Source organism: Trifolium pratense, linkage group LG7 (genome assembly GCF_020283565.1).
Source record: "Trifolium pratense cultivar HEN17-A07 linkage group LG7, ARS_RC_1.1, whole genome shotgun sequence".
Taxonomy (NCBI): domain Eukaryota; kingdom Viridiplantae; phylum Streptophyta; class Magnoliopsida; order Fabales; family Fabaceae; genus Trifolium; species Trifolium pratense.
Window position 1 is genome coordinate 17,076,665 of NC_060065.1, and position 71,158 is coordinate 17,147,822.

At 32.1% G+C, this 71,158-nt stretch overlaps 7 protein-coding genes across 14 annotated transcripts in view; 3 read left to right on the top strand and 4 right to left on the bottom strand.

Annotated features, from left to right (window-relative positions):
* Nucleotides 1–3,231: 3,231 nt before the first annotated feature.
* Nucleotides 3,232–5,337, top strand: LOC123895965 (disease resistance protein RGA2-like). Its single transcript, XM_045946429.1, has 2 exons — nt 3,232–4,890; nt 5,170–5,337. Exons 1-2 carry the CDS (start codon nt 3,232–3,234, stop codon nt 5,335–5,337), a joined length of 1,827 nt encoding a protein of 608 aa, XP_045802385.1.
* A 566-nt stretch (nt 5,338–5,903) lies between these two features.
* Nucleotides 5,904–13,067, bottom strand: LOC123894512 (serrate RNA effector molecule-like). Of its 2 annotated transcripts, none has more exons than XM_045944526.1 (12): nt 12,494–13,067; nt 11,561–11,751; nt 10,305–10,356; nt 9,094–9,168; nt 8,915–8,989; nt 8,726–8,773; nt 8,546–8,614; nt 7,649–8,443; nt 7,512–7,557; nt 6,918–7,177; nt 6,636–6,818; nt 5,904–6,225 (listed from the first exon to the last, which is right to left on the bottom strand). In XM_045944526.1, the coding sequence occupies exons 1-12, from the start codon at nt 12,889–12,891 to the stop codon at nt 6,165–6,167; spliced, it is 2,253 nt and encodes a 750-aa protein (XP_045800482.1). In that variant the 5' UTR covers nt 12,892–13,067; the 3' UTR covers nt 5,904–6,164. The 2 variants fall into 2 exon arrangements, with proteins under 2 accessions (XP_045800482.1, XP_045800481.1); XM_045944525.1 differs by having other exon boundaries at nt 11,561–11,754.
* Nucleotides 13,068–14,676: 1,609 nt separating this feature from the next.
* LOC123894513 (calcium and calcium/calmodulin-dependent serine/threonine-protein kinase DMI-3) lies at nt 14,677–19,238 on the bottom strand. Its single transcript, XM_045944527.1, has 7 exons — nt 18,299–19,238; nt 17,434–17,488; nt 17,251–17,361; nt 16,370–16,602; nt 15,777–15,984; nt 15,107–15,166; nt 14,677–15,017 (listed from the first exon to the last, which is right to left on the bottom strand). Exons 1-7 carry the CDS (start codon nt 19,204–19,206, stop codon nt 14,844–14,846), a joined length of 1,749 nt encoding a protein of 582 aa, XP_045800483.1. The 5' UTR covers nt 19,207–19,238; the 3' UTR covers nt 14,677–14,843.
* A 7,101-nt stretch (nt 19,239–26,339) lies between these two features.
* Nucleotides 26,340–30,656, bottom strand: LOC123894514 (ABSCISIC ACID-INSENSITIVE 5-like protein 2). 2 transcript variants are annotated; one of them, XM_045944528.1, is made up of 4 exons: nt 30,368–30,656; nt 28,434–29,333; nt 28,193–28,264; nt 26,340–26,601 (listed from the first exon to the last, which is right to left on the bottom strand). In XM_045944528.1, the coding sequence occupies exons 2-4, from the start codon at nt 29,247–29,249 to the stop codon at nt 26,521–26,523; spliced, it is 969 nt and encodes a 322-aa protein (XP_045800484.1). In that variant the 5' UTR covers nt 29,250–29,333; nt 30,368–30,656; the 3' UTR covers nt 26,340–26,520. The 2 variants fall into 2 exon arrangements, with proteins under 2 accessions (XP_045800484.1, XP_045800485.1); XM_045944529.1 differs by having other exon boundaries at nt 28,434–29,385; nt 30,368–30,641.
* A 7,675-nt stretch (nt 30,657–38,331) lies between these two features.
* Nucleotides 38,332–43,683, bottom strand: LOC123894515. The gene is made up of 6 exons (XM_045944530.1): nt 43,378–43,683; nt 42,156–42,508; nt 40,833–41,490; nt 40,513–40,712; nt 40,185–40,429; nt 38,332–39,520 (listed from the first exon to the last, which is right to left on the bottom strand). Exons 2-6 carry the CDS (start codon nt 42,428–42,430, stop codon nt 38,727–38,729), a joined length of 2,172 nt encoding a protein of 723 aa, XP_045800486.1. The 5' UTR covers nt 42,431–42,508; nt 43,378–43,683; the 3' UTR covers nt 38,332–38,726.
* Nucleotides 43,684–45,769: 2,086 nt separating this feature from the next.
* LOC123894516 (SUN domain-containing protein 1-like) lies at nt 45,770–49,963 on the top strand. Its single transcript, XM_045944531.1, has 2 exons — nt 45,770–47,083; nt 49,413–49,963. Exons 1-2 carry the CDS (start codon nt 45,983–45,985, stop codon nt 49,716–49,718), a joined length of 1,407 nt encoding a protein of 468 aa, XP_045800487.1. The 5' UTR covers nt 45,770–45,982; the 3' UTR covers nt 49,719–49,963.
* Nucleotides 49,964–63,237: 13,274 nt separating this feature from the next.
* LOC123894517 (type I inositol polyphosphate 5-phosphatase 10) overlaps nt 63,238–71,158 on the top strand; it is an 8,025-nt gene continuing 104 nt past the window's right edge. The window contains exons 1-11 of one of the 6 annotated variants that reach the window (XM_045944532.1): nt 63,238–63,485; nt 63,789–63,860; nt 64,024–64,099; nt 65,393–65,465; nt 65,560–65,664; nt 66,186–66,702; nt 66,831–67,024; nt 67,155–67,263; nt 67,593–67,744; nt 68,417–68,646; nt 71,052–71,158. The exon at nt 71,052–71,158 is cut by the window's right edge and continues 104 nt beyond it. In XM_045944532.1, coding sequence (XP_045800488.1) covers nt 63,405–63,485; nt 63,789–63,860; nt 64,024–64,099; nt 65,393–65,465; nt 65,560–65,664; nt 66,186–66,702; nt 66,831–67,024; nt 67,155–67,263; nt 67,593–67,744; nt 68,417–68,621 — 1,584 coding nt within the window. In that variant the 5' untranslated portion in view covers nt 63,238–63,404 and the 3' untranslated portion in view covers nt 68,622–68,646; nt 71,052–71,158. Of the gene's footprint in view, nt 63,486–63,788; nt 63,861–64,023; nt 64,100–64,945; nt 64,968–65,025; nt 65,047–65,076; nt 65,276–65,392; nt 65,466–65,559; nt 65,665–66,185; nt 66,703–66,830; nt 67,025–67,154; nt 67,264–67,592; nt 67,745–68,416; nt 68,647–71,051 lie in introns of those variants that run through there. The other 5 variants (XM_045944533.1, XM_045944537.1, XM_045944536.1 and 2 more) reach the window with 5 other exon arrangements.

A 71,158-nucleotide genomic window follows, 5' to 3' on the forward strand; every position in this document is an offset into this window, starting at 1 on the left:
TGAGAGCAGAACACTATTTTGTCACCGGTGCGTGACAATAACGTGACAACGTTTCCAGAAACCGATCCTCGCGACAGGCAAGAAGCCTCCGTCTCGTCCGAGGAGGATGGCGTTCAGATTCTGACCGAACGTCAGGTGGGCAAGCTTCCCAAGTCCACACAGGAAATACCAGTGGACACCGCCGAACAGGTCACCTCTGTGGCCAACTCAGATATCGCAGCCATAATCGCTGCCTTGAAACAAACTACTGAGTCCATAAAGGCTCAAGGTCGTCGACTAGACGAGCATAATACAGACTCGTCGCGGTGGAGAAGAGGCAGCGACGCAAAAGGACCAACTCTCCCCCGCGGAGACAACATACTACTGCATTCCCTTCCCGTCAGGTGGCTGTCAAACAACGACGCCCTGACCTAGAGAGGGTCGACCAGCCTGCTCGTAAGCGAGAGCGCACTCCTCCTCTACGCGAGGGCAGGCTCTCCCCGGGCAAGAAAGGGAAGGCTGATACCCAGCGCCGTCATTCACCTCAAGGCTTGGTGATGATGGCCAAGCAAGGCACGTCGGGCAGCAACGCCCATCGCAACAACCACAGGTCTCGCAGCCCAACACCTCTGCCCAACAACCACAAGAATATTGTTCATGATTCAACTTAAGAAGGAAGATCAAACCGAATTGAACCATTATAACAATTTGGTAAAACTGAATTGAATTGGTACAAAGATTAGGTACATTGATTTTAAGTTTCAGAATTGTTAAAGAAAAAGAAGAAGAAAATTGAACTGAATATTATGATTACTAAAATTCATCCGGTTACTATTGTAAATTGTGTATTATCTACTAAAGGGCATCGACAAATGCGCATTTAAAAATTTGTGAATGTACTTCACCAAAAAAAAAGTTGTGAATGTAATTTTTTAATAAAAAACTTTCATAATATGAAATATGATGTTAATATTTTTGAAACGAGATTTTTATACTTGACAATTCTAGGTGTCTATTTTGCTATGCATCATTAGATATATTTTGGTTATGAATTTTTGTATGATTATGCATATTTTGCTATACATTACTGAATATTTTGGCAATTAGTATTTGTATGATTATTAGTGCATTGTATTTTGGTTATGAATGCATTATTATGTGATGTTTTTATTTTTTTAAAAAGAAAGATGCAAAATATTTTGTTTTTTATTAAAAAAGACACTACAAGAAATCTCCAAATTATTGACCAACTTTATTGACGGTCAAAAGCCCTCAATAATTTATTGGCGGATAAAAGCACTCAATAACTAAGAAAATCGGTCAAAAAATATATTTTAATTAAAGAAAAACATTATTGACGGCCAAAAAAAATAACGTCATACTACTGTCATAATTTTGATCGAAAAATATAGATATTTTGTTAATATTTGATGTCCGTGGATCTCCGCGGCTACCATGGGAATCTGTGTGGATGCGGACAAACATTCCCCTGTGGTTGGAATTGGGATGGGGACGCGGAATAATTTGGGGGGCAGGGCAGGGAGCGGGGAAGCCTCCCCGGCACATTCTCTGCCCCTTTGATATCCCTATTCAACTGTACATATTTTGAATGCTAAATACAACAAGATTGATCATTATTTTTTTTTTGTTATTAACCTTCTTTTTAAATTATAGCTACCAAACAAGTAATATCATAATAATTATTTGGCATTATAAATTCACTATAATATATTTTTTGTGTAGGTGAAGTTTCGGATTGGAAGTTATTTGAATTGTGTTAAGTTATTTTTATAATTAAACTTAATTTAAATGTATATTTGATCTCTATATTTTCATCAAAGTAAAATTTACGTTCTCCGTTCTAAAATTGATATTTTGGTCCAAAATTAAATTTTATTTTGAATTATAAGTCATTGTTTATTTATACGCATTTTTAATTTGTATGCAAATTAAAAACTAACATTTTTAAAGAAAAAACTATTCAGTGTGACTTATTAAGCAGTTTTTTATTTGATAATTATAAAAAATTTAATATTAAAATGTTTATTTTTGTAGTTTCATTTTTACCCGTGTTTGGTACGGGTCCGGATACTAGTTCAATGAGTGAGGAAATTTTTTTGTTGGGTTTGTCGTTGAAAATATGTTACAAATTAAATGGGTTGGTTGAAAATTATTACAAATTAAATGTGGTCGTTAGGTCCTAAAATAAATGTTCGTTGAAAAATTAAATAATATAATTTAGTAATAATATGTAAGTGTAATTCAACTGAAAACAACTAAAATATTATTGGAAGGATCAGAATTAGAATCTAAATTTTTAAGGTTTAAATAACCAATTGGTCTCTATAAGTTTTCGAGTTTTTGGTTTTCATCCATGTATCCTTTTGTTTAAAAAAATTCCTGTATGTGCAAATCCTTTTGGTTTAAAAAAAAATGATAATTTCAGTTACATTGTGTTTGATTTTAAAATTGTTTATGATATTGGATAAATTGGAGGACAAGAGACATGACAAAAAACTGAAAATTTTGTCATCCATCGAACCACGGAACAACTTTTTGTCCTTTGTACAAGTTGTCTAAAATACCAAAATAATATTTTATCTATCAAACACCGTACAACATAAAATTTGTTGAATACCTTCTATCTTATATTGTCATGTATTATTCTGTCCGGTACATATGAAACGAACCCTGCATATTTATAAGTGGCTGCTAGCTGGGCCGTTGAATTAAAATCATTGAAAAAATGATAACTAATGCATGTGGGTCATAAATTAAGTAAATGAATATTATAAAATTTATTTTAAAAATTGGGCTTCGGTTGTATCACCTTAAAAAAATTATATTATTTTCAATACAAAATTAATTTATTTTCTTAACTATTGTTCCTGAAACACTATAAACCATTTTTCTACTTCACTGCCACTCTCAAACACTGCAAAATTTTCAATCATCCAATCTCCTTGCCTTGTGTTCTGTTTTTGAAGGATGGCTCAACAAATTCTATACGGTGTTGCTACAAGTCTCATTAACAGGTGATTTCATTTTCAACCGTTTATCTATATATATTATTATTTTCACTTAAGATTATCATATATATATATATATATATATATGGTTGTTTATTACATTTAATTCGAAGTGACATGTGAAAATGAAAATAGTTACAAGATTTGCTGAAAATTTTCTTTACAATAATATATAGTTTTGGCTTCTGCTGCCTTACGTGAATATGGACGGATTAACGGTGTTATGGATGAATTGGAAAGGCTTAACAACACAGTTGAATCTATTAGAGCTGTGTTACTTGATGCTGATGAGAAACAAGAGCAAAGTCATGTCATACAAAATTGGGTTAGAAGGCTCAAAGATGTGCTTATTCCTGCAGATGACTTGCTAGATGAATTTGTTATTCAAGATATGATACAAAAAAGGGATCATAAACCTCATCAAAACAAACTAACAAAGGTACTTCATTCCTTCTCTCCAAACAAAATTGCTTTTCGCCGAGACATGGCTCGTGAGATTGTAAAAATACAAAACAAGTTTAATGATGTGGTGAGAGATATGTGTGGGTTGAATTTAAACTCAAATGTTGCGGTGGTTGAGAAAACTAATAGTGAACGAAGGGAAACCGATTCTTATGTGTCAGAATCAGATATCATTGGAAGAGAAGAAGATAAGAACAAGATTATAAGCTTGTTGAAACAGCCTTGTGAAATTCAGAATGTGTTTGTGGTTGCTATTGTTGGGATTGGTGGTTTAGGAAAGACAACTCTTGCTCAGTTGTTATATAATGACATGGAGGTACAGAATTTGTTTGAAAAGAGTATGTGGGTATGTGTCTCTGAGAACTTTGATGTCAAAACTATTATGAAGAATATGTTGATGTCACTAACCAAGAATAAAATTGATGATACATTACCATTGGACTACCTGCAAAATATGCTTCGAAACAATTTAACCGGTAAGAGATACTTGTTAGTCCTAGACGACGTTTGGAATGAGAGTTATGAAAAATGGGCTCAATTGAGAACTTATTTGATGTGTGGTGCTCGAGGCAGTAATGTTGTATTGACAACTCGTAATACAATGGTGGCAAAAACCATGGGTGTAAGTGTCCTCCATGTTTTGAATGGTTTGAGTCCAACAGAATCTTGGAGTTTATTAAAGAAGATTACATTTGGAGATGATACCATTAGAGTGAATCAGACATTTGAATCAATTGGTAAGAAGATCGCAGAAAAGTGCAAAGGAGTTCCATTAGCAATTAGATCATTGGGAGGAATATTACAGAGTAAAAGTGAAGAAAAAGAATGGATTGATGTCTTAACAAGTGATTTTTGGAAAGTGTGTGAGGTTAAAGATAGCATCTTGCCGGTCCTAAAATTGAGTTATCTTAACTTGTCGCCTCAACAAAGACAATGTTTTGCTTATTGCTCTTTATATCCTAAGTGTTGGAAATTTAATAAGGATGAGTTGATTCAAATGTGGATGGCACAAGGGTATCTTGACTGTTCAGTTGAAGGGCAATGCATGGAAGATGTTGGTAACCAATTCATTAAAATTTTCTTGATGAAATCATTCTTCAAAGATGCAAGAATAAATGCAGATGGTGATATATATGGTTTTAAAATGCACGATTTAATGCACGATCTTGCGACACAAGTAGCTGGCAATGATTGTTGTTACTTGAATAGTAAGACAAAAAGATGTCTAGGAAAACCGGTGCATGTATCGGTGGAACTGGATGCAATTTGTTTATTGGAATCATTGGATGCTAGTAGGCTGCGAACTTTGATTGTCTTTTCTTTCAAAAGCGATGGTTTTTTGGATACACAGAAATTGTCAGTAATTTCAACATTCAAATACTTGTGTGTCTTGAAGCTGTGCAATTTTATTGAAAACTTGGTATGTTTGGTTATTGATAATATTATGATGATCTTCAAACGGCTGGACTAATAAAAATTAATTTTGCAATGACTTCTTGTAGAATACGGAGGAAGAGGAATTTGAAGATACGGAAGAACAAGGATGAGACATCGGTGTACATCACACCCAGTGATTATTACATGCATGGCAAGTGGAAGACGAAGCGCAAATAAAATTCTGGAACAACGGCGGAACTATGGAAACCTCCCTCCTCCGTGTGGATATGTAAATGCAACATTGATACGGTGTTGTATGCAGTGTTTGCGTAATGATATGGACCAATTTATCAATGCAATGTTGAATGTGCAGAGAGCTGTTATGACAGATGCTGAAGCCGATGCATGGACTTCCTTTAAGTCCTTCAATGAATCGAGAATCAAGGTTCCTAAGGATGTAACTGGGAAGGAGATGGTCACGGAGGTGTAATGTATAATTTTTGGATGAAGAATTTTAACGAAATAATGTATTTACATGAATCGTTGAATTTTACTATGTATTTTCAATTATCGAATTTTAAAGAATTTGAAATACCACCTTTGTATAGACGCTTCTCTCTCTATCTCTTCAACTGACTTCTTCCTTTTTGTTCTTATTGTGCTGGCTCCTCGAACACCAAAATTTTTTTCCAGCATTTTGCTTGAAAGGTTGAGTTTCAGTCACTATATCATTATTTTTTTTTCCACTCAATTCATCAAATTGCATAACGCAGACTCAGTTAAATTGGCAAAAGAAAACAAAAAAAATATTTTATTTGCTTTTGCAACTTGAATAAATATTTGAGGAGTGTCATGCATTATTTACCAAACAATAGAACAAACTCCTTTATACTAAACAAAGGGAATCAAATTCGTTTTGAAATTTCATCTTGCTCACCCTCCAAAAGGGATTTCTACTAATTTATAAATATTGTTTCTGCTTATGCGATTTGTTTTTGTTACAGTCATATGGCTGAGGGTATTTTTGATTTTAATGTTATACCCAAAACACATGCACATTTTAATTATAAAAAAATCCAATCCATTGATTTCAATAAATTATAATCGGTTTATTGTTGCTATCATTTCTCACAATAACAAAAAAAATTCCCAGGGACATGAATTTCCGCAAATAAGTATAAATCTCATAAAAAAATCCAGAGAAGAAATTGAGCATGATCCCAGCAAAAATCAATATCATGGTCGGCATTCAACTCTGCAGGTCGCAAGGACACTAATTTTAGAATTTATAGAAAACCAGTCATCACCTAAAGATACCTACAAACTGCGATAGTCTATCACGGTGACCTCGTCGTCTGGAGCATCCAAATCCTGATAACTGCATCACCGATGGCAAAACAAGGTTATCATACAAAGTTAATCACAGGACAAATATTAAATGGACCACATCAATTAAGTGCAAATAAAAAAAATTTGATATTTCCATTCTTATGTAGCAGGCACATGCTTTTGTTTCCTAACTTTGTGGTTATAATCTAAGGATTAAAAAGAAAATTTCACTTAAGCAAACAATAAATAAAGGAACTAGCAAACATTATAGATTATAGGCAATAAATAAGCTGAGCTGGGGATTAAAGTGACTGATTGGAGATTTTAATCACCTATGCACTTAAAAAGCGGACATTAAAATAATGCTACTTTAAATCACATAATTGAGTGGCAAAGGACAAATTGGAGTTAACAACCGAAAATATCTGAGCAAAGGGTCTTAAGCACAGAACATTTTACCTTCGCATCTTCCGAGGATCTGGTCTAAAAGCTGGAGGAACAGCAATTATTGGTGCCGGTCCACCTATATGAGGGCCAGACCTCATATTTCTTCCAGAGGCATCATATGAAGATGGCCCTCCTTGTTCTCTTAACATTTGCATTGCAACTTCTGGTGGAGCAGGAACAAAGGGTCCTAATGGCCTGTAGAGTTATAGATTATATAATCACTCGCCAAATCTAAAGAAATAAAAAATGTGCATCAGATTGTGAAAAGAAGGGTAATTGGAAGAGGCAACTGACCCAGCACCAGGTACAGGCATCAATACTGGCGGAGGCATATCCGAGGAAAAAGGAGGAACCCCAGGCCCTGCATAAGCGTCATACATTGTTTCATCATTGTTTCCCATCTCAAGTGGTTTAGACTGCCTTTCACGGGATGGGGAATCAGGTCTATCTCCGTCATTTATTCTGTCATTCCGTTCATGGTCTCGACGATTACCACGATCATCTCTCAATCGGCCCTCCATACCCAACCTTCGATTTAAAGGCTTGTTGTCCTTCTACAAATTGAGAGGGAAAAAAAACAGAAAGGACCATAACAATTAGAAATGAGGGTAGATTATAATATTCAAAAGAAATACAATGCTAAGCTTTAAGACAAAGGTTGACATAAATTCCTTAAGGTTGATGCATCAGATTATCTGCAATCATGGATATACAGCATAGTAAGGAAACTATAAAAAAATCACTGTTTGACGAGCTGTTCAGAACCCATGGTTCTGAAATGCCAAATTGAGGATAAACTGCTACCAAAACATGAACATCAAAAGGTTCTCAAATATATGACCATAAAGAGTTTTATCAAATCATGCATCGATAGATACAGTGGCCTACCTGAGGTTGCTGCATGACAGGCTTTCCACCAGGAGCATCTGGATCACTAAAACAGTAGTAAGGCCACTATAAGTGATATTTTCACCAATATTCGCAATACTAACCACAAAACAAAAGAAGTCTTAGTTATTACTTACTTCATGTAATTTTGAGTATAGAGATCCTCACGCAATTTTGAAGTTTGTTCAAGAGCAAGCTCTGGGTGTTTTAGCTTCAGATGTTTATACACAAATTCAGCAGCATGAAAAAGCTTTGTGCAGCCTTTAGCTCCACAACCATATTTCCATCCATATTTTTCATCCCTGATTTTTCTAATATATGGATCCAACACTTCAACTGCTGCAGCTTCTATTTTCTCCTTAGCAGCCATTACTTCCAATGGATCCTGACCATTCAACCTTCCCTGCCAAAATGAGTCAAGTTTCTTCTCCCATTCAGACCCTGAGTTACCTGTTTCTGCATGCCCTGTTCTTTCTGGCCTCACATGCCTAAAACCCTTAGCGTCAGTAGTCTCAATCAGGCCATAGTAATCTACACCATGAATCCGCCACAGATATGTAATAAGTGTGTCCAAAAGTTCAACACCTTCTAAACTCTTAACAGATGTTAGGCCTCGTATAATGATTGTGGGACCCGCAGATCCACTATGAGACTTATCATCAGCTTTACTGTGATCACTGCTGCATAAAATATTATCTCCAATCCCCTTTTCAGTGTCAAGCTTGTGAACAAGGGACTGTGCCTGTTGAACATCTGCTTGTATTCTTTTAGGTTCAGAACTGATAGGATGAGTCATTGGAGCAGCTGAGAAATCACTTTGTTTATTAGAACCCCTTCCATGTCTTCTTCGTTTGCCATCCGCTTCCTCGTCTGAATTTGGCTCGCTAGCTTGCCCTGATTTGCTGGATGAAGAGGCACTTAAACCCGGATTTCTGCATTGATTTGTAACACAAAATATGCATAAGCATGAAAAAGAAAGGCCAGACTGAGAAAAGAACAAACAAGGGCAAGTAAAAGAGAGGACAAGAACTTACATATCTAATGTTCCACTTTGCAAATCAAGCAAAAAATCCTTTGCCAGCTGTCGAGCACTTTCATTCCTCCTAAAATATATGAAGTAATAAAAATTAGAATCCAACTATCTATGAGTAAGCATCCCCGCCAACAAATATGACCCATAAATATTAATAACTGTAAGACTGATATAAAATTACCTTTCAATGACAGTAAGCAAATTTGTTGGATGATATTTATCTTTCAACCTATATAAAAAAGTACAACAAGAAATGGAAAAGAACATCAGCTTGTGTGAACTTGCAAAAATATGGCAATCCGTAATCTCATCATCGTACATATTTGAAGATTGAAAACTATAAATTTTTAGAGAACACAAAGACACATACCACTCCTCATCCTTATGAGCATTGAAATAAGCTCTCTTTTGGGTAGAAATGTACTCTGTTCTGTATTCTTGATACCTAGAAAAAATCAATAAGAAGTCATTTGTCAACGAAGATCTGAAAATTTCCTACATAACTTGAATTCTCAGACATAATGAAAAAGATTATTTTCGACAACCTACCTACGTTCTGCTTCAGTTGGTAGTATATCATCCTCAAGCTCCTGAATGAATTGTTTATAGGACATCAACCCTTCTCTAAAACAGGTCATAATTATACTAATGTTAACAAGTTTTGCCAGAAAGATCAATTATTAGACAAGGTAAAATAAAGACAACTTAGAATCATTGAACAAATAATAATATAGGAGTAATCATTGTTTTCAATAAGTGTTACTTTCATTATTAACTGAGGAAACTCAGTTGTAGACACACTTGGGTATTAAAGTATTGCAAGTAGATATTTAGAGCTGAACACATAAACAACTGTTCTATAAGTAGAAGCAGAAAAACAGAGAAATAAAAGCAAGACAAAAATAATGCAATGGGTGCTCCTTAAGTTCTGGATAAAGATCTTAACTGTAAAAATATGAAAACGAACTTTGTTAAAGTTCTTTTAAACAGTTCGTTCAACATGAGTTGATTAATACAACAATGAAAATTAAAATCACGACATGAAATTATATAATATTGGAATTTTTAAGGGAATTTCCGATTTTGTTACATTGAGATATCAATGAAACCCAACCGGTACCAAAGATATTATGCATTATGCCAATAGCTGATACTCTGTATCAATCCCAACCCAATCAACAACAGTAATCTCAGCAGCCCATTATCTCTATTCAGCTGCCTATATTGCTCTCAATATATTTTGCACGCAAAAATGAATATTGGATACGGTGTATTCACCGATGGCATAACGAAGATCATGTTTGTTGATGGTAATGATATAACTTTCTATATGCTAAAGAGCATGCTAAGTCAAGGGAAACATGTGATGTGATACAGCACTGCTGTTCTTTGATATGGAATTAGGAGGAACCCACAAACAGTACGTGGTGAATTAAAATTACAAGTAAAAGGAGCTATGCAAAAGCAGTTTTTAGTTTTGAAAATATCTACTCCGAATTTTCCAGAAGATGACAAGTAGCTTAAATAAGATATCAGATATGGTCAAGAAAGGCAATGCCAAGAAAAGTTGGTGAAATCTAATTTGGGAATCTGTTAACAGCCATATATAACCAATATGGAGATCCAGTCAACATTGTATCTAGACTTCCATAGAAAATATCATTCCCTAAAAACATCTGTTGGATATAAAGACAACAATTTGGAGGTAATATTGATTCACCAAACAGTACAACTAACTGAGAGAAAATTAGAAACCTGACCTTTGTGCACCACCACTTGGCAAGTCTGCATAACCACGATTGTATTCCATATCTGTAAAGATAAGTACTAAAAACATAAGCACATCTAAATAATAGAAATGCCGTTATCAGTCTTAGGATCAAATTCAGAAGTCAGAACAAGGGAACTATGAAAAGCTGTGTTAACTGTAGAAGAATACAGCTCATAAGCTATACTACAAAACTACCCACAATTAAGAGAAGAAACTGATATTTTAGAGAATCAATTTGGTTGTAATACGCAGTGTTGTCAAATATCAGCCATGGCAGGTTGCGGTGGAAGATTTTTTTGACAACCGCTGTGGGTAATTTGTGAAGGATGGCGACACCAGGATATGGCGTTCAAAATGGTTTTGTCAAATATCAGCCATGGAAATCATATATATTTTGCATAGTTAGATGAAAGGTATCAGATAAAACATAAATATATACACATTGATTTCTTTTACCAAGAAAAGGCCTGTGATTGGGAGAAGAAAGGATCTAATGGAAGATGGTATACGATCCAATGCCTCAAAGCATGTGTTTTGTAGATGATATAGTTCTATTAAACAATTCAAGAGATATAATTAAAAACAAATATTCTGAATATATTGCTAATAGGTCCATTTGGGTATGGCTGATTACACACAGTAAACAGCTGCATTCTGACACTTGACTTTTTCCAGAGGGTTTTAACACTGCTGCTTCATCCATTCAAATATGAAGGCAGAAAATCTACCTAATAGGCTGTACTTCCTTCTCTACATTGTGGAACTTTGTTGATTGCTTCAACATTCAGATCCTGTTAGTTGTTTTGTGATGTGGAGGTAAGGTTGAAAAGATGTACTTTGTACATCATTCTTCTCTAGAGATAACAATGTGTGCTTATCATTGTTGACTTGTGGTCTTCACTGTTCTCTGATTAATTGTTAGGTGAGAATGGTAAAATTAGGGATTTTGGCTTTTCATTTGAAATTAGGTATCTTCTGCTTGATTGATGTAGGTCATCGGGTTTCGTGCAAAAGTTGGAAGAACATTACCAATTAACACACAATGCAGATAACAACACTCAATGCATAACCATGAAAACTAAGAATACTAATTAATTATTATGCATATATATATATTCTTATCCAAATGCAATAGGTAATCAGTATAATTTAGTTCAAATAAAACAAGAATTAATGCTTTGTCATACATGAAATGTAATGACGGAAAAAAGGAAAAACCCAAGTAATTAGCATCTACTAACATACCAGAGATCCCATTTTGATATCCTGCTGCAGAACGATTTTCAAACCTACCATAAGACCTGTCATCAGCATAACCACCTCTTCCACCCCTATCATTACCACCTCTTCCACCCCTATCATAACCACCTCTTCCACCCCTATCATAACCACCTCTTCCACCCCGATCATAACCGCCGTAATGATCATATCCAGATCTGCTGTAATCAAATGATGAAGACACGGTCAAATAAAGCATAAAATCTATAATTTAGGGGAATAGACGAAGGAAATAGAAGTAAATGAACTAAGTTCAGCTAACTAACAGAAACTAACTCATTGAACATTGTTATCAAAAAGATTTTTCTACAATGAGAACAGACATGACACTAAACCATTCTTCATATTAACAACTCATCCTCAAATATTCAAACTTTCTGTAAAATGTGCGTCCATTTGAATCCATGTCAATAGTGAAATTTATATTATTCAATAATTAAAATATCAGAAATTATAAATTATAAAAGAAAATTATCACATTAAGTGCATCAGAACTATGTCAACAAAAACAAAAAAATTATTTGATGTCAGCAATTTTTCTGATTTCATTTTCTATTTTCACTTTTAATTCTAAAATTATCACATTGTTTTCAAATATTTTTACACAAAATCATTGAAATCAGAAAACTAAGTAAAATGTGGTATTTTTTCAACCAAAAAGCTTCAATCAAAATATGAAAAACACTAGATTCATTTTTTAGTTTATTCTCATGACACAAATATAAAATACCAATACATAGTTCAAAATTCTTCAAAACAAATTGAAATTTTATCAGTTTTTTCATGCACCGAAAATCAAATTCTAAGAAACAGAAACAATTTTACGCTAAGAAATTCAGAATTGAAAATTAGAAACAGCAGAACAATGACAAATTCTACACATTGCAATTTTACGCTAACCTATCATCAGGTCCATAACCGCCACGGGGACTGCCACCTCTCCTGGAGCGCTTGTAATTATAATGCGGAGGCGATCTTCGAGGCGGTGGAGAATATCGGCGGTCACGATACGGAGGACTGGGACTACGCCTACGCTTGAAGTCTCTATCTCTATCCCTTGGCGGCGGAGACATGTTACGTTCATAATAATCGCGGCGATTAGGAGGACGATCGAAATCTCTATCGTCTCTGCGATAGTCCCTACGGCGATAGGAGGAATGTGGAGGAGGGTGAGAATGTGGAGGGAGATCGGAATCGGCGGCGGAAGAGGAGGGAGGAGGTGGTGGTGGAGGAGGGGCGGAGGAGGTTGGGGATTTGTCGAGGGAATCGGAGGGAATGTTGGTGATAACTTCTGCCATTGGGAATTGGGGGAAAACCCTAACGAATCAAATGAGTGTGTGCGCTTAGGTTTGGTTTGTTAGAATTTTGTATTGAGTTATCAGTGTTTTGGTGGAAAACTGAAACAAGCTTCGAAACTGAACCTGCACAGTGATTACATTATATATTGTGGGGCTATGCTGCTTCACCAGCTTAGAGAATGTTAAGACTTAAAGTTAAGACCATAGTGAATATTATGAATATTTTTATCTGAATTTTGATTATTTTTTTTAACCTTTTTTTTTTTTGTTCAAACGTCCTAAATATAAGATAATTTTTATTTTTTAAATTCATTAAGAATCTAATGTATCTGGTTCATAATATGGTCCAAATAAATTATATTCTCAATGAATTTAAAAAATAAATTTTCACTTATATTTAGGACGGGAGGGAGTATCATGTTAGCATTGGCTGCCTAGTGTAAGGTGGCAACCTTTACTATTAAGGTACAATTCTATATTTAAAAAAAATACTCGTATAATATAGTATCAAACATATCTTTTAATCCTTACCAAAAAAAAATCTTTTAATCTTATTATAATAATAATAAAAAAACAACTTTTAACCTTTTTTAAAAAAAAAATTAAGATTTACCAAACAACTTTAATTTTAATTTTAAAACTATTATATTATTTCTAGCTTTGTGGTTAAAAGAACTTCTACGCCTAAAAAACAACTACGCCAAACGGTACCTAAATAGTAGAGATCCGACTTAAAAAGTCACAAAATTATAAAAACACTATATATATGGCTAAAAATTATATATAAAAAAAACATTATAGGGGTCTGAAAAAAACTATATGGTATATAAAAACACTAATTCGAAAACATAAAATAAAAAGTCTCAATATTTTTTTATTTTTTAAACTTAAAGTTGTTGAAGTCTTTCTTGCTGTCTTTCATGTTACAAGCAAGACTTGCTGGTTTTGTACCGATAGCAATTAGAATGATCATATGAAGAATATACAATATGAAGACTTGATTGATGAATTTGTTTCATAAAAATGTCAGAAAGGATTTTTTTTTTAAGTTAGAAAGTATTATGTTGTGTTAAAGATTAGAATATGAATATTTTTTTTACCCAAAAATAAAGAATATGAATATATTATACGATAGTTATAAGGATGACTATTTTTATGTTATTAATGTTATTTACAATTTAAATTAGGGTTATTCTTTGTGAATTTTTTGAGTTTTTATATTAAGGGGTTCGTTTAAAATATTTAAAGTTGGGCCTCCAAATAATTGAGGCCGACCGTGCATGTGAATTCCTGAATGTATCGAAATTACAAATGCATTTCTAGTATCTCTTTTGTTATAGTAATTTTATGTACTTACATTGACCAATGAAAAAAACATATTTGTGAACTAAATTCACTATATAAAAACAAATTTAATGACAAAAATGACTAATAAAATAAACATTTGTGGATATATTTACAATTTATGTATATTCAAGGATGAATGTGACAACAAGTTAGCTTTTATGTTTCTCAATTGAATTTCCAAACAAGCTAGTTTTAGCATGAGATGAAAATGCAGTAGTCCCTAATTGGTATAGAAAAAAAATTAGACGGCACAATTTCATTGTGTAGTTTTTGTAATATTCGCATTGGGTTACTGGAATTTTGTCAATATCATCGTCGATTCAAACATGCACATCTGTTAAGTACTCTTCTTTCCTATAATGTTTCCTTGTTGTAATAAAACTTAAAAAAAAAAAACTCAAAACATAGAAAATAAATGCTTAGTATATTAAGAAACCATAACACACCATGAAGTTTATGTTTAGATTTGCAGTGAATTAAACAAAGTTATAGTAAACTATTGTAATTTTGTAAAAGTTACACTTTAGAATTTCAACAAAATCATGGTGAACCACGGTGATCATTTTGTCAAATTTACCGTGAATTATAAATAAACAATAAAACTATTATGGGCGAAGAGTCGAGAGGACTACATCTTGAAGAGAGCTATCTCTTTGCATAGCAGCTTTGAATTCATCAAAGGTAACTTTTCCATCATTATTGGCATCCATTAAGTCAAAAATCTCATCCAATTTCCCAGGTTCAGTGATATCAGTTGGAAGACAATCATATGGCAAAGCCTGTTTAATGAGTTTATATTAATTAGTGTTAAAAAAATGAAAGTGAAAAGATAAAGCCAATTATATTGATTGAGAGAAGTGTGTATTACTCTGAGCATAGATGCTACTTCTTCCTTGCTGATGCATCCAGATCTATCTGTGTCATACATCTGTTTGACAAAGAAAAAAGAGAGGCTAACGACCTCAATACGTATGTTATGACAATCAAGATATTTTTATATTATTGCATTTGACACTTTTGATTTCTTAGTACCAGAGACTGTCAATCTTTTAAAACGAGTTCAAAGAATCATGCATAATAATGTTGTATCTCCTATATCCCTAGATGTTATTTTTAAGCGGATTGGTTTTGTCATTAAAAAATTGATGGTGCATTTTGTTATATTTTGAATATATATACAAATGTGTTGAATAAAGGGCTATCAACTGTGTGTTTTGTTTGACTAAACTTTATATACCTCATAGCTCAACTCCAAATTACAAGACTTCCCTTCTTGAAATTTAAAGGTTAACCAAAAAAAACCTTATATTCAATATGACCTTAAATATTATAAGGTGACAAATATAAATTTATGCTCTCTAAGTTAAATTATTTCGTACTACAGGCACGCCGCGCCTGTCTGTGTCTATTACGCAAACTTATGTAAAAATAATATGTCTTACGTTACAGTGAGTTTGTTAATAAAAAAAATTTGCTGCTAAAAAAAAGTTAATACAATGATATCCTATAGACACAAGTTTCATGAAAGTGAAATTTACCTGGAAGCATAAACGAAGAGCATCCTCTCCTTTGGAGTTCTTGAGACTAGAAAATCCACAAAGTATCTCTCGCATATCAACTGTTCCATCACGGTTGTTATCAAACAAGTCAAATATACGAGCTGCAAAAGGTATCAATGATAACATATTCATTGCTTTTAACACCTCCTCAAACTCAGCCAGGGTCGCATTGTCTCTATCTGAACATCTGTTAACAACCCAAAACATTAATTAAAAATATTGAAAATTTTAGTCGATTCAATTGTAACTATGGTCCCTTGATCATTAATTTGTCCAGAACAATTTTAAAATCAAACACAGTAATACAAACTTGTTCACTATATCAAACTTTGACAAATGAAGTATTATTTAGAAAAAAAACCTTAATTCACATGTCAACATTTTCTCTAAAATTTTCGATAGAGGACTAACTCGATTAACAAAATACACATTCACGATTTAAGCATTTGTGTAAATTTCAATATAATATATCTTTGAAAACTAATTTGAAATAATTTATTTCTTGCCAAAATTAAGAGCTATAATTAAATATTCCTATGATCATTTTTTACTATTGGATACAATATACTTACATTTTCTTGAAATGTATCCTGAGATTTTCAATTTCATCTTCTTTGAGATCATAGGATCCAACCAATGATTTCAATTTTTTGGTTCTAAGGAAGATGGTTGAGCTCCAAACACTTGCAATTGCAGCTGCACGAAGTTTGCGTCGTGCATTAAACCTTTGTAGCCTTGAGACAATTTCAGGGTCCATTTGATCATCTTTTGCTTTCTCACCTTTCACCCATGGATCACTTAGAAGCTGTTCCAACAACACATTGTACAACATCATGTTATTTGTGTTGGATTTTTATCCTCCTTAAACATGAGTGAAATACTACAAAAAAAATTAATATGATGCAAAATCTTAAAGAAATATCAACACTAAACTTGAGATACAAACATATAGGCAGTGCTTCTTTATTTTCTTGTAAAAAAGAGTGGTTGTTGGGTGACCTCCCCATGGAGTTCAGCCAATTGTGTAGACGTCTCTGATATGTTTTTAATATCGAAGTGATTGTCGGAGGAACTTCCTCGTGCTTCCAATTAATTGGTAGAGTTCATATAAATTTTAACCAATAAAAAATAATATGTTGAAAATTAATTAATATTATATGAGTCACATACTCTATATTTTTTTGGAATTGCAAAATGGAAATTAATTTTATTTCTTGGGGTGCAAATTAACGAAAATAAATATCACCCCACAACAGTCCTTTAGAAAATTAAGGACTATAAATGATTTTGAAAACAAATAAAAAATTATCAAACCATGACCAACATGGGATTTTGTTGCAATTTTCAACTACAAATATGAAACTATCATAATAACACATGTGCTACATACTATATACCAAAAAAAAAAAAAAAGCCCAAATCTCATTACTAAAGTGGTAAAAGTGTACAATACCTCTTGAGCACTAGGTCTCTTACTAGGATCAACAGTTAGAAGACTTGAGATTAAATTCTTTGCTGATTGTGAAATTCCCTTCCAAGTCTTCTCATAAAAACTAAAATTCCCCTGTTCCAAAACATTTTATTAGTAAGCAAAAGCATTATGAAATGAACTTATTATGTAAAAGAGGTTACTTACATTAAGTATCATTTGTTGTTTTTGGCGATTATTTTGAGCAATGAAAGGTGGATACCTGTATAACAATTATAGGAAAATAATTTCAAGTTCATTACTTTTATGTTAAGGAGAAATATAATAAGGTTTTTCATATATTAATGTGCCCAAAAGTGAAATTTGTATAAATGAAGCATATGGCAAAATTGAGTAATAAGATTATTATATTTTGTCAAGTAGTCTGGTAACTAGACTCACACATTTTAAGTGTGGAAAAGTGGAGAATCTCGATTCGAACCCAAACCTTTGTATATCAATGTTTGTGCAACTACCAACTGAGTTGTACTGACGAGACGAGTAATAAGACTTATAAGGAAGAAAAAAAGAGTCAGTTCTTGCCCTCTAATTTTGAAGTGACAACCAACATAATTCATTCATGGACCTCATGTTACACACATACATACATGTTACTAATTTCATTTCAACAAGTGATGACTTTCCCTTTTCTAGTTTTTTAGGCTAACTAATCTCACCTAATGCATCCTTAGTTTAGCTTTTGAAAAGCTTCAAACTATGATTTTAACAAAAGCTAATATATGTGTTAGGATTTTTTCTTTATTTATGCAACGGTGCGGGGAAGCTTCACCTCAAAGAGGTTATCACCAATCACGCCGTGAGACGCGTTATCGGAAGCCAGCTAAGTTTGACAAATCACAATAGCATCCTGATTTTGTTGAAACTCTACATCATAACTTTGTCAAAATCATGGTAGCACAGCTGTGATTCTACCAAACTCGGCGCTAATCTAAACAAACCAATTATCCTAATTGGCATCAAAACATAAAGCCTAACAAAATTTAAACATAAGAAAGAAAAAAAAGAAACATACCCAGAAAGTAAGATATATAAAATGACTCCAAGAGACCACATATCACTCTTAGTAGTAATCTTTCCTTGAGAAAGAGCCTCAGGTGAAACATAATCAATAGATCCAAACAAACCAACAACAGGGTCAGTAAACTCTTCAACAGAACTTAATCCAAAATCCATAATCTTAAGACTAGAATCTTTCCTAACATCTAAAAAAAGACAATTTTCAGGCTTCAAATCTCTATGAACAATGTTAGCTTTATGAATAGCTTCTAACCCTGAAGCTATTTGATGAACAACAGTTGCAGCTTCAGTTTCACTATACTTATCTTGTGCAACAATCCTATCGAAAAGTTCGCCACCAGAACAAAGCTCAAGCACAAGATGAACACCATTTATATCCTCGTATACATCATAAAGATCAATCACATTTGGATGTGGCGAAACGTTTTCGACTATTCTTCTCATTACTAGTATCTCATTTGTTAATAATGCATCCGAAACCGAAACTTGTCTAAATGTAGGAAACATCATTGTACTTCTTTCTCCAACATCTTTTTTTGGTCTTGGTAATCCACTAGGATTATTTGAAGAACTTACTCTTCTAAGTGTTTTTATTGCTACTACTTGTGATGATTGTGATTTTTCATCTTCATTGCTTGATTTTTTTGTACCTTTTCTAACAACAGAAAATCCACCTCTACCTAGAATCTCCGAAACTTCATACTCATCTGAGAGTTTTCTTGTTCCATATCCCATGGTGGTTAAAATTAACAAAAAAAAAAAAGTTGAAAAATGGATTATTTTTTGAAGACTAAGAAAATGTGCAAAGACAAAGGAACTATAGAAAAAGAACAAGAGGGTATGTAAAAAAATGTTCAATAATGGGATACCAAAACGCGTTATTGAAATGGTTGAGATTGACATTAGATTATAATATAAAGTTTTTTTTTGTATTTGTTTATGAATTAAATTAAGATATGTTGAAGGGAATATAAATTAGGCTGGTAAGAGCTGTTTTAGAATGGACAAAGAGAGAGTCAACTGCTACCTTAGTTTAACTGTTCATTTTATTTGGCCTAATTGAAAATTATAAATGTGTCTGGCTAATGTATAAAACAAAAGGGAAAACTAATTTGGTTTTTATCTTTTCTTAGAAATTGAGAACTCTATAAAATCGGTTTTTAAGATGAAAATTATCTCTTATTTATAAATTCTTGTCCAGACTAACTCACATCCGATGTGGCAGTGGCGGATGCAAGTAGTACACATTGGGGGCTCAAGCCCCCATCCAAGATAATACTTTACCTTAATACTAATACTAATATTATTTTTAAGCCCCCATGACTAGGTCTAATACGCACTCGCCACAAATTTATCTTCTTATTTTACAACTATTCACTACTTAAACTCTTTAATTTTTACACATTTTCTCTCTTAACCTTACTCTTATTCTCTTTTAATTAATAGAATCATCAACTTCTTCTATTCGAACTATGTTTTTGTCTCTTTTTCTTTTTTTACTTCCCTTAAATTATCGATTAGTTACATATGTAGAATGGTAATTTTTATAATGCTAATTATAATTTATACAAGCTTTTATATATTTTGAGTTTTTTTATCACTATAATTGTATATTTTGTGAAATTCGTAAATATATACATTATTTTCTAGCCCCCACCAGTAAAAATTTCTGGATCCGCCACTGTGATGTGAGACTTCTTAACACATTATTCCCTTACGCTCAATACTGTTGGGTTTGGTGCATGGATATAAATAGTGTATGACCCAATAAGAATGACCCAACGGATCTTGGAGAAACTCTAATACCATATTAGAAATTGAGAGTTGAGTCTAACTCAATCCTACAAAACCGATTTTAAGGTAATAATTGTCTTACTTATTATCTCTTGTCCAGATCAACTCACATCTTCCGATGTAATACTTCTAACATCTTTAACCAAATCCATATCATGATATATATATATAGTTTTTTATTCTTCATTTCTATTAAGTGTAAAATATTTTACATTCACCAAAAAAAAAGTGTAAAATATTTTACTAAAACATTTAATTACAACCCGTCATGTTTGATACTTAAACATACATCAATATAAAAAAGAAGTTACAACATGACAACTTGGTAAAATTCCACTAGACAACAAAATGTTTAACGTTTTCTGTTTGTTTTTTAAGGTATTTCTGTGCAGAAGTTAAAAACTAATCTCAACAAATACATTTTTGAAGCCTGTTATTTGGAGTTTGGACAACTTATGCCATTCTCTTCAAAATACTAGGAAACCGAGATGCATAAAGAAAATATTAAAAATAATAAATTTTATATAATAGGGTATAAATATACGTTGTTCATTTCATTTCCCTACATTTTTCGGTTGTTCATTAATTTGGTTCTATTTTATATTTTGTTTTGAAAACTTTAAATTTCATCTACAAAAACTTATAAAAATCAAGCCATTAATAGAGTCTTAGGGAGCAATTCCGCCAATAATTGTACACAATTTTCCTCTAAGATCTATCTCAACTAATAAATATCTTCATAGTTGGTTTTATAAATTTTTTATGGTTACTACCATTTTTTCTACGATGCCAAACTCTTTAATTTTTTTTGTTTTGTCAAGTATTCTAATACTAAAAATTTCTCCACATAAGTGAGATGACCGAAATTCAAAACATGACTCCTTTTATATATATATATATATATATAGATAAATCGAGCTAAGCTCACAGGGATGCCAAACACTTTTTTTTATAGGCTTAACTACACATTTGGTCCCTTATGTTTATTTTATGTTTTAATTTGGTCCCTTACGTTTATTTTAGGTTTCAAGTTAGTCATTTCTTTTAGTTTTGTCACTAACACCGTTTGAACAGTATACGTGTCAGTGTGTCCAAGTGCCACGTGTCAATCCACATATGCAAATTGGCTGCCACATATGACAAAATTGACGGAAAGGACTAACTTGAAACCTAAAATAAACGTAAGAGACCAAATTGATACTTTTTAAACGTAAGAGACCAAATTAAAATCTAAAATAAACGTAAGAGACTAAATGTATAGTTAAACCTTTTTTATAAGAGGATGCCAAACGCTTTAATTTATCATTCCATTCCACAGTGCATGCGTATTTGATTTTCGTTGAAATTTTACAATATATTCCTAAGTTTTATTCTCGTAAAAACAAAACAAATAGTATTGTTTCTATATGCGCGTGCGCATCATGATATGGATTTGTTTTCACAAAGATTGATTCTTGGTTTTTTATCACAAAGATTAGTTCTTGGTTTTTGTAATTTTTTACAACTAAGATACTTACTAGAGATATTAAAACAAAAAAAAATCACCCTAACATGTGTCCTAAGGAGTTGTCTATTGGAAAGATAATCCAACTTTAAAAACAAATAAAACCGGATGTTCTCCATGGTGACAAAAGAAGGCAGAAAATTAAATGCTACAAATCGACCTTCAAGTTTGCACTTACAACTATAGCTGTCAAAATGAGCTAGCTCGAATGGGCTGAGCCGTCAAGCCCGATTTTTTTTCGGGATTGGGCATTGAAAATTATAGCTCGAATTATTTTCGGACTTTTTAGCCCGGTCTAATAAAGGCCGTTTAAAATATGGGCTAGTCCGAATGGGTCACGGATAGCCCACAAGTCGGAATAAATTATAATAAAAAAAATCAAAAATAAATATAAATAATGTTTTGGACGATTTGAACTTAATTTGTATGATAAGAGAAGTTCGTATGTAGCGGATGAGTAAAAATAGGGCGCGCGAGAAATTCGTAAGTAGCGGATGAGTAAAAATAGGACGCGCGAGAAACTTGTAGGTAACAGATGAGTAAAAATAGGACGCGCAAGAATTATTGATCCTATATATATATATATATATATATATATATATATATATATATATATATATATATATATATATATATATATATATATATATATATATATATATAATATAAATAATGTATGTTGTTTTTATACATTTTCTTGCCAAAATTTTTGCTAGCCCGGCACGATGTAGCCCGAAGTCCGCTCGGTGCGGCCCGAAATGTGCCGGACAGCCCGTTTAGATAGACATACTTACAACAAACCATGAAGCACAAATCCGGACACTTGACATAATATAACACGAACACCGACAATAATTTAAAAATGACATATTTTAATAGTTTTATGTATTATGTATTGGTGTCAGACACACCAAATTTGAGAAGTGTTCTTGTTTCATAGACAAGAAATAAGTGAGTGATTCTGCGGTTAAGAAGGTGATGAACTAAGATAAATGTAAATTTTGGAAGTAGTATAATCTTTCCAACGTAAAGAGGCCACTGAATACATATTAGACCATTTACAATGGTCATGTTGAATGCAAGATTCAAAAGTTGAATTCATGCAATGGTCTATTGAAACATGAGTTGAAAAAGAGGTGGATAAAAATAAGTTGAAAACATTCAACATCGTTGAAACAAATGGTGGGGGAGGGAGTGGGTTCCTTCCTCCACTTGGTAACATATAATTGGTTGCTATGATTTTTAGATTTTTATCTCATCATTATCATTTGGGGTCAATTATTTCGTAGTAAATTAATTTTTATTTTTATTTTTTTTCACCAAAATTCATCATTTTTTTGTGTCTATAAATAGAGACTTGGTTCATTTGATTTGGACACAGAAAAAAAAAAAAAAAACGAATTTTTCCTACTAATTTTTCTATTTAGCCTTCAATAAACTCTTGTTTGTAGCTCTAAACATTTTTTTAGTGAAATGGATCCCAACAATAATCCTTTTAACACCCAAATTCTTCTAATTATCCCAGCAATTATTAAAATCCCAACAATTATTCTTCTAAGTGTTAATTATTTTAATTTAATTTTAATCGATAATTGTAATTTTATTTAATCATAAAAACAAAAACGTAAATTTAAATAAGAATATGAAATAAAAAGAGGTGGGGCAGAGTGTTGAATGAAAAAACTATTGGAGATGATAAAAGTTGAATGTGTATTGAATAATTAGGTGGAAAAAAGAGAAAATGATGTGGAGTGTTGGGAAATGAAAAAGTGGTGTTGAATGTTAAAAACCATTGGGTGTTAAATGTTTTTTTTTTACCGTAACAATCTTAACTCATTTCATTAATCAAAATAGTTTCAATACAAGATGGTATATAATCAAAGTCTTGGCGACTAGCAAAGGTCAACGCCGCTCTTGCTAACAAGTGAGCAACATTGTTGGCTTGTCTCCTGATAAAACTTATCAGTTTTGTAATAAACGTAAAGAAGTTTTGCACACGGCTAACATAGCACCAAATTATGTACGTAGATTTAGTTTACCACTAATGCCATCTACCACTAGTTTGCAATCTAGTTCAATAACAACATTAGCAACGCCTAAATTTCGTAACCAAGAAATAGCTGCTTTCAATCCCCATGTCTCTGCTTCGTATGGAAGTCGATTGCCATAACTCCATGTTGTTTGAGCACGGATGAAATTTCCTTTGTCATCTCTTAAACACATACCCGCACCGAAACAGTTTTGCTCCTTAAATATCGCCGCGTCGACATTACATTTAAGCATACCTTGCACCGGAGGTGTCCATATTACATGTACGGCTGATGCACTAGCGCTGACATTGCTTTCCTCCCTTGGAACATTTCTCGCTGCTACTGTATGTAGGGATGGCAAAAAAACTCAAACCCGAGAGACCCACCCGAACCCAAACCCAAGTCAACGGGCGAAACCCGATTTGACTGGGTTTGGGTTTGGGTGACACCCGATAATATGGGTGTGGGTTTGGTATCGGTCAAACCCACACCCGAAACTCATACACCCACCCGAAATATTTTATAATTATCTAATTACCCCCATAGTCTCCCTCAATTTTCTTGGAAGACCTTAAATTTTAGTTGTAATTTAATTTCTTGAAAATCTATGTTGTAATTTCTTCAAAGTCTATGTTTGAATTTCCATGGAAGACCTTAATTTTAGTTGTAATTTAATTCAAAGTCTATGTTGGAATTTAATTTCTTAAATTTGCAAATTATTTTCAAATGTGCTGCGGGTTTGGGTTTGGGTGTAAAAAACCCGAACCCAATGGGTGTTGGCGTGGGTGTTGTTTTGCCACCCGAATAGCCTTTGGGTTTGGGTTTGGGTTTGGGTGATAATTTCGGGTGTGGGTTTGGTAAGTGTCAAACCCGCACCCATGAGCGCCCGTTGCCATCCCTAACTGTATGTGGCAAAATAGCAGTGCTGGTCTGCTGTTTTTGATGAGATATTTGAGCTGTTTTCCATTGGTAAATGATGTCGGTTGCTAGTTGTAAAGAGACCGATGGACGCAGTTCAATATCCTCCCATATCTTTTGATTTCTTCTCTTCCAGATACACCAAAAGGCAGCAACAAACAAGATAATATTATGTTGTGACAACAGTTCTAATAGAGAGAAAAATAAAGAAACAAAACCTTCAGCCGATTCAAACATGCCTTCAATTAAAGACCATAGCCCCGCTTCCTCCCAAATTTCTTGTGCCTTCACACAACCAAAGAAAACATGCCAATCATTCTCAAAATTATTTTGACAATAAGCACAAGTATGAGGACAATTTACACCCTTCCGTTGGAGTCGATATCTTGTTGGTAGACATCCTCTCGCCGCTCTCCAAAGAAACACCTTCATTTTTTGTGGAATTTTTAATCCCCAAATTTTTCCCCAATTTCCTTCAACTCTCAAACCCGTATTATCCACAAGATTTTCCATCGTGTAATAATAAGCGGATTTGACGCTATACTCACCATTTCTTGAATGCTTCCAACTAGGCACATCTTCTTGCATGTCACCAAACAAAGGAGTACTTAAAATACATTGAGCATCTCTCTCATTGAAAGAGTCCATAATTAAGCTCCTTCTCCACTCTCTACCACCCTCCTCTATCAAATCATTAACACACATGTCCTCCCTTCCTAGTATCATGGGAGTTGTAACATAAGAGTCCGCTCCATCTCTTAACCAAGCATCACGCCAAACTCTAATATTCTTTCCATCTCCCAACCGCCATCTAATGCCTCCCTTGACAATTACCTGTGAAGTGTGGATACTACGCCATATAAAACTTGGATTATGGCCCAAATTGGCCCCAAAAAAATTCCCTCTTGGATAATATATAGCTTTGAAAATTCTTGCCACTATAGTATCATGGTTGGTTGCTAATTTCCAACCTTGCTTCCCTAGCATAGCCAAGTTGAATCCATATAGATGTCGGAATCTCATGCCGCCATGTTCCTTCCGCATTGTTAACTTGTCCCAACTCAACCAATTGATGCCTCTTCCATTGTTCCGATTTGATCCCCACCAAAATGAGTTTAGCATTCGTTGAATCTCTTCACCTAGAGTTGTGGGGAGAAGAAAAACACTCATGCAATATGTTGGTATAGATTGAGCCACCGATTTGATTAAGACTTCTCTTCCTGCCTTTGACAAGTGTTTGCCTGACCAGTTCTGAATGCGTTGCCAGATACGATCCCTGATGTAATTAAATATAGCTTGGGTGTTGAAATGAGTAAGAAATGAGAAGAAAAACACTCATGCAATATGTTGGTATAGATTAGGTGTTGAATGTTAAAAACCATTGTATATGGTCTTATAATTATGAAATGAGTAGGAGCAAATTGATTGAGTAATATAAATTTGTTATCATGTCAGGTAATGTTTGTGGGTCACAGACTTTAATTTAAACAATTGGGACTATTTATTTAATAAAATAAATTATGTGAGGTGTGCTTATTTGTTTTTTATTTTAAGATAAATGCAGTCGAAGAAATAATATTTGATTATTGCAAGAGACACCTAAATAAAATTAACTCATAATTTTTTTTGAATAAGCTAAATTAACCCACGCCAAATTGGCACCAGAGAAAATCGAACATGAGACCTTAAGGAGGAGCACACTCCCAGATTCCAAGCCAATACCACCAGACCAACCTAAATAGGTTAAAATTAACTCATAATTGAAATTACTATATAATGAAATGAAATAATAAAACTACAACATTGCCTATAATTACTTAATAACTTAACAGAGGAGTTAAGTCAAAAAAAACTTGAGGAGTTAGAAAGTATCACTATCAGTATCACATATTACAGAAATACCACATTAAATTAAAAGAAACATTCCCTGATGCTAATATATACAAACTTCAACTTATAGGTACACAGATCTCAGAATGGAGAAGATGCGATTCGACGTAGCTGATATTTAGGTTCGGTGATTGGTACAACCGGCAACATATTCTCTAGCTCCTGCACTTTGAAGAGAAAAATTAATAATATAATTTGATAATATTTAAAAGAGCATGTTTGTTGGCATGAGTTTAACATGTAAAAATGAACATGGTTACAATGTGCCTATATGCAAAGAGAATTAGAGGGAGTATGGCTTTTATATATTAGTACTCCCTCCGGTCCAATGTAGTCAGGTTCGAGATCCTACGTAGGATCGGTAGGCTGGTTGAGAATCGTAAGATCGGGATCGTAGCTCGATTCGTAAGATCCTACTAAGGGTAAAATTGTAACTTCACATATATACATATACACATAAACACAAAAAAAATATAATACATAAACAAAATAAACATAATTAATTAATATTTCATAGAGATCATTCCAAATGTTCATAAGTTCATAACAGAGGGTTGGAAGAAGCATCAGCAGGGTTAAAAAAAAAACAAAATGAAAACCAAGGGGTTTCATGTAGGACAGAGGTTTGAGTGAAAGAGATGGTTGAAAGTGAGAGAGGAGTGAACCAAAGTGAGAAAGGAGTGAGAACAAACATGCACTAACCGCTGGCGAGGTTCACAACGACGCCGTCTAGAGCTCAGGTAAAGAAAAACCTCTAGGATCGTAAGAACCTATGACCTGGTGCGAGAACCTGACTACAGACAGATCAAAAAACGAACCTACATGGGTTCTAAGCTCGTTTGGCCTTCACGAGCTCGTAGGATCGTAAGAACCTAAGACCCGGTGCGAGAACCTGACTACATTGGTCCGGTCTATATAAGCAAAAATTCAAGTTCATTGAATAACTGATGTATATGGACAACCAGAGGGAGTATGGCTGTATGGGCGTAAATAATGAAGCAGCAGAAATTCAAGGCACATATAGTTCATGATATGAGACTCAAGTGCATGAAGCAGTAATTTTGTAGGGGGGCAACTCTATGCTCATAGCAGAAACATGACACGAAATAATAAAATTTCTAATCTCTTTAGTGAGATTCATTGTGGAATCTTCAAGGCAGAATAATCAGAGTTGTGTCAGACCTAACATGTTCATTTCTGTTTATCAATCACGGAATTAAACCTGACTCATTTTCCTAAACAATACTTAATAAGTTTCTGATTCCTCAAGATGAAGCTCCTTTAAAAGAAGCTGTTTCTAATTTTCTTTCATTTACCAAAATTGGAATGTCGAAACATGAAAACAGTTAATGTTAGTGAGAGCTCCGACTCCATAGAAATCGAAAGCATCATAATAAAGACATGTAAGTTTGGAATCCGAGTTTCCAAATGCACTAACTAATCTTTTACTAATTAGTGTATCAGGGGTATCGGGTTGATCAATTACGAGAGTGAAAGGGAACAACTTGCACAATCCAAATGACACAAGTTGTGCTCTCAACTACAGAAACATAATATGCAGAATTTCCTGTCGCCTGAAGATGCAGACAATTGAGGAAAATAAATGAAAATGAGACTGTCTCCTATGTTATTCTGAGAGTATAATCCATAAATAAACGATCAAACTACTCATTCTAGGGAATGAACGGAATTTGGATCATCAGAAAAACATACTTAAAGCAATTAAACTTATTATTTCAAAGCAGAATCCAACCTTTCGTTTCCTCAGCATTTCATTTTCCTCTTCCAGGCGCGAAACTTTAATCTCCAATTCATTTGTGTAAGCCTGTTCATAAAAGTTATTATTCAGGTTTAAAGTTTTCATTACAGAAAAAACCAATTAAATAAAATATAAGTACTTATGACACTCAAAATAGAGATTAGAGAGAGAGAGAGAGAGAGAGAGAGAGAGGGACAGAGAGAGAGAGAGAGAGAGAGAGAGAGAGAGAGATCACCTGTTTCCTTGCTCTAGAACGGGCAGCAGATTCCCGATTCTTGATCATCCTTTTCTGCCTTCTCTCAACAGTCTTCTCCACCATATCCTCTGGAGTGCTCCTTTTTCTTCCGGATATCTGCGTATCCAACACTGTTCCCATAAGAGGTGCAGCCAGTGCCATATGACTATCTGTGAACGGAATCTCCATTGAGGCATCAGCCCCCAAGTGTAACGGTTGTGCGATACCCTGGCTAGGCATATAAATCCCCATTGAACTTTGTTGTAGATGCTGATATTGTGGTTGCGGATACTGTATCCACTGACCTTGCGGAGGAAACTGTGATACTGCTACATTTGAATCAATCCCAGCTGTAGTATCGGTATTGGTTTTATCAGAAGATGCTTCTGCAACAATACCTGCTTTCACCAAGAAATCCTCCAATGTCATCTCTCCTAAAGTAGGTTGTCTCTCGCGTGACTTCTTTTCTTCATTGTCTTTTGTTTGTTGGATATCTCTCCAAACCTCATCCACAGTCTTCATGCTTAACGCAGCTTTTAACGACAGACTAGCTTGACGTTGTAGAGAAGCTTGACTACCTTGTGTTGTCCCTTCATTATCCGTATTCGTGGACTGGTTCACCTCAACAGTCCATACATTTTTAAGAAGCTCGTCTAAGTTCATACTACTTAGTGGCTTCCCTAAGTCACCTAATTGATTTTGAACTTCATCAAGTGTGAGACTGTACATCGAATTTTCCCGCACAAGAGAGTGGAGTTGTGACCGTTTTCCACTACCATCCCCCCCACCTTGAGACCCCACTGTTTGCATCCCCATTTACCAATTACCAATGTTAACCACTCACTTCATATCTCACATCGGCAATACGAAAATAAAACCATTTGATCAAAATTTTCAATCCTGCCCCAAAAAGTGATCATCCGAAAGCTTTTAGGATATACTGACCGGCAAACTAGGAATGCATTCAACGGAAGCAGTCAATTGACGGGAAGCAAATAAATTCTTAGTACATTTTTTGTTAAACACGATATCATGCAAGAGCAAAACTGTGATTTCCTTTGTGGACTATAACTTTAAATACATAATTCAAATTATAAACCAGTTCCAGACGAAAAACTAGAGATCTCGTAATTTAGCAGTAGAACCCGTTTCATACCCTTTAAAAATTGAAACCAAAAAGGAAAATAAAACAGATACATTCTAAAACTGTTTTACTTACTATACCAAAAGGGTTTTTTAAAGGAAGAATAAGACCTAAAATTATAAATAAAATCTCATAAATGAACTATAAACAAATGACAATTCAACAATGAAATAAAATATAGTGAAAATGTGAGACAAACACATTAACAATTCACATAAGCAAATTTAAATACCCTTCTTAGATACAAAATTAAAAGAAAATATTTTTCAATTTCTTTTCAGATTACTTCAAAAAGGGTCATTTGAACCTTGATCCCTTTGCATGCAACATCTATCTAAATCAAATTTCCTCTGAAACCCAAATCCCCATTTTTCAAAACACACAAATTGCTTTTGTTACTTCAACTCAGAACCATTTCAATCATTTCACAGAACAATAAAAAGAGGAGGAAAAAAACACAAAAAGAACAAAAATTCATAAGAAAAAAAAACCAATTCATGCACATAAGATAATGAAGAAAATCACCCAGAATTCAAAAATTAAAACTTTCAATGATTAACTTCAAAGGAAACCCAATTGCATGCAACCAATTCAGTGTCACTGTTGAAGCACATAAAATATCTCACTAAAAATAAAAATTAGATCAAACCCATTAGAGTAAAAGTTTATAATTTTGACATGCAATGAGAAAAGACTATAAATTTGAAGAGAAAAACATCATAGAAAGGAAAGAGTGTGTTCTAAGTAATGAAATTGTAACAAAAATTAAGAAAAGGGGAAAAAAGCGAACCTTTGTTTGTCGGAGAGAGAAAAACAGCGATCTGAATGTTTTGAGTGAGTGATTGAAGCAATGAGCAGAAGGGTTTGACAAATAAGGTTGCTCAATCCAGAGAAGTGTGTATCAGTGTGAGACAATCCAGAGAGAGAGAGAAACTCAACCAAATGGCAGTTGCTCAATTCTTGTACATAAAAAATTGGGGATCTCTTCAAACATTTTAATTTTAAATGAAATTAAAAATAAAATAAAAAAAAACTAATAAAGAAAAAGGTTAAGGAACAAATCTAGTAGATAGTGTAATACTACTATCCTCTTAACATAAATGCACTTTTTAATAAGCTTACAAGTTTAGTCTCTAATTTTTACTCCTCCTTCCTCTAATTTTTACTCCTCCTTCCCACAATGAGGAGTCCGTTGACTATGTCATACATGCAAATGCATAATTTTGACGATTAATATTTTTAAATGTATAATAGTAAAAATTATAAAAATATGATATTTTGCAAATACTCTTCGAGATGAATCCAACAACATCTTATATGATAGTATTTGTTTTTATTTGTTAGTAAAAAATAGGGTCAAAGCAAGATATGCGAATAGTGTATATAGTCAAAATGACTCACTCATTTTGGGATGGAGGGAGTACTTTTTAATAAAAAGTCAATGCATTGAAAATTGAATTATTTTACTTTTTGAATAAACTACTTTTTTAAATAGAATGTTTAAATAATATTTCGGGCACTAGTTAGTAAAACCCTTTTTATAAGGTAAATTATAATATGGATCATTTTATCAAGTGGTCCATCACCAGTCATGAATAATATTATAACGAATACGAATTTTACAAAATTCACCGTTGGATTGAAAGTTTATATCATATAGACCATCCATAGAAAAATTTAGAAAAATTGAAAATCATTTGATATGTTATTGAGACTCATCAAGATTAACGATTTATTAAATATCATAAATCATTGGGTTTCAATAGCATATTAAATAATGTTCAATTTTTCTAAATTTTTTTATGGATGATCTATATAATATAAACTTTCAATCTAACGGTAAATTTTATAAAATTCGTATTCGATATATCACTTGTCCACAATAGACCACTTGTAAATGTGGTCCACCATACCATTATCCATTTGTATAATAGTACTTTTAGCATATAATAGTACATTTAACACTTTAACTTTTTTTGTAAATGGATAATCTTCTAATGATTTTGACAAAATCAATGCACATGTGACAAGTAACTCACATGTCATGTTAGTATGTTTCGCCACTTGAACCATGACTCACATACCACTTTAGCATATGTGACATGACATGCTGATGTGACATGTGGTCACTTGTCATGTGTGCGTTAACTTAGTTAAAATTAGCGGGGACTAGTTTTTTTTAAAATGACCTAAAGTTATGGGGTCAAAAATTTAATTAGGAAAGTTAGGGGCCAAAGATGAAATTTAGCATTAATATTTTTAATTTTTTTACTAGTATATTAATATTTTTTTCACACACTTTCTCTTCTCAATAAATCTAATATGTTATGTACCAAAAAAAATTTAATATCTTATCTTTCTCTTGTAACAAACTTTAGTTTTCTAAATCTATAGCATTAATTAGAGCTGTCAAAAAGGGTCGGGCTATCGGGCCGGCCCATTAGCCTTATCCTTTTACACGGGTCGGCCCACAGGCTTTTGGGCCGGCCCCTTAAAGAATTAAAAAAATTATTTTAAAAAAAATTATAATCTTTTTATTGTTATATTTTGGTCCTATTTTTATGCATAAATTCATATATAATTTTTTTATTATTTTTGTTGTTTTATTGTTATTATTTGTGTTTTGTTCCTATCTATAATTTGTTTTATTCCTTTTTTTAAGCAAATCATCTTTTTATATTTTTTTTTTGTGCAATTACAACGAATGATATAAAACTTGAAATTTATGTTTTATTCCAATCATTTTTTTGTGCAATTTATGTTTTATTCGTATCATTTTTTTATTGTATTTATTTTATATTCTTTCTATATTTTTGTTTTTACTTAAATTACAATGGATGAATGAAAGATATAATTCCTATCTATAATTTGACTTTTTTGTGCAATTTATGTTTTATTCCTATCATTTTTTATTGTATTTATTTTATATTCTTTCTATATTTTTATTTTTACTTAAATTACAATGGATGAATGAAAGATATAAAAGTTGGAATTTTTTTTTTGTAGTAATAATAATAATATGACAAAAAATTTATTGGATTAGAATGAGATTATTTGTTAGAGATTTGTTTGTTTGTTTGATGAGGATAAAGAGGAAGATATTGTTGTTTGAGAGATTATGTGAGAAAATATAGGGATACGAATTACCTTTTTGAAGATTTAGTTGACAAATATAACATAAATTTAGTAGAATATGTTTTTTTTCAAAAAAAAAATATTATGAAATTAATGGGCCGGCCCACCGGGCCATGTAGGCTTTTGCTTATCGGGCCGGGTCATGAAGTTAACGGGCCGGGCTAGACCGGTACATTTATTTGACTGGGCCCCTGCAGGCCGGACAGGGCCGGCCCCTTTGACAGCTCTAACATTAATTAAATTTATTGAAGAAAAAAAATATAAGAGTAATTGACAAAAAATATAATTGACAAATCATATCCTTAAAATACTAAATCAACAATTACATAGAAACGTTATCTAAAAAGAAACAAAAAATATAATATATTTTTTTGGTGATAAACAAAAAATATTATTCTATTAGTCGTCATACGATTGAGAGAATAAAAATTTAACAGATTGTTAGAGCGGGATGTAATGGATTAACTATAAGAGGGTATTATACTGTATATTATTTTTGGATTTTTGTGAATTGGGTGGATTATAAGCTAACAAAAAGTATACTTACATAAATCAGCTATTTACGTTTGGATATTATTAATGAGATATTTATGTTTCGACATGTATTTCCTGTTTTTTATAAGGAATACTTTGAAAAAATTACAGACCAAAAAAACATATTGTTGTGAATAGTTATTTTTATTTAATACTCTTAAAAATTTAAATATATTCCATATATACCTTTATTTAATTACTCTTAATTCAACTAACTTATTTATTTTTAAATTCTTTCTCATAATAAATAAGAGCACAAGTGGAATTAAACATTTAAAATATTTGAAAATTGGTCAATGTTTCTTATAAAAATGACCAATTTTTTTTCTCCAAAGTGTTCCTTATAAAAAGTACCGAAGGGAGTATATTAAAAAGTATTTACATTAGTGTGTTTATGTTTTATTACATAAGTAAATATAAATTTAAGACTGACTTTATATCATAAGATAAGTTTAAGATATATTGACTACTGTTCAAAAAGATATATTGACTCAAAAAATAATTTTTTTTTTTAAATATGCTAATACGGTGTAGAATGTAAATGAAAAAGATAAAAATAAACTTGTTACGAATAAATAAAATAAAATAAAATAAAAGATAATTTTGCCTATTATTTAACTCTATCTTAAAAGAAACAAACTTATTTAGAATCCTATAAATAAACTGTGATTTTTGAGTAATTTTTATAAACCAACCAAAGTTGAGAACTCTCAAAACCTCAGTCTTGTGTAGCCTCTGACCTTTACATTCTCAAGGTATATCTTCTTTGTTAGGTTCTTCTACTAATCTGTTAACTTTTCTTTTCAGTTGAGATTTGGTCAAATTCTTCTCTACTATTTTGTTTGATTTAAAATTTGTTTCTTAACCACTGTTTTTGCCTGTGAAATAGTATATGTGGTGGATCATCACTCACACAGTACATTAATATGTATCAATCAGTAAAGCATACATGTTAATGTGTGTATTTATGTTTATGTTGAAAGCTTATACTAATATTCTTGGATTTGCATTAGGCAATTACGAACATGTGCTATTTTATCAGTTAAAGGGCTAACTTATAAACTTTTTAAATTTGTGAGTAATCATATTCTTAAATTATTATAAGTGTGTTAATGTGTCTGTGTCATGTCCAATGGTCATATTTGTGTCTATGCTCCATAGCTCGTAAAACACTCATATGAAACTCGTAAGACATGTGTCGGACATGCTTCATAGCTTGATTTATTTGTTTCCATATATGTAAAGATCAGAACTTGGTGTAAAAAAAAAAAAAAAATCAGAACTTGGGTTCTTTTTTTGATGTTCAACCCATTCACTTTTTGTTGTTGTTGTTGTTGGCTCTATTTTCCTTTTGTACTACATGTTTCCTTTTGTTGTTGTTGTTGTTTTTTTTTTTTGAAAATTTATCTATTTTATTGAGAATAATACCTAAATATCTTTTTGAAGATTTTAGATTTATATTTAAAATAAGATAATATTAGAATTTAAGATTTATATTAGAATTTAGAATTTTTAATATATGCTTAAAATTTTTAGGATTAGTTTGTTATTTAAAGATATGATTTGTTTTTATGTAGGTCTATAAATAGAGCATATAGCTATGATTTATAATGAGAAAGAAAAACAAAAACTTTGAGAGTATTATTCACGTAACAATATATTTCCATAGAATGTTTTCAGCATAAAAGTATATTCCACCAAATTACGCAATACAAAAACACAAAAAAATCATATCACTGTCAATTTAATCTAGTTTTTGCTTCTTCGTATTCCTGCAGTGCTGATTTGTTGCCTTCCCTTGCCCTGCACAAGCCGTCACCCCCACCTTCGGCTACCGCCAAATCCTCAAAAGTTTGTATACAAAATAATTTGTTTATTCGAAAAATGGCTGAAGATAAGCTGTCTAAGAGGATCGAGCAACTGATCAAGAAACTAGATTCCGTGGACGACAAATGCTGCGCGAGACTGAGAGGACATAATGTTGCATATTTGGTACTTAACATGCAACATATTCAATATAGTGCTGAATGTGCCGAGAGAGAAAAGGAGTGGACCGGTACCAACACTAGCAAAGTTGAAATCTGGCTAAAGAAATTAAAATTTACTCTTGATGATATTGATCACTTGCTTGATAAATCTTCCAAAGAAGACTTGAGGCCCCGAGACAAGAAGAATAACAAGGTTCATATCTTCTCTTCATCTTTAAGACAACTTGTCTTTGATTTAAAGATGGCAAACAAAATTAACGACCTTACCGAGAGAACGAAGAAACTTCGGAAATTTACCGACTTTATCAAGCCAATCATATTTTCCAGCCAAGATTAGAAACGTGTTTTCTTGTTGCCATGCTAATCTTTTATTTATTTTTAGTTCAGGATTAAGATGAACAACCGGGAGTACGAGGGTTTTAACCGAATTTTTACATATTATATGTAATATTTCTACCAACTGAGTTATGTTTATGGTAACTATATGTTAGAAAGTATTGGATGTTTACTATGCTATAGTTTTTTAATTAGTTGATTATTTATTTTAAAGTTGAGTAATATATTAGTTCTTATGTTATTGACATGGTAAAATTGTTGTAGAAAGATGCATCCTATCCTATATTAGTTGTCTTAAGATGATATATATATTTAGAAAAGCTAAATACTATGGATTGTTCCTAATTACCCATATTTTATTATTTGACACATACAAAATTAGGGCATTCGGGACCAAAACAAAATATAATTTTTTTTTTATAAACTACAAGATAGAAGATTTTAAAGGACCAAAACATCTCATTTTTTATTATGAAGGAATAAATTAAAAATTTGCAATATTTTTAAGGATTAAAACTTATTCAATCCATAATTAAATATTACTCTCTATTTTTTTTAAGAGTCTTTTTAAAATAGTAACACTAAATTAACAAAGTGTATTTTCGCACATTATCTTCCTATTATAACCCCCTTTTTTTTTGCTACTATATTATAGATATTGAGATTTTGAGCCCCTTAATGCAAAATTGTTATTATTGCTACTATATTATAGATATAAAAAAATATATTTTATAACAATATTATTTTTTGGTAATCGACCTCTCTTTTGGTGATCTTCAATACTTCTCTCGTTGTCAACTACTTAATGCTCCTCGGATTAAAGAGGTTATATGGAATCCTCTCAATGTTTCCTGGATCAAGTGCAACACAGATGATACATCAAAGGGTTACCTTAGACCAACAACTTTGGTGGTATTTTCAAAGATAACCATGTTGATGTGTGGGTTGGTTCACTCAAAACTTAAACATATCCATGCAATTGAGAAGGCTTAAAAAAAAGCGGGGGTTGGTTATCTATTTCGTTAGAAATAGACTCTCAATTGGTTACTCTTGTCTTCAAGAATCCAGGTATTGTTCCTTGGAGATTAAGAAATAGGTGGTTGAATTATATGTTTTATTGTTTCTCATATCATTAAAAGAATGCAACTGTTGTGTAGACAAAATTGTTTCCCTTGGGCTACAAAGTAATGAGTTTTATGGTGGGATTTTATCCCCTCATGCGATTTTGACTTATTTAACCGTTAGGTTAGGGTTTCCTAATTATGGGGAGCTTTTTGTTTCCCTTGGTAAGATTTTTAATGAGACTGATGTGGTTTATGCTATTGGCTACTTTTTGAGTTTTGGCCTAGTCCCTCTAGTGTTTATAATTTCTTAAATTATGGGGCTACTTTTTTTTCTTTCTTAAATTAAATTTAAATAGGCATTTATGCCTATTCCTTGAGAAGTCACTTGGTTGAGAAATCACTTTACAAGCGTGAGGTACTTGGTTCAAGACTCCACATGAACTAAAAAGTAAATTCTCACCCTTGCCATCCATTTAATTTAAATAAAATAAAAATCAGTTTTAATTTTATTAAAAAAAATATAATATTTAGTGGTGATAAAACTAAGAGTAAACGGTTAATTTAGTTTTTAAATTATCACTCTCTCACTGATTTATTTTCTAAACTAATAAAAATAAGTAAAAGGTCCTTAAACTATGGAGAGAAAGTGATAGTTAGACACTAAACTAAATTTACTGTTTACTCTAAAACTAAATATACTCCCTCGTCTGCTTTGTTGTAAAACAAAAAATAAAAATAAATATGACTCCCTCTGTTCTTAAATATTAGGAATCCCTGCCAAAAAAGTATGAGTATTAAGAAAAAATGTTGGAGTAATATTGTTATTTAATATCATTTTTTATATTTTAATAGAAGATATATTTTGAAAATGAGTAATTCAAAAAATTCATTCAAACTACTATTCACATGTATTCATATTATCTATGTATTCATATTTTGTAATCATTCAAATTATATTTGCACTTAATAATTATCCTTGAACTAATTATCTATGAACAAATGAAAGCGACGTTTTTATTTTAACCTTTTCTTCTAAAACTCAAAAAACAAAATTTGTTAAAACAACATTCACAGTTTCACACACAACAAACACACCCATATGCCTGAGGCTTATTCTGTAAAAAAAACAAAATTTGACAGAATAAGGTAATCATGAAAACAACTTTCTTTTACCAAAAACAGAAAGTGCAAGACATACATACACATAAGCTCTGATACCGAGTTTTCAAAAAAAAAAAAAATCTTAAATTTTGTTATGATGTAACTATAATATATTCCTTTGAATCATTAATTAATAATTTGATATTACTCACTTTAGAGGAATCCAATCCATCTAAAAATGTGGAATAAGTGGAAGACCAATCTTAGATGCAAAATTTTTTGTCCAAGTCTTAGCAAGACATACATACACATAAGCTCTGATAAACATTTTTCAAAAAGAGCTTATAGCTTATTTTTCAAATGTAATTTCAAGTAACTTATAAGCTTATATCTTATAACTTTGGAGTAATTATATGTACTTTAGGTTTGAAAGCCAGAAAATAATTTTCATTTGTTACAATTTGTTATATGGATATATGTTTATATTTATATATAAATAAGTGTTATGTCAAAACAGAATATTTAGAAAAGTACTGCCTACAATTTCTACTAGCACCTTATTTCAATAATAAGCTCAAAATTCTAACCAATAAAAGTATACAACCAGCACTTTATTTCAAGTAATATGGCAACAATTTTTATATGTACATAACAAGTAAACTCAAGAACAACATCAAAGCCAAAAACAAAAATTAATTATCCATGGAAAGATCTATCTTCCTAAGTGAACTAAGCACTTCAAAGGACATCAAATTAGAACAATGGAGATGGTACAATATAGAAAGATTCAATAAATGAATATTTATGATAGCATATAATGACTGTGGAAATGGCTTCCAACTTTTGAGCAAAACCACCACTACTCCATGTCACCTAAAAGTATTATCAACTATAAAGCTGAACAAAAGTCACGCATCGGATCGAATGTAATCCAGTTTGCACTTTGCACTGATCAGAGTTAACATGGATTAAACATCACGAACGGAACTGGTCATCTTAGTCGTGATAATCTTTTCCGCTTCCGATTCTTCTTATGCAAAACAACACCCTTTGTGTTAGGGTTACCAGAAGGAGTAGCAGAAATTGAAGATCTTTTGCCAATGTAGGTTCTGCCTTTCTTTGAAACCCATTTCAGAGGCATGTTGTTAACTACAGTACCAATATCAGTACAGTTATTCAGTTCAACAAGTTTTTGGATTTGATCTAGCATTTGGTGGGTCCAAGCCAATGACACGTCCAACGCAATCGAATCATCCACTGGTTTTCTCCATAGATCCATCAAAACCTCTTCAAATGACCGAAAACTCATTGACGGTTGACAACCTTGAAGATTTTCACAAATCATGTTTACTTTAATGACATGCTTGCAAAGGTTACCTTGCAGTGACCAAGAACAATCACAGAATGAAAATTCCGATCCCGGATTCCAAACTATATGTGTTGAGCTGCTATCTTTCTGGCTCACAACTTTGGCAAAGAGGCGGTCTTTATCATCCAAGGTGACAGCAGAGTCAGGAATTTGAAGTGCTCGATGCCATGACGTAGAAGCAATATATCCCTCTTTCACATTCTGGAAAGAATCACTTTCATCAGCGAAACGATCAAGCAAGTAGCTTGAATGCAACTCGGTTGTTAACTTGTGGACTAACCAATCTACTCTTTGCAGCGCTCCGAGATGTGAATCATCAAAAAGTTTGGCTTTCAGTTTAACATGGTAGGCTTCTAATGCTCCAGAGGCTTCCTGGCTTGCCAGTGGAAAATTTCTCATTGTCGAAAGCCACATTTCTGCACAGTAGAGGAAAGGAAGGTTAAGGACACAGCAAGTTAACATGATCAACGACAGTGAGAGAAATTTTAAAATTCAAGATATGATACATCCTAGATACATTATCAATTTTTTATAAAAAAAGAAAAAAAGTTATATACATGTAGAATACTTTTAAAGACAGACGAAGATCATTCTTCATTAATATATAACTACAATTTACAAAAAATAATACTTGTAGTCAAAACTACTCTAAAAGATAAGCCACTAGGTTTGGTCTAGTGGTGAGGGATTTGGGTAGTACGCTATAGATTCTGGGTTCAATCCCCAACTCATTGTAAACCAAAAAAAAAAAAACTACTCTAAAGATATATCTTAACTTTTATTTTAATCTGTCTAAAAGATGTACTTTGTCTGTATCCCATGACTATTGCACCCATTGAAGTCATCCCTCAGTATCGTGTTGAATCAGTGATGTATACCATTACATACTTATCTGATAAAAAATAAAAATAGTTCTGATACTTCTAGGATACGTATCCGAGCGTATCCTACGAGTATCAGTATTTGATAGTCCGATACTTCCCCCTATTTTGCTGTATCCGAGCTATGCATGCTAATATGCCTTCAACCAAAGATGTATATTTTATGTGTATGCAAGAGAAAATAGGAGAAAGATCTAACCAATCTTGGGCACCCAGGAGACTCTGAAATATTCCAAGAAATCAGTTTGGTCAACAAAATCCAGCATAAATTGTTCCAAGGCATGTGATGTATTTGTGCCTCCCCAAATGCTGTACACTATTTCCCCAAGACGCTTAAAAACCTCCCGCTGAACCTCGATATTATTGCATTTCCTAACAATATTCCTTAGCCATGATCTACGAATACGCCATAGTGAAAATAGGACAGGACAACCAAATATATCTCTGTAAAAGCAAACAACGGAAGTAAGATAATTAAAATCAACTATAGAACTTCAAACCAAACTCATTTTAAACAAAAATCTTGCCTCAAAAGATCAACATCAGCTGCAGCATCGTCAATTAAAAACCCACTGACTTTCCATCCAGGCTCAACACTACGAGCTCGATCAATTAAAGCTTTCAGCCACTTAGTCACATCAGGCTTTGCAAAGCTACGTGTAATGATCCATGCGACAGGAAGTGCATGTTGTCTTGAATCAAAAACAAGCAGGGTGAACAATGGATACTGCCAACAGGAAAAGATAATTAACTTAGGTTGATTGAAAATATGCAGCAATGTGAACAAGATAACTATAATTCTCTTAAATATAATGTAACTTAAAAGATGTGAATGAAAAATAATTACTTTAAGTCTCTTTACACCAAAGGATGAGTCTGCTGCAATAACACTACGATGACCAAAACGAACCATTTGCTGTAGCTGCCATTCTGTTTGGATCCCTAAGATAAAAGGGTCTGACTCTGAAGTATCCTGATGGAAAAACACAGATTTTCTATTGCGTTCGACCCACATGCGGATGCTAGCTTGATCATCCAGATCCAGCTCATGACTAGACCTTTTGATAATCATGCCTAGCTTGTGAACATGCTGAGAAGCCAGGTTATTGACTTTTGCATTTGAACCACAATATCGCTCGATTCCTTCTATGTGTTTCTCCAAGATATTCTCTTCTGGAATGCCGAGATATATCATGGCCATTGTTTGCTGCTGAGTTTCAGGGCCTATATATGGAACTTTGTTGGCACCCGGGCCAATAGCATCTCTATCAAGTGGTCCATGGCAGATATAACCAGATGTGTTAACATGACGCCTCTCATTCTCGTTGTATACAATAAGCGCAAGTGAAGGACGAGCATAGAGACGTTTCACAACAAAATGACAGGTACAACCCCGCATTGATTGAGGTCTAGCAGCACGATTTCGGGTATTAAGTCGATATCTCCGACTAGGTAGTATCTCACCATCCGGCCCATGATTTTCTGGGCCAAATGAGCACCAGTACCTTCACATAGAACAAAATTTCAACATGAAAACATAAGTATTTGAATCAACCTATTAGTTTGTGCACATCATGAGGTTGTGCACATGACTTCTTAAGTAGCAACCTCTTAGTTTGTTTGTATGCTATGAATTCTAAATTCAGGGCAACAAAAGGAAAACGGCTCAAACTTACAATAATTTGTATTGTGTAACCTCAGGGAATTTAACAAGGATAAAATGTTCTAAAAGAAAAACATGACATTATTTCACAGAGAACAAAGTTCAACATCATAAGATAAGCATTGGCATCCTAATTATGCACATGACCATTTAAGTTTCAAAATATTAGCTTCTTCAAAAAAAAGTTTCAAAATATTAGTTTTCAAGTCTGCTATTGATTCAAAACTTCAGACATCAAAAGGAAAATGGTTCAATTCAAACATACCAAAACATGTGAAACAATAGGGAATTTAACAAGCATAAAAATTTCTACAAGGGAAACATGAAAGCATTTCACAGCACCATATTCTAATGCTCTACCATAGACAAACGAAACAAGCAATAAAGTCAAATAATCTTCTGATCACATAACCAAAAGATGAAAAAATAAAAACATAGTATAAAAAATTATAAAAACTTCTTAATAATAATTTTGAATGAAGTGTAAGAATGAAGGCAGAAACTCACTGCCTGTACTCAAGATATTCATCATCCTTGTACTCCTTCAAGGTGCCAATAGTTCGTTTCCTTCCTCTCTCGATATGAAACCGCGTTGGGTACAACACATTCGAGCACTCGCCAATTATAAAAGCATCAACTCTATCATAAGGAATAAGGGCAACCTCATCATAATGCTCAGCATTCCCAAACTTGGTCCAAGTCAAGTCAGCAGCAGAAAACTCTTCCTCAGGTGGGTCTTGCAAAGGAATCTTCCCTATTGATTCAACTATAGCCATCTCCATAAGAGTTCAACAAAAAACCAAACTTTCTCCTTGCTATATACTACCACACAAGAATCTCATAGCAATGAACAGGACACCCTGAAACAACATTCAGAAACGACCCTTTTGAGATAACTAGTTAAAGGTTTGATATTACTAAGTTTCCAGAGTTTTAAGCAACAATAGCTAAGCAATTCAATCCAAACATTGAGAAAAAAACAAAGAAATTAGAAAATGAAGGCAAGTTCATGATCACTGTGAAATGAAGTACAATACCCTTTTGGTTGAATATTTAGAAAATTATTGCTGTGCGGCTTTGTTGTTGGTTTGCCAGAGGGTTAAGTGAATGACAGTGGCAAATCTAGACTAAAATATTCGTGTGGGCCACCGAAACAAAGTAAAATTTATAAATCAAATATGCAAATCATGTTGTATACTAAAATGTATGTTTTTTTTTTTTTGAAGCACATATTCTATTATAAAAAGAATTTAAGTTGTAATAAGCACGTATTCTAACAAAAGCAACATGTTTTAACATTAATGAAAAGAGAAAGAAAATATCTCTCAAAAGCTTAGACAAAAATAGCACACAAACCTAATAGCACACAAACTCACTTACAATTTGAAAAACAAACAACAAATCAAAAATAAATAAATCAAACCCATTTACAAATTAGCCTTACAATTAGAAGTAATTAATCTATTATCCGCAGAAATAGGGCCTAAATAGCATTGCAATGTTGATCAACAACTTAATAGCACAATAGTACACAAACCTATCTACAAAATAGCATTACAATATGATCAACAAACTAATAGCACATTCTAAACGCTACCCAAAAGAAGAACACAAGTAAAGTTTCCATTTTTACTAATATGAGAAATTGGGGTTCATAATTTCATGGTTGCAATGAAATTGAAAAACAATAACAGAGGAAAAGCAGAGGGAGAGAGAGAGAGCGACTTACGGAGTGGAAGTAATGAGCGGCGGCAGGTCCGGTGGTGGCGAGTGGTGGCAAGTGGTGTGCGGCGGAAAGGTTTATCCTGGGTTTGGATTCAACTTATAAGCGCGTTCACTTTGAAGGTTGAATTCGTAGCTTATGCGGTGAGCCAAAATCTATTCTGAATTTCATGCTACGTGATTATTATTATTTTGGACGAAAATGCCAACGTGTTTTTCAAGTCTGGTTTTGAACAGAAGAAACTAGGAGAAACTAGTGTATCTAGGTTAAGAATTTTTTTTTTTCCTAGCCAACATATTTTAAAATATTTTCATTATCCTCTTATCTTACCTTAGTATATATTTTTATTTTTTTTATGGTACCTCTTTCAAACACTGTTCCGGTATGTTAATTTTACCGGAACACTTCGTATTTACCGAAATACTTTGTAAAATGTTCTGGTTTGTATTAAATTTTGATTTGTTCTGTACCGGCAAACTTGTGGAAAGTTTTCCGGTAAATTAGCTTCTTCTCATCGTCTACAGCCACCATCACCCCATTTCTTCCTTAGCTTTGCAACCACCATCTTTGTATCCTCCATAACCCCAATCGGCCAATCCCACCATCTCTTTCTCAACACATATTAAGGGAAAAATGAGTCTCATGATTTATGGATCTTATTAGTGGTGTTTCTTCATACTTTAATTTTTTAATTTGGTTTGCATAATTGTTTTTAAAGGGTTAATAGGCCTTTACCCCCTGCAATATGGCTGATTTTTGCTTTACCGCTTGCAAAATATTTTTTTTTATTACCCACTCGTAATATCAAGATTCCATCAATTATCCCCCTGAGTTGACAACAGGAATGCTGATTGTTTATTTAAGATGACATGACAAGTATATGTGGCTTTTCTTTTATTTTTAATTTATTTATTTAGTGAAATGTTGCCACATAATAAGCTAATTTAAAAAAAATTAAAAAATCCAACAACTATTCGTCATCCAAATCCCAATTTCATCACTGCCACCAACAAATTCATCAATAAAATCAACAAATCCAAAATCAATCATTTAGGAGGATTAAATTCAAGAGAGATCCCCACCACCACAAACTCAGAGACACACAACCGCAAACCCATGAGGAAAAAAAAAAACCAGAATCACAAAAATCACCACCGCCACGAACTCACCACCACGCGAAGGCGAGCAGATAGCAACCCAAAAATGAACAAACCCAAAAGAAGCTCCTTTGAAGCAGACACAAATAGATTAACCATCAATAACTCCTAAATGAGTGAGAGAGAGAGAGAGAGAGAGAGAGAGAGAGAGAGAGAGAGAGAGAGAGAGAGAGAGAGAGAGAGAGAGAGAGAGAGAGAGAGAGAGAGAGAGAGAGAGAGAGAGAGAGAGAGAGAGAGAGAGAACATTAACCAGATGCAAGTAATGATAAATTAGTGATAGTGACTTTTCTTCTATAACAACTAAGAAAAAATCATAGTGGGTTATTGGAATGAGTTATTGTGAGAAGAAAATGGGTTGTTGGAATTTGAGGATGAAGGTTGATTTTGATTTTATGAAGAAACAATTGTTTTTTTTTTTTTTAAGCAGAAACAAATGGGTTATTGGAATTTGGAGGAAGAGAACGATGGATCATGTCACTAAATAAAAAAATAAAAGAAAGCCACGTATACTTGGCCATGTCATTTTAAATGAACAGTCAGCATCCCAGTTGTCAACTCAGGGGGTAATCGATGGAATCTTGATATTGCGAGGGGATAATAAAAAAAAATTATTTTGCAGGGGGTAAAGCAAAAATCAGCCATATTGCAGGGGGTAAAGACCTATTAACCCTTGTTTTTACTTGGATTATGTTTTTAATCATATTAGAGAAGATGAAGCCCTTGATTTGGATTTTACAAGACATGACGTGAATGTTTTAGCTTTTACAAGAAAGGAATTGAATCTTGAATTGAAAACACACTAAACAACACACACTTTTTCTTTGTTTTTTCCTTGTTTCTATTTCTTCTGCCTTTGATTTTATTTTCCAGTTGGTGGTGTTTGAATATGGTGGTGGTTTGTGAATGAAGAAGATGCAAGACATTCCCTTTTCAATTTGGTGATTAAAAAGAATAATAAAAAACAGAAGACTTATTTTTTGTTTCGAAGGAACAAACCAGAATACAAGTTTTCCGGTATAAATGTTGGGGTGAAAATTAAATAGGGTAAAATTGAAATATCAAGTGGTTTGTAGTGATAAAAGGTACAATTGTTGGGGTGGAAAAAAAATTCCGACGTTGTTCGGTGGAGCCCAACAAGCCCAGCCCAATCCACATCCAATTCTCTTTCACACGCGCTGACCAGTCGCGTCGCTATCACTTCAAATTTCTCCCTCACTTTCCAATCAAAATCTCTCACTACGCTCCCAAATATTAATGCAAAAAATATCAAACAAAGAAAAAACCCAAACAAATATTTCAAATCGTTTATTCTTCAGATCTAAAAAGATAACACAATCGCTTTCTAAAATTTGATTTTTCAGGGTTTCCAACATTTCCATCGTTTCTATTTCTCATTTCATATTTTTCCCTAATTTGGTTTTTTTTTGAATTGAAACCGTTTATCGGCGATTCCGATGTCAGCTTCCACCGTGTCAATCACGGCGGCGAACCCGGGGTCGCGTCGGAGACCCGTGATCGCAACTGAAAAGAAAACCGCCAGTAATCTTGAACTCCTCGCAAACGATGTCGCTGCTTCTCCAAATGTCGTTACTTCCGGTGACGGAAGGGCTCCATCAACCGCCGGCAATGGTCGAGACTTGAGTCACCACTCGATTCGTGGTGAGGCTGTTCTTTCTAGGGATTTGGGTCCAGCGTCAAAGAGGGTTGCTGGTGGGGATTCTACTGCCCCGCCGCGGCGGTTGCGGAAGAGTGGTGGGAAGTCTGAGAAGCCAAAGTGGGTCACTGTGGTGAGAATCTTTGCTAAGAATTTTGTGTTGCTTGCGTTGCTTGTTGGGTTTGTTCAGTTGATTAGATGGTTTACGTTGAAATCTGGAGAAAGTGTTGTTGGAGGAGGAGGAGGGTATGCTGGGTTTTCGGAATATGAGGACCGGGTTTCGGAATTGGAGGGTTCGTTAAAGAAGATGACGAAGATGATTCAAGTACAGGTGGATGTGGTGGATAAGAAGATTGTGAATGAGGTTGGAGAGTTAAGGAAGGAAATGGATGTAAAAATTGAGCAAAAAGGTGCATTCTTGGAGAATGAGTTGAGAAAATTAGAGACTAAGAGTGAGAAATTGGAGAGATATTTGAGTGAATTGAAGGTAGATGATTTGTTAACAAAGGAGGAATTTGAGAAATTCGTTGAGGTTTTGAAGAATGTGAAGGGGAATGAGTATGAGGGTAGTGGTTTGGATGAGATAAGGGAATTTGCAAGAGGGGTGGTTGAGAGTGAGATTGAGAAGCATGCTGCAGATGGACTTGGGAGGGTGGATTATGCTCTTGCAAACAGTGGGGCTTGGGTTGTGAGGCATTCAGAGGTTTATGATTTGGGGAGGGTAAATTGGTACATGTTGACTTCTAGAAACGGTGTTCACCCCAAAGCTAATATGATGTTGAAACCGAGTTTTGGGGAGCCCGGGCAGTGTTTTCCGTTGAAGGGAAGTAGCGGGTTTGTTCAGATTAGGTTGCGTGCTGAAATCATTCCTGAGGCTATCACCTTGGAACATGTAGCAAAGGTAATAATAATTTTATTATTTTATTATTGGTATAGTCTTTGATGTGCTGTTAATGTCGTGTACTTCGTTGAATGTATGAAATTTTAAGTAGTTGAGATGCTTGTTATACTTGCCTGCATTCTCATCGTGGCAACTGGTTTATTTGATAAGTCCATGACTTTGGGCGAGTTATGATGGGTGTAGTTTGTAGAATATGCCATTTCTGTATCTTGTAATTATGATGGGGGTAGTTTGTAAAAGGTGCAAATTGTTTTAATTTACTTAGGTTATTGAATGTGATGAAAATTAGGTTTATCTTATGTAGGATCATAATGTATCAAATAGACGTGACTGGTTTAGTAAGGAAGACTAAGGAACATGTCTTGCCATGATGTCAATTATTTTATTAATATATTTTTTGATGTGTTAGTTTGAGAATCTGCATGATGTATCAGTGAGTTAAGTTTGTTATGTAGCATGTAGTATATTGACTACATGTAACCGGTTTATTGATAAGTCCACAATTTTGGGTGAGTTATGATGGGTGTAGTTAGTAGAAGATGCAATTTGATTTTCTTGTTCTTAGGCTACTAATTGTGATGCAAATTAAGTTGATGTTATGTAGGATCATGATATATCAAATAGATGTGATTGGGTTATTCATAAGTTACGACTTTGGGTGAGTTATGATGGTAAGAAGATGCAATTTGTTTTGTTGTACTTAGGCTCATAAAAGTGATGATTTTTATAATTAAAATTAATGTTATTAACTTATTATTATTAGCAGTTGAAGATGTCCACAAATTAGCATTTTAATCAAACATATTATGATAAGAGAAACAACTAAAAGGCGCTGTTGATATCTGAATGTATGAAGTTTACTGCATTTATCTTTTTATTAAACATGTTAAGGGAGAGATGGTTTTAGTTGTGCTTATGTAGTTTGTCCTTTTAAAGTCTAATGCAATGATAGTTTGGTCTTTTCTTGATATATACTTTGTTGTGTGTTAATGATATTGAGTGACTTGAATCTCTGAGACCTTTATTGATTCTTCAGTCTTATATATTTTTGTCTAATTAGTTTTCATTTTTCAATGTAATTTCTTTATCTGCATCCTGTTATTTTAGTTTTTAAAGTTAAGTGCTGTGCTGTATATGATATTCATGATTTTGGAAATCTATGTGTTACACATAAAGACAAATAAATTTTCTCATAAGGAGACAACTCTAATTTCATGTCCATTTACTGTATGAATGGTAATGCTCGATGTTGAGTTATTATGTTTTTTAGGAGGCTTAGATGACCAGTTATTGCTTTAGTTCTAGGTTGCCTTCAGATTTTTTGTGTGTTTTTCATATTTGGTGGGTTGCTTTGTGTATTTTGGCATAGTTTCCGTCCAGCCTTCATTTTTGTTGTGGCTCATAATTGCTCCACTGCTAATGTATTAGTGTATTAGGAACTGGAAAATAAGTATTGGATGAATTGGAGATTTAACCATTTCATATCACATTTTCCTTCACAATTTGTTAGTAGTTCTTTTGTGCTTGTGTTGATCTATGATTGAAATACTTTGTTATTTTCCGTTAATTTTTTACGTTTGATAAGTTGATAAAAAGACAAATATTGTGTTTAAAACTTTGTCGAATCCTCATGGTACGGATCAACGGTGGTTCTGATTACCTGCTTTTTTTGGCTCATTACTGCTGTAAGATTGATTACTAGATGTTATTTATTCTAGCATCTGTTGTCATTTCTGAAGTGTATTGATTGCACCAAAAGGGAATAGAATAGCCATGAAAAGTTGAGGAGTTTAACTGTTCTCGAGAGGTGATTAAATCTTGTTACAAACCGAGTTGTCAATAGCTGTAAATAGTGCCGCTATCACGGAGGGGCGAGTTACAAAATCACTTTATGGATTGAATATTCTTGGCTTATGTGTGACACATGTTGCTTTTTTGTTGCTATGCATGAGTTATTTTGCTCTCCGTCATTTAATACTATTTAACATAAAAAATTGGTTAGATACATGTTTTGGCGATCTTCTTCCAGAACTCAATTGATCTCCTCAGTAATTACATTTAACACAGATTTTTTTTGTCTGCTGATCTTATTCATCCAGTTGTCCTAATTTTTACTACTTTGGCATTTAGCAATTATATTCTTTGTAAACCAAGTGGGGGGAGGTAACAGTAGTGTTGTTTACAATAAGGTCATATACATTCTGAATGACTTGTGTTTGTTGGGAGTTCTGCTATGTTCATATTCTGGCTCCAGTATTTTTGCTTTTCTACTTATTCATATTTGTTTGAATATTGTTAGTTTTTGTACTGATATATATTTTTTCAACAGAGTGTAGCATATGATAGATCTAGTGCTCCCAAGGACTGCAGGATCTCTGGTTGGCTGCAGGGAAAAAATACTGATTCTCTAATTGATACTGAAAACAGGTTTCTTCTGGCAGAGTTTAGCTATGACCTTGAGAAGAGTAATGCTCAAACTTTCAATGTGTTGACTTCAGCAGGTTCTGGTGTTATCGACACAATAAGGTTTGATTTTACATCAAATCACGGAAGCCCTTCACATACCTGTATATATCGTTTGAGAGTTCACGGTTACCAATCTGACTCAGTTTCTATGATGGCAATCCAGCCATAATGTATCATTTTGTTTGCTTGAAAGTTATCCATGTCTGTGTAATTGTTGTTCAGTATTATTTGTTTAGATGTAGGTAGGAATTCATAGACTCGATATGCATGCATTGCAGTCAGTAATCATGTCCATGTTTGTGTATGCTCTGCTTGAAATGGATTATGTATTTAGTGTATGATTTCTGAATTAGGAAGATGATAGATTTCACACTTTTGTGTAACACGAAGTTCTACTAATTTTCTTTTCATTAATTCTAGGATTAAGGATGTTTTTACACCTTATAGTTTTCTATTTATTTGTGTTTAATTCTTCATTGTGATTTCAGAAATCTTACATGCATACAATTTTGACCAAATGGGGTACTAAATATTGATGAATTTTGGCTCACTATACTCAAAGAACATGTCACATAATCAGTACATGCATGTGTGATGTGATCCTTTATTTATTTATTTATTTATTTATTTATTTATTTATTTATTTATTACTCCCTCCGATTCTAATTATAAGAGAACTTTTATTTTTTAGGTACATTGAAAAACTAATGTATTTGGACTATATTATAGTTTAGATACATTAGCATTCCAATGAATCTAAAAATTAAAAGTTATCTTATAATTAGGACTAGAGGGAGTATTTGTCAAAATTCATTCATTTCATTCAATAGAGTAAAAAGCCACAGGAATTACACCAAGTTCCTCTAAGATAGTTTATAACTTATAATTGATGACTTATAGCAGAATATTCTTAATGTAGGGAAAATTATACCAAGTTCCTCTAAGATCTATCCAAATATCACTCACATGCCCCCTATTTTAACAAAATCACTAATCTCGCTTGAATTATATATAACACCATTTCTCTTTCGTTAGAAAATGTACTCCAACTTCAATCTTCCACAAATATCTATTAGACTATTACTACTAATTTCCTAGACATCTGTAGTTTAGGTGTTCTAGGATAATTGGCTCTGCACTTTGATGCATCAAAAGGACCTGTTTGGCGTTTGGTGAAATGTAGTAATGTGGGGTTTGCTTGATTTTGTTTCAGCTTACCTCATTTTTGGCATTCGGGGTCAATTATCATTTTTAGGATTGTTGTTCCTGGATATCTTGTTTTATTTTAAATTAACATAATTTTTTTACTATAAGTTCTTTAAGTTTTTTTTTTTTTTTTTTTTTTTTTTTTTTTTTTTTTTGCATTACCATATAAAATGACTTCAAATGGAAACTGAAGTTAATAGTTATGAAGTGACATTATTAAGAAATCTTTTCAATAAAATGAATTAGGAAATCTTTTCATTTCAATAAAAGGAATTAACAAATAATTTAACATAAGCATGAATATGTAAAAATAAATAAAAAATACACTGAGTTTAATAATTATAATATCATATGCTGACAATCAAAATAAGAAATCTTTGCACAAAAGTTTTTCACATATTTTCCCTGTATTCCTTTTTGTTGCTGATGCAATATTTTATTGTACTAATTCCTGCCTTATACAATCTTCTACGAAATTATACTATGAGAGGATATATAAAGATGATTTGATGATTAAGCTATAAGTGTCTAAAGAGTAGGTCCACAGGTCCTATATAACTCCACTTGCAAAACATGCTGAAATTAACCCTATGTTTGGTTCTAAGGAAAGAAAGTGGAACGAAAAAAAAATTACGTAAATTGATGGATAAATTTGGACTAAATTGGGACTTGAAATCTGGATGATACAACGGTGATAGTCATTGTGTCATGTTATTATCCAACACCGATAGTGGCGGTACTAGGGTGGGGCTGAGGGTGGCCACGACCCTCCCCCACCCACAAAAAATAATTGTTTTATAGGTGTATTATTAATTCAAATATATTATTGATGATTTTAAGAAATTCTATACACGTATTTGTACAAATATTAATGTAAATATTTGTTTACAAATTATTTTTAATGACTATAAGGGTCCGTTTGGTGCGCAGGATAGGATAGTGACATGATAGGATATACAACAGGATAGTGATAGGATAGGATATCAGCAGGATAACAGTTATCCTCAGTTATCCTATCCTGTGTTTGGTGCACACAGGATAACAAACATGATAACTATTATATCATATTTTTAATACATATTTGTTCATACCAATATGATAAGATACATAACATATTTAAATGACAAAATTACCCTCGTAAAACAATTGTTATTTGTTAAAAATTATATTGTAATACTTTGAATTTTATAAATAAAAATATAAATAAGTAATTGTACAAAAAGAAAAAGTAATCAAATAACTTTAAATTTTAAATACAAATCATGAGAAAATAAATAAATTAAGTTTTTTATATGAATCATGATCAAATAAATAACTCAATTATATATGTTAGATAAGCTAAATAGATATATGATATATGTAAATAATAAAACTACCATTGCAAAAGAATTATATTTAAGTTGTTATTAAATTTAAATTAATATTCTTATTTTGCAATTTTTTAATAATTATTTTAATTTAAAATATTGTAATTTTAGGAGAATTTTGATTTTTTAGATTATATAAATTACAAAATTACCCTTGTGAGAAAATCACATATATATTTAAAAATTAATTATTTTATTATTAATTTACTATCAAATTATTTTATTAATTTTCAATTTTTTATTTTAAAATATATTTTATAGAATAAATCAACGATTTTTTTTTCTTATCCTATCCTGCTGGTAACCCAGCTCAAATTCAGGATAAGGATTTTAACTAGAGAAACAGGATAGGATAAGCTTCAGGATTAACTTATCATATCCTGTTGTGTCACCAAACACTGGATTGAGACAGGATATGATATAGTTATCCTATCCTGTCTCTTATCCTGTGCACCAAACGGGCCCTAAGAAACTCAACACATATATTAGTTCCAAGTATTACTGCAAATATTAGTTTATATTCCATTATTGATGATTTTCACTCTGTATATACGTAGAGTATTATTTTTAAGTTATATAGTTTAATTTTATAATAATGAACTTTGATTTTGTTCGTCCAAAAATAACGCATACCTAATTGAATTTATAATATTGAGTAAAATTAACTGAACCAACGTATATAAATAGGTTCTGGGTTCGATCCCCAGCTCATTGTAAACAAAAAAAAAATGTATATAAATATGAACATAACATCTTATTTGCTTAAAAAAAATCTTATTTGAACACAAATTTGACCAACATATATTTTTACACGGTATATTTTTATATATAATATTATTTTGTATTTAATTTGTATATTAAAAAAAATTGTGGCCCCCCAAATTATTTTTTCTAGTTCCGCCACTGTACACTGACATATATTGAATACTGATGTACATGACTTTAATTCAAAGTATCAGTGCTACAAAGACAATACAATCATATTGAATATTCAACATTGACACATGAGTTAAATTAGTCAAAATCTCAAACCGCTTTTTTTAACTAAAAAATGTTAGTTTTTAATTATTATTTTGGAAGTGGGTTGAAGTTGATCGCATAACCTTATTTTACCCAAAAACACTTATATGAGATAACACAAGTCTCTTCTAGTTTTACCAAGTTCGATTCCTGAGGCTTGCAACAATGTTAAGCGAAAGTATGTTGTCTATTTGAGTTCCACAAGTGCGCTTATATTAGAGAAAATATGTTGTCCATTTGAATCCCACAAGAATAAAAGGATTAGTCACTGCTATTGCACGCAGAGGATATATATATTTTTTTTTTAAAAACAAATTCTTATCTTTCTGACTAATTTTAACGAGTCAATTTGAAGTTTGTGAAACTCTTTTAAATAAATGAATTAGATTTGAACAACTTTTTTTTTTGGTACAAAATTTGAACAACTCTTTTAAATGTGCAAACTTCAATTATTCGACTTCGTTAAACCTACAATATATCTCATGCTCTTTGGTAGTTCTTGCTTGCTCAATTCAATTATATTGACGATTGAAGACAAGACACTCTCTATTAAAGAGTTTAATAGTGCTTGCTTGGTTTCAATTTCTTTTTGTGTAACAAAGTTTGGTTTCACTTTATTCAGAAACATGATTGAAGAATCATAAAATTATTTTTAACGTGTTTGAAAATTGATTTCCGTTTCTGAGTCCAAAATCTTCTTTTATGAAGCTAGAACTTAATGTTTTCATAATTTATTAAGATACCATTTGCGCACAACTGCATAAGTTAATCATTTGAAGTAACTGAAATCCATTTATGGGGATTGTCCTCTCCCAACAAATATTTTTCCATATGTAATAGTCGGAGATCGAACTCTAAACTAAATAGTTGAAGAATCCAAATATCTACTACTTTTTTCATGTATACCTAAAAATATACAAATTTTACATTTATGCCTTCAAAACTATTGTACCTTATGAATTACTATATATGTATTTTCTATGCTCTAAATTTTTTATGTATTTTATGTGCGATGCACAGGTATTATGTGGTATTTTATATTATAATGTTGAAAAATTATTCGTATAAATTATAACAATAAGTATTATAAAATGAAAATTATAATAATAATAATAATAATAATAATAATATAAAAGTGATGTACTTATCACTTCCTCCAACCAATATATATACCTATATTCCGTCCCAAAATATAAGGGAAAATTGGTCAACCAAAGTTGATGTATCTAGTCCAAATTTTTAACCAAATACATCAACTTTCTTTGACCAATTTTCCCTTATATTTTGGGACAGAGTAGTATATGTATAGAGAATGAGTACAGACCATCAAAATTGAATGAAATTTTTTTTTTTGGTGGGGTGCGCCAGCCAATGCAATAGTGCAACGCATAGGCGACACACTAAAATTGAATGAAATATGATAATGATAATGGTTATTATATATTTCAATCTCATAACCTAACTTTTTGCATAACCTTCACTATTCTCTAAAATTATAATGTAATTAAGTCAATAATGTATATACTCTTCGTATTTTTGTGTGTGACTAAATTATAAACTTTTTATTGTTTCTATAAAAACGGTTGACATTTAAATGAGATAAATGTTGAAAGAGAATCCAACTATGTTCATCTTCATTGTCACTAAGAAATGTTATAATAATGTAGAAAAGTGTAACATCTTGTGACATCAATTTTTGGATAATTGGAGAGGTATAATTCAATAATAAAGTAGAAAATTGTAACATCTTGTGACATCAATTTTTGAATAATTGGAGAATTATAATTATTTATTATTTATTATGAGATTGATATAATATAAAAACAAAAAAAAATAGAGATGAGAATGATATAATATAAGGAAGTGATGTGGAAACAAAAAAAATAGAGATGAAAATGATATAATATAAAGAAGTGATGTGTCATTATTGTGTGATTTAATTGGATGTAAATGAGTGATGTGGATTAGGGTTAAGATGGATAGTAGGAGAACTATCTAAGAATTATATATATAGATATATGTATTTTCTATGCTCTAAATTTTTTATGTAGTTGTTGTGAGGCTTAGAGGTAAAAGAAGTTTAACTTTGATTTGACATTGAGTTGTTTGATTAAAAAGGTTATGATCGGGTTGTTTGGATTAATTTGTTTCCCCTCTTAGAAATGACTCTTGGATATATCAAAGGCCTCTCTTACATATTTTTATGAATGGTTTGTATTTTGAACACCCTTTGATTGTTTCCATAGAAGCTAGATCTTTAGCGTGTGGGATCATGATTTTCTCTTGCCCACTTGGTAATTATGAGTGCTTCATAATTTGTATGGATTAGTTTTTTTTGACTAAATTTGTATGGATTAGTTAAACTTATGTTAGCTTATATGTTTGGAGCAACCATAATGAATTTAGAGGTGTAAAATTGATTTTAATGATTTTTTTTTTTTAAAAGGCTTATCTGATTTCATTCATAATAATATCATAAATATATGTTAGGATATCGATAAAATTATGGAAACGAACTAAAGATGTAGCTGCCCAAGCAAGATTATAAGCAGCTTCATTTTCTTGTCTCCTGATAAACTTAACATGAGAGTTACAAGATTTGTAGCTAACAAATTTCTACAATCGTTTAGTATTGCACTTAGATCAGATGTAGAAGTTCTCTTGCTATAAAGGTCATCCACCACTCTTTTGCAATCTAATTCAATATCTATGTTGTATAGATGCATCTCATAAAGTCAGTTTAGAGCTTTCAACAAACCTATTGCTTCACCGATCTCCAAATCAACTATGGGTTCTATTCATTATGTTCTTGCAGTCACAAAGCGACCTTGATCATCCCGAACACACATGTCAATTCCAACCTTGTTGCGGTGAAAATAAAATGATGCATCAATGTTGCATTTATTCTTGGTTTGGACCATACCGTATGTTGGTGGGCCTGCTGAGGGATTTGTGTTAATACACGTGCTTGTTGAGCATATCGCCAACGTAATCAAGTGCATAGCTCTTTCATACATAGTGTGGATAGTTTCGGTGATATGGTCCCACACTTGACTGTTGCTGCGCTTCCATAAACTCCACGCCACGACGCTAAATAATTCCTGCTGATTGGTATCAAGACTGTTCATAACAGAGAATTAATGAATTTATTTATTATCAAGTATAATTGATTTTTTCGTCTTTAAAATTGAATCTAGCTCTGAAGTTAAAAATTTTAGCTTTTAAGTTTAAATATAAATTTTACATTGTAATTTATTGTTCAGTCTATTTTTATGTATAAATTTTCAACCACACAAACCACTTTACATTCGATGCATTTTATGTAAAATAAAATTTACAAAATAAATTTGTTTCAAATTAAATTTTTATCACCGTAAAACTAAACATACACTAAATCGGCTTAAAAGAATGTTGTTTTAAATTATGGATATTTAAACTTCTCCTTAAAAAAACCATTATATTACTTTCAAAACATGCTGTATAAGCACTGTATGCTCTTATTTTATTAATTATTTTATTTTATAGTAGACTATTTAAAACTGGGGGCTACATCATATTTTGACAAATGACACCTTTATATTCCGTTTACAAATCACTGTTTTAAATTTTAATAATCAGATTCTGCTGACATATGGATTTGGCGAATTGCATAAACTTTTCATTGTTTAATTAATTACTTTCATTGTAGTATAATTAGTCAATAAACAGTAATTGCAAATGTTTAAAATTCTGAGACCAGATAGTGACATTAGTGTGCCATATACTTACTGTAACCATATATTAGCTTACAAAATATGCAGAGCTTATAATATGATAATTGATGTCATGCATGCTGAAACATATGCCATAGTTACTATTCTAGGTTTTAACTAAATTCCATAACATGATCCGTAAGAACAGGGGGAAAAATACACAACTTGTCTATAGATAGGGTCATCATCAACCAAAATGTTATATATAAAATAGAACTATATATCTAGCTTTATCTTTTTTCTCTTAAAATTATATGGGTCTAACTCATCCTATTACAAAATTGGTTTGTAAGGTGATGATTGTCTCTACCGATGTGGGTCTTCTGATAAAAAAAGCTGATAGCAGACGACCCAACGGATTGTGGAGGAGGCTGTGATACCATCCTAAAATTGAGAGTTGAGCCTAACTCAACCTATGAAATCAGCTTGTAATGTGATGATTGCATTTACTTTATAAACATATATTCAGGCTATTTTGCAACTAATATGAGATTTCGTAACATTTTAAAACTTTTTAAAGCAGTTTAGTGACTAGAATCATAAATTTTATATGTGGAGAAATCTGATTTGGAACCCAAATTTCTACAAATTAATGTTCCTGAATGTTACCAATTGAATTACAATTATGGGACGAAATATTTCTAGAAAATTTTCTCATTTTAATATTGTTAGACAATTTTCTCTTAATTAAAAAAAGAAACATTGTTAGACAATTTTCTCTTTTTAATATTTTTTCTCTTATTAATTAACTTCGTTGTTGTTGAATTGTATAATTTTTAAAAGAAAAAGAAAAGGAACAAGTGTCTCTGTGAAGTTAGTTCAGTTTGTAGAGACATTATATATGCAGGGTCAAAGTTCGAATCTGGACATCTCACTTATTTACTTTAAGGGTGAAATTTTTAGCCATTAGACTACTTACAAAAAAAATGGAACAAGTGATTTCAATTATGTTAAAAGAATGGGACAAATGGTCATTGAGAGAATTGATTGTCCTACTCTTTAGAAGAAGAGATAGCTTGAAAAATGGTGATGATAACTTGAAATTTGGGTTAGAGATATTGGTTTTGGGTTATGAGGCATGAAAGGAGGAACATCAAGGAATGTGTCCGTGAAGTGGGAGTGAATTAGGCCCACTTTGTCACATAAAAAGCAAAAAAATGGTGACCCTTTATTTTGGGGAGAATGATGTGCTTTTATCAATGAAAAAATTGCCTCCATTTTGGTGTTATTCTAGGCTGGCTTTCGTCCCTTTGCAGGGTGGCGTAGTACCACAAAAGTTAGAGACTTAGTAATGGAAAAGGAGTCTGATTAATGAATGAATAATTTAATTATCTTAGTTTTTGTTTTTGGTGTTAACAATCTGGTTCCTAGATGAAGGAGTCTCAGTAATCCAGAGTTCAGCCGCGAGGTGAGTAAAGTTTAACAAAAAGTTGTTCCTACCCGGAATCAAACTCAGGTTCTTCCGACGATTCGTCCTAAAAAGGAGCTCATTAACCACTTGAGCTAATATATCTTGGTTTCAAATTTCAATTATCTTAGTTTTGTTGATTCACAAAAAATAGTTTGTTAACCATTTAAACTCATTCACTTAATTTTTTTTAAATCCTAATTAAGATTAATTTTATATATACGTAGATAATTACACTTGAATTAAAGGTAAACAGACAACAAACTGCGCCACTAACCCCTTTTTGGATGGCAAAATCAATCTTTTTGAACACCACATCTTGAGACCGAGATGACACCACATTAGTATGCATGACTTTTTGAACTTTTTTTTCAAAATATTCATAGCCTATGGTGCTAGAAAACCAAAAGAGGCAAACGCAAAATGTATAAATTCATGTTGATTGTCAAAACATGCTCTCTCATGTTTAACAACTTTACTTGAAGCATCTTTGAGGGTCGTCTGTCCTACACCAAAATCCCCATGAAAAAAGAAAAGGCAATACAAATACATCTAAATCAATAATTTATGACCGAAAATCATCTTTGGGACCATACTATATTTTAGATGCAACTTTATAACTAGCTTCAATTTCCAGTCTTTGTTTTTTCTTCATTTTGATTTAATCAATATCATGGTTGAGAAGCGCCTAGATTCATTCAGTTACTTGTCTTTTGAGATTGGCCCATTCTCTTGACTTTGACTGTCCATTCATCCATTTGGAAGAGTCTCTAATTTATTTGTAGCTCTAAGGTTTTGAGCTTTTTAAAAATTTCATAAAGGGTCTACTTCATTCATTACTTTGGACTATGACCACTTTTCAACTCTATTATTAATCCAAAAGTATATAGGAGTATATTATTATAACTCGTTAAAAGATTTTACTTGAATTGAAATCTTCATTGTTATGATCAAGAGGGTTACGGAGTGTGTTCAAGAGAAGCGATCACACATGACACCAAAATTTTAGGGACACCAATTTTTATTTTACTTAGTATGTATGTGCATGCATGCACTCGCGTGTAGTGTGTGTTAAAATAAATAAATTTAATAATTATTATAACTAAATTTTAAAATAGACTTAGACTCTTATTATCTTGACAATAAAATCAATTTGAAGAATGAAAAGTTTTAACAGAAATTTTAACAATTGAAAGTATAATCTTTAACTTTTCATTCATATTATATATTTATAATTATATGACTTATAAAAAAAAAACGAGACACCAAAATTATAACTTACCTAAGGCACCCAAAATTTGAGGGATGACATTGGTTATGATAATATGATGATGATACGTGAAAGTGAAAGTTTGAATTCTTTAGTAAACAAAATTACATAAACCAGTAGTAAAGGTAAATCACATTCAAAAAATAAAAAAAACTGAATAAAAAATTAGCTCGCAGTGTAGGCAGTCGTATTACACTTGGGCATATGGATTCTGTCTCGTGATAATTTCACTTGAGAGTGTCCAGTGCCAATCCACACCATACATATTTTTTTGGATTCTAAATTATTTGTCAAAAAAAAAAGAATGAAAAGTCCAGATTTCACACGTGAAAATTTTAACGGGAGACAATCCTTTCCCATAATACTTGCTCATGAGGTGCACCTTTTTCATTTGTCTTTTATGATCACATCTATAGGGAGGGAAATTCTTGTGCAGAAAAAATTTAAAATTCTGGTCATTCCTTTGTTGATTTAAAATGGTGTGGATTCCTCTCTTGTGATAATTTGCTTTTTGGGGTAAAGTATAGATTCCTCGCCTGTTAAATGGTGGTTCTAATTTTGTAATATAATAAGAAAACAAAACAAAATCCAAAACAAACTTTTACCAAGTACATGATGATGAACGTGATAACTGATAAATTTTCGTGTATGATAATCCTGTTGATTACTTTCATAGAAATCATGATTGAACTAAAAAATAATACATTTCTCTACCTCAGTTTTTTTTCTTATTTGTTTGTTTTTTGGGTTTCTTTTTCTTATTTGTTCTGATGACACGCTTCGGGTAAAATCTATCAACCACACAATAGAATTAACGAAAAGAGGAAAACATCAAAAAAAAAAAAAAAAGAAGTAATTTTTGGAATCTTTTGGAATCTTTGGAAAATATCAACCACTTGGAATATTTGAAATTTTCGCAATAAAGTAATTTTTAAGGGCAATATTCCGGATGTTTCGTCGTTATTGGAGACAATCAAACTTCATTCTTGGTTGTGGTTCACTAATAGGTATGGGCGTAGGACTTGTACTCCTTTTCCTTTTTGGTGTTTAAATCCTATGTCTTGTATTCTGAGCACTTAGTTTAGTGCTCTTTGTTGCAAGGGTTTGAGTACCCCTCTGTACTCCCTTATAATAAATTTTTGATTATCAAAAAAAAAAAAAAAATAGAAATCGTCATAAATAGGTCTAAAATGGTATTTTCAAGGAGGACCAATTTACAATATTTTAAAAATCACGAGGAGTAACATGCAAATAATAGGGAGGACAAACTAAAATATACAGTAGAAACCAAATATGTAACCGTAGAGGATCAGTCCAAGGCGAGAAAACTTTTTATAGTTTTTTTATACACATAAAAAGAAATTTATTAGTTCTTGGATTCAATTAGTATTTTTTTGCCAGGGAGTCTAGTGACTTGAAATATCGCCTTTAAAGATAGATAATTGGAGTGTCCGGGGTTCGAACTCCGACTCTTGCATATAAAATGCTGATATTCCTATCAATTGAGCTAAGCTCACGGAGACCGTACATTGGTTTTTTTTTTAAATAAGAGCATTGTGACATCAAAGAATAAAAATTTAATTAGTGTTTACACAAAAAATACATAAGAACCACAAAAAATTATTATGTAAGTCGCATATTTAAAATTTAGATATTTCGTCAATTTAAATTTATCATTTTTGTACTTTTTTAACTAAGAGTATAATGACATAAAAAAGATTAAAAATTTAATTGGTGTTATTGCAAATAAAAAACACATAGAGCCATCGAAAAGTAGGGGTGAACAACGTGTCCGGTAGGACGAGTTCAAACCCAAATACACCCAGCCCACCCGCAATTACAATAATGAGGCTCAATCTGACCCTTTTTCAAGGTTCAGTTTATATACGGGTTCGGTTTGTGTGCATTGACGGTTTGACGAGTCGGTTAATTCTATTTTAAAGCCAAACAAATTTTGTTTACATAAACAGAAGAAAAAAAAAGTTCAAATTTATATCATCAAAAAATAATACAAAACAAAACTTAAACAACAAATCAATAAAAACACAAAGAAAATAAATTGGGATCTGAGAAAAAAGAAAGAAAAGAAGATGATAGTGATGATGATGAAGAACAAAAAATTGAGGAGAGGAAGAAGAAATATCAAGTTTATATTGCTGGAGGTAAAAAAACTCGGTTATTATTATGCATTAGTGGAGATTTTAGAAATCTAACCCGTCTAAAACAAAAAATGTGTGATTGACGACCCGCAACAACCCACCCGCTTGACCATTTTCCGTTCGGATTATTTTATTTGAGTCGGTTTGCGGGTTTTTATCTACCCCTAACAAAAAAAAATTATGTAAATCATCACATATATAAAGATTTAGATATTCTGGATAATTAAAATTTATCAATTTTGTTTGTATGCATTATGGTTTTTTTTTTTTTTAAACAAAAACACAAGACAAAACTCAATTACAACAAGATGGGGTCTCATGTCAAAATTAATATGATTAACAAAAGATTGAGGCAAATTATTTGTCATTCACGCTCAACAGTTAATGCTGTCGTTTCCATCTCTCCCACCATCGATTATGCCACTACAACCATCGCAATATTATGTTGTTTTATACTATTAATTTGGATGTTATGAATTTATTAGTAGATTATTTTTTTTAGTTTTAGTGCTCTAAAATAAAATATAAACAAGGTAGAAGCAACCTTTTTTATGGGAAACATTTTACTTGTATTTGAATGAAGGGGCCACATTTAAATTAAATGAATAACATAACACAAGGTAGAAGCAACCTTTTGGTGTCACGCACACAGGAAACATAGCACAAACCGCCCACTTCACTGTTGTGATTTTATTTGCAGGTAGCCACACTCACACGTGGGGTTGATTACTCTCTCTCTCTCTCTGTTCAAATACACCCTCTGACCTTATTTATAAGCAAAAAAGTCAACAAAATATTTTGACCTCAAGTATAAACTAAAGTAACTTAAATCATCTTTATTTAATGTTATTCTTTTAAAAAGTACCCCTCATTAATTGTTACATTTTGACATGACTACGTAGTTTCAAATGCAAATTTAATATATTATAAAAGGTAATTTAGTAAAAATAACAAATTTTTTAATATGTGCGAAATAAGATAATTTTACTTACAAATAAGTTCGGAGGGAGTACACATAACGAAAAGTTTTTCTCTTCTACCTTTATCGGTCAAACTAGTAGTACACAAATGACTAGGTTCAAACTTCAAAGACAATTCTCACCATTTAATGAACCTCAAACCACTCTCTCCTTTTTTTTTTCTCTAAAAATATGACATCTTTTGTATGCAGTTCACCTTACAAAATTATAAACGGTTGTACGATTCAAATTTAAAATACAGTTTTATAAAGTAAAATGATCTCGACCATTGATAAAAAATTGAATGATCAAGATCAGTTACATTATACAGCACCCTGCTATAACTGTGAGAAACCTAATCCCTTCCCTTTATTTAAGGCGTCCTCCTCCTCCATGCATGAATCTCTTACTACTCGGACCAATCAAATGTCATTTTTAAATATTACTCATAATTATAAATGTGAATGAAGAAACATATGATAAAAGATTATTTTTGAACAAAACAAAAAAAGAAACATATAAAAGATTCTATTCCATTCTTCCCCCTTTTTTGTTTGACTATTTCCTTTATTAATTTTCCTAAATTTTCCATTCCATATTTTTGAACAAAAAACACCCTACTCTCTCCATTTGTACCTATACCTATATTTTCTCTGTCTCCTCTTGTATTGTATCCTTTTTGAAATCATCAATTACTTGTATTGGTATATATGTATGTTTCATGATTCCTTTTCTTTACACACTTTCTCACACTATCACAGTTTTCAGTTCTACAACAACTATTCTCTTCTTCAGGTTCTTTTTCCTTTCTCTTTTTCCCCTTTTTGATTTTCTCCTCAAAATACCTTTTCTGTTTCATACTTAACAAGTTTATTGTTATAAGAATCACATTCTTAATAGCTAGCATATCAATGATTTCAAAATTACTCAGATTTGCTTCTTTGTTTTTGGATCCTAAATCTGTTCATGAATGATTACTGAGAGAAAATGTATTTTTGTTCATTGATCAATTAGTTTTTTGGATGAAAATGCATTGATTAATTTTGAAATTTTAATGCTTTGAGTTCATTAATTTACACACTTTTACTAAATATTTAGATGGATAATGAATTTGAGGATACACAAGCAGTTTCTGATATGATTCCAAGCAATCAACAGAGGAAAAAACAGGTTAATTTCTTCTTCTTTTTTCATTTATTGTTCTGTTTTTCTTCGCGATTTCGTGTGTGTTTGAATCTCTAAATTACTGTTATATAGTTTTTGATGATGTATTTTGGTTGAGTAAGGTTTATTGCATAATGCTAATTATTTTGTAATTAATTTTTCTAATCAGTCATTTATCTGGAAAGTGTTGACCATGGGAGAAAGAAATGGAAGAACAATGGAAAGAGGTTCAATTGATTCTCATGGTGAGTTGAGTTCTATTTCAAATTCATTCATTCATTCATTCATTTTTTTTTGTTTCCGGTTCCGGCCTAATTTGGTTTGGGGTCAGTTCTGATATCAATTACTATTGATGAAATTCATTCATTCTAGTTCATCTAAATTAGAGGCAGACAATAAATATTCTTGCAATCTTTAATGTCAGAATAATAATCTATTTTTTCAATTAATGTGTGACAAGCATAGACAATGTAAATCTTCATCTGATTTTTTGTTATTTTTATTTTGGAGATTAATTTTAATACTTCAATTTGCTTTCCTGAAAAGATGGAATCACTACTTTTTATATGAATAGAATGCTAATATGAATCATTACTTTTTATGTTTAGAGAATATTTATAACTTCTTTGGTTCCCTTATGACTTAAAGTATGGAACCTTTTTGTTCTTCTATCTTATGTATATAAGCATGATCATATTTTTAAAATACATATCCTATCTGTAAAGATGAGGAGATTAGCTGGCATAACAGATTATAGAAAGTTTATATTAACTATAAACTATGAAGAAAAAAAACTCTTTGATTAGACGTGTTCCAGTGTCGGACACGTGTCAGTGTTTGACACTGACATAATATCAACATTTATAATTATATTGAATTATGTCATTTCCTTAAAATATTATCGGTGTCAATGTGTCTGTGTCCGGTACCGTGGTATAAATGGAACAGCCAAAGTTTTTTTTTTTTTTTTTTTGTGATTTATAAGAAGATAGATTCTTTGTTGAATTTTTCTGCTAGTGTAATAAATGGTGCATTCATTTTCTTTTGTTAATTACCACAACATCTCATTTTCATCTTGGATATAAACTTATTCTCGCTATTAAGAGATAATAAGTGAGGATTGAGAAAAGAATATACCTTTTGGTTTTTTTCCAAGTGATATGTTATTATCCATATATATAAATAACCAATGGTTGAGATAATTTATCATCATATATATATATATATTTTTTCTTTTGGCCATTTTAATTTAGTTTGAAAATTTGAAAAAATAATTGATGTTAGATCATAGATGATGGCATGTCATGACTTAATTTACATGAAAAATTATAAGATAAGGTGGAACATCTTTGTGATTTGATACAAATCTTAGAATATATTCAATTTTAATCTTTAAGCTGGTGTGCAAAAATGAATTATATGTATAATTTCTTATCTTTGTTCTTCTTCATTATCCACAATTAATATACCCTCTACTTTTACTGCATAGAGATTCCTTTTCCTTTATTTGTTTGATAATAGTTTGAGTTTTGTTGCAGAAGCACTTTCTGATTTATCTATCCAAAATCAAGGTTCAGTCATGTCTTCTTGTGAAGCAGTTCAGAATTTCAGGTAAATATAAGATTTTCTTATAAGTTCTTGTTACAATATTCGTGACGGTATTAACAATCATAGTAATTTACTTGTGTTTTTCTTTTAATCATAGAGTTTTTGCTGCAACATGGAATGTTGGAGGTCAATGTCCCAGTGGAAACCTTGATCTGAGTGATTTTCTTCAGGTTCAAAATGAACCAGATATGTATGTTTTGGGGTAAGCTTTCTCGTGCACGAGCGCATCAGTGTCATAATTCATGTTGTTTTGCAAAAGAAAAGACTATTAGTCATTTGGTTGCGGAACCTTAGTTTCGGTGGTTTATCCGAATATATAATAACATCTATATCCTTCACTGTAACTTTTCTGACTTGTCCATCGTTAAATAAATTTACTTGTCTCATTTGGAAATATAGGTTGGTGCATGCATGTTCTGTTGTCTGCTTGAACAATTGAAGAAATTTGAATATCATGATGTGATTTGTTAGGCACTGTGTCGTTAAATAACAGCGCTATAGTGCTATAGTATAACTGAATTTGAACAAGTCACTATTTTTCTGCAATACGGTATTTAGTATAAAATATTGTCAAGTAGAAGTATTGTGCAGCGGAATTTGAACAAACTGTTATTTTCCGCGAAACGCGTTTGACAACACTTTTAGGCACTAAAACAGTATTATTGATGATTTCTGCATTTTTTATTAATTCTTAGTATAATCTGTGATTTTCAAACTTTTTAGTTTTCAGGAGATTGTCCCTTTGAATGCTGGAAATGTGCTTGTATTAGAAGACAATGAACCTGCTGCAAAATGGCTAGCCTTAATAAATCAATCACTTAATGGTCCTTCAGATTTCACTTCTAACGGATTAAAACCGACTGCATCGTTTAACGGTTCATTGTTCTTCCAAAAGCCTTCTCTAAAGAAGATTAAGAAAACTTTCAAGAAATTAAATGGAAAGAGGCTAAAAAGTTGTAACTGCGTACTCGAAATGGAAAGGAAGGCTGCTAAGGATTTCTGTTTTCGATGCCAAGAATCAAATTTCAATTTAGACGATTCTTCAACCGAAGAGGAAGACGATAATTTCCCAATTTCTGTCGCTTTGGCTACGAATCAGATGAAATATAGTCTTGTTACCTGTAAACAAATGGTTGGAATTTTTGTTAGTGTATGGATGAAGAAAGAACTTATTCAATATGTAGGACATTTAAGAATATGTAGCACTAGTCGCGGTATCATGGGATGCCTTGGAAACAAGGTATATAAAATAAGCCTTTTCTTTTCTGTTTCTCATTAAATGCAAAAAGTGTATACGAATTATGAAGTATCGATGACAATCAATTATTAACATAGAAGTGTTGCCAAATTTTGTTTATGTGGCTGCAGGGGTGTATATCTGTGAGCATGTCATTTTATCAGACAAGTTTTTGCTTTATCTGTAGTCATCTTGCATCGGGAGAGAAAGAGGGCGATGAACTACGTCGGAATCTTGATGTCATAGAGATACTAAAGAACACTCAATTTCCAAAGATTTGCAAGAATCAGTATAGTAGGATGCCGGACAAAATTTTAGATCACGAGTAAGTGTCATTTGAAACTATTTTTGCATTTTTATTTTCGATTTTTCGATTTTCTTATAACTTTGTTATTTTTCATTTTTATGCTCCCAAAATATCTGATCATATGGTAAAAAAAAATAAAATTCTCCAGCCGAATTATTTGGTTTGGAGACTTGAATTACAGAATTTCTTTGAGCCGCGATGACGCAAAAAGGCTTGTGGAAATGAAGGATTGGCCTTCACTTTTTAACAAGGATCAGGTAGTTTATCTCTTTCCAAAGAATGTTGGTATGTTTGTTTGAATACGATACATGTTTCGATTATTGATTTTTGGAGAATTTGTCCATGCCACTAAGTATCTTAGACTCGGGGGTAGCAGTCTACAACTGCACTGCAGCCGCAATTTCAGCTGCATCATCTGCATCAGCATTTGTATATAATATTTTGCCACATCATGTAGTGCCATGTAACTGCAAATGTGACCGCAATTTAAAACCTCGATCTTAGTCTCCTTAATGGTTTTCACGAATCATGATGTCTTTTTTTAGTGTCTTTTTGTTACTTTTCTGATTATGCATTGTATAATCAGCTTAAAATGGAAAGGGAAGCCGGTCGCGTGTTTAAGGGGTGGAAAGAAGGAAAAATCTACTTTGCACCAACTTATAAATATGCATTCAACTCAGATACTTACTATGCTGAAGGTGTAAAGGTTTCAAAGAACAAAAGAAGAACTCCAGCTTGGTATGTCAGTTTTTTGAATCTAACACAAGAAAATTTCTTTGATTAGAAATACAATTTGGTCCTAAAAAAAAAATTGGCACAATATGTTTGTCTTGATTGATGAAAGTATTTACACATTGTTCTAATATATGTCATCTGAATAATTTTTCTTTTCTTTCCAGAAGACGAATTCACTTTTTGAGAGTAAAATGAATAATATCAATTATCGATAAAAAATTAATGTTTGATATTATATGCACATGCATAATAAATCGTAAGTGGTTATGATATCAACTTTTTTTTTTTTTAATTTTGTTTTTCAGTTACTACTAACTATACACTTTAAAGAAACCAAATCCAATATCTGGAGATCGGATTGTGTGTTTTTTTTTTTTAATAATCAATTACTTTTTTTATGATCAACCAAATTGTGTGTTTAGTTAATATTTGATCAAACATTTAATTCAACTTTTATTTAGTAAATTATTCTAACCTCATAAAAAAGGATAAATTATTGAAGGAATTTAGTTAAGTTCTTACTCATATTTTGTGTTTCAAGAATCTTTACAAGTATTCCAAAATTCATATAAATATATACTTATGTCATGAAATAAATTTGAATTAATCAAGTTCTTAGAAACACATCCTTTATTCAATTTTGAAAAGAAATCTGAATGACTAAGAATTGTGTAGGTGTGATAGAATCTTGTGGCATGGAAGGGGAATACAACAACTCTCATACGTGCGTAAAGAATTCAAATTTTCTGACCATAGACCTGTTTGTTCAACATTTTTGGTAGAAGTGGAAGTCATGTTTAGGGGACAAAAGAAGAAACTTTCCAATTTCAACTTTCAAATTCATGATCTTGTACCTACAAGAAGTTCATATTATTCTTGAAGCACCAATCCTAACAATACTTAAGGTATAATAACAAAATAAAATAAAATAAAAATGTTTGGCTAATGTGACATGCATCTTTGCATTTTTATTTTTTATTTTTTATATTAACATATTTTTTTGGGAGACTTATGAAGATTAACATTTCTAGCTAATTGAGCTTCTACTTTTTTATGAATTATAATACATTGGATAGCGATTTATAATTATTACTATAAGAGACATCACATTAAAAAAAAAAAAAAAACTAGTTCACATTATTATTATTATTATATTGGACAAAACTTGGATCAAGTTGGTTATGTTTCTCACTAAAAATAGATTAAAACCACCCCAACTACTTCCATATTTTTTATAGGTGTATCTTTTATAAAAATTAATTATGTAGTTTTGCATCTTTTTAGTGGTAAACATGATGAATTTTGATCTAAAAAATTTGACCCAAATTATTTCTTGTTAAATTTCAACGAAGTTTATCAATCTATACGTTTTACTTAACTTAGGACCTATATATATATATATATATATATATATATATATATATATATATATATATATATATATATATATATATATATATATATATATATATATATATATATATATATATATATATATATATATATATAGGGGGCTGCTAACTTAGACCCAGTTGGGTCTAAGTTAGCAAGGTGCACCTTTTCAGTTGGACCAAAATACCCATTCTTTTTAATTAATTAACCAAATTACCATCAATGGACGCGGATCCAGTGACGCGCGCGTACCGCAGTACCATGGTTACAGGCTGTTGATTTCCATCAGACAGCCAAGATCTGATCTCATCAAGACTGTCTGATCAATCAGACATCCCAGATCATCCGAATCCATCAGATTCCAGCGCGTGCACCACACTGGATTACACCCTGGAGAGAAGAATCTACTTTTTAAAAGCAGGACACGTGTCGATGTCTGATTGGCTGGGCGTGATTTTTTTCCATTTAATATTTTGAACTCAATTATTTCGTTGTAAATTAATTTTTTATTTATTTTTTTTATACCAAAATTCATAATTTTTTTTCTCTACAAATAGAGACTTGGTTCGTTTGATTTGGACACAGAAAAAAAAACCCAATTTTTCACTACCTTAATCTCATTTTTCACTACCTTACATCAACTCACTGAAACCATTCTACCAGCAAAATGGTTTCAGATTACAACTCTCTGAAACCATTGTACCAGATAAATGGTTTCAGAAGTAAACACAATTAATAAATTACTCACTGAAACCATTCTACCAGTAAAATGGTTTCAGAATACAACTATGTGCAACCATTCTACAAGCTAAATGGTTTCAGAAGCAAATAACTAATAATCAACTTACTGAAACCATTCTACCAGCAAAATGGTTTCAGATTACAACTCTCTGAAACCATTGTACCAGATAAATGGTTTCAGAAGCAAACACAATTAATAAATTACTCATTGAAACCATTCTACCAGTAAAATGGTTTCAGAATATAACTATGTGCAACCATTCTACCAGTAAAATGGTTTCAGAAGCAAACATTAGTTTTTAATTACCGTTTTATCTCATTTAATTAACTAAAAATAGTTTCAGGTCTCCAAAAATTTCATAAAATATACCAAAAGTTCCAGAATATTATCTACTATTTTCCTGGTATAATGGTTTCAGTGAGTTGGTTGAGTGGTGCGTGTTAAATTACAACACACAAGTAACGTATTTAGTAGACAAAAAATGAGATTAAGGTAGTGAAAAATTGCGTTTTTTTTTCGGTGTCCATATCAAACGAACCAAGTCTCTATTTGTAGACAAATAAAAATTATGAATTTTGGTATAAAAATAAAAAAATAAAAAATTAATTTACAACGAAATAATTGAGTTCAAAGTATTAAATGAACAAAAATCACGCCCAGCCAACCATTGTGTGACACGTGTCCTACTTTTAAAAAGCAAATTTTTCTCTCTCCAGGTTGTAATCCAGTGTGGCGCAGGCGCTGGAATCTGATGGATCAGGATGATATGGGCTGTCTGATTGATCAGACAGTCTTGATGAGATCAGATCTTGGCTGTCTGATGGAAATCAACGGTCTGTAACCATGGTCCTTCAGTACGCGCGCGACACTGAATCTGCGTCTACTAATGGGTATTTTGGTCCAATTAAAAAGGTGCACCTTGCTAACTTAGACCTAACTAGGGTCTAAGTTAGAAAACCCCATATATATATATATATATATATATATATATATATATATATATATATATATATATATATATATATATATATATATAGCATTAGCACATAATTCCATTATTCCAGTAGCTTGTGGCCTTTTTCTAATGCAAATTTAAGATGAATAAGAAAATATTTAATTATTAATCTAATAAAAAAAGTGAATATATTTAATTTGTCTTTTAATATGTGTAAACAGGTACTTATGCACTAACCACGTACAATGAATGCAAGAGTGAATAGATAATTGCAATTTTTCCATTCGAAGTGAAGAATAGTTAGAAGATTTTGGAGACTTCCAAGGAA

What these genes read in the sequence shown, in the direction of transcription:
- LOC123895965 (XM_045946429.1), top strand. Translation starts at nt 3,232, where the DNA reads ATGGATGAATTGGAAAGGCTTAACAACACAGTTGAATCTATTAGAGCT. An exon ending in GCAATTTTATTGAAAACTTG is followed by an intron (nt 4,891 to 5,169) that starts GTATGTTTGGTT and finishes TGTTGTATGCAG; the next exon opens with TGTTTGCGTAATGATATGGA.
- LOC123894512 (XM_045944525.1), bottom strand. Translation starts at nt 12,891, where the DNA reads ATGGCAGAAGTTATCACCAACATTCCCTCCGATTCCCTCGACAAATCC. An exon ending in GCTCATAAGGATGAGGAGTG is followed by an intron (nt 8,774 to 8,914) that starts GTATGTGTCTTT and finishes TTTTTTATATAG; the next exon opens with GTTGAAAGATAAATATCATC. An exon ending in TTGCTTACTGTCATTGAAAG is followed by an intron (nt 8,615 to 8,725) that starts GTAATTTTATAT and finishes CATATATTTTAG; the next exon opens with GAGGAATGAAAGTGCTCGAC.
- LOC123894513 (XM_045944527.1), bottom strand. Translation starts at nt 19,206, where the DNA reads ATGTCAATCTCAACCATTTCAATAACGCGTTTTGGTATCCCATTATTG. An exon ending in AGAGACCTAGTGCTCAAGAG is followed by an intron (nt 16,603 to 17,250) that starts GTATTGTACACT and finishes TTGTTGGAACAG; the next exon opens with CTTCTAAGTGATCCATGGGT. An exon ending in CTCTTCGTTTATGCTTCCAG is followed by an intron (nt 15,167 to 15,776) that starts GTAAATTTCACT and finishes TTTGTCAAACAG; the next exon opens with ATGTATGACACAGATAGATC.
- LOC123894514 (XM_045944528.1), bottom strand. Translation starts at nt 29,249, where the DNA reads ATGGGGATGCAAACAGTGGGGTCTCAAGGTGGGGGGGATGGTAGTGGA. An exon ending in GTTCTAGAGCAAGGAAACAG is followed by an intron (nt 28,265 to 28,433) that starts GTGATCTCTCTC and finishes TTTTATGAACAG; the next exon opens with GCTTACACAAATGAATTGGA. An exon ending in AAATGCTGAGGAAACGAAAG is followed by an intron (nt 26,602 to 28,192) that starts GTTGGATTCTGC and finishes TTCAAAGTGCAG; the next exon opens with GAGCTAGAGAATATGTTGCC.
- LOC123894515 (XM_045944530.1), bottom strand. Translation starts at nt 42,430, where the DNA reads ATGGAGATGGCTATAGTTGAATCAATAGGGAAGATTCCTTTGCAAGAC. An exon ending in GCTGATGTTGATCTTTTGAG is followed by an intron (nt 40,430 to 40,512) that starts GCAAGATTTTTG and finishes TTGCTTTTACAG; the next exon opens with AGATATATTTGGTTGTCCTG. An exon ending in CTCCTGGGTGCCCAAGATTG is followed by an intron (nt 39,521 to 40,184) that starts GTTAGATCTTTC and finishes TCTACTGTGCAG; the next exon opens with AAATGTGGCTTTCGACAATG.
- LOC123894516 (XM_045944531.1), top strand. Translation starts at nt 45,983, where the DNA reads ATGTCAGCTTCCACCGTGTCAATCACGGCGGCGAACCCGGGGTCGCGT. An exon ending in CCTTGGAACATGTAGCAAAG is followed by an intron (nt 47,084 to 49,412) that starts GTAATAATAATT and finishes TTTTTTCAACAG; the next exon opens with AGTGTAGCATATGATAGATC.